Source organism: Crotalus tigris, unplaced genomic scaffold (assembly GCF_016545835.1).
Source record: "Crotalus tigris isolate CLP2741 ecotype Arizona unplaced genomic scaffold, ASM1654583v1 scf7180000021046.533783, whole genome shotgun sequence".
In the NCBI taxonomy this organism is placed as follows: domain Eukaryota; kingdom Metazoa; phylum Chordata; class Lepidosauria; order Squamata; family Viperidae; genus Crotalus; species Crotalus tigris.
In genome coordinates, this window is record NW_024098324.1 from 18,723 (window position 1) to 90,000 (window position 71,278).

Here is a 71,278-nt window from a genome sequence, read left to right on the forward strand (position 1 = left end):
GAGGGAGATAGTATGCATTACAATTTTTTTGTGCAAAGAGAAATTCACAAGGCAGATATCGAAGTGAAAATACAGGTCTACCTTGAAATCTTTTTTCCTCTCCAAGATATTATGTTTATTTTCCTCTTCCATAGATATGCATCTGTCTTAAAAAAAAAAAAACTCATAAAATCCACATTCAAGAAAATACTTTCATACTGAGGTTTCATTTCATGTCATTTTTAATTTTCTAGTTTTAATGTGTGATTTTTGAATCTACAATTTTTTAGGTGCCATTTGTTGCAATGGAAGGCACCTAGAATTGTGATCTTCATTTGTACTTTGATTTCCTTCCTGCTTTAAGTGCCAGGAAACCCATGCATTCCTTGATGCTGTGACATCTTTTAGTGGCTGACTTATAAGATACGATTGTGATAAAGGTCAGTGAAAAATCTTCCACTATGATTTATGATATGTATCTGCCCTGAGCAGAACCCTCAGATACCTAGAGTTTGTACTATTTAATAATGGTTATCAGTTCAGAAATTAAGAGACTAATACTGAAATGGTACAGAATTATGGGTAGCCATCTGCAAGAATGATGTGGCCCAGAAAGCAACATAGTTTTACACACCTAACAAATAGCATTTCAGTTGGCTATGAAGAATTATGAATCTTTTTTTTTTACCTCCATGTGTCTAACATTCTGACTTTTGGCCCTAGATTGCAAAAATCACTGTTGAGGCAGTTTGCAAAAGCTAGACTATTAAAACTCTTGTCCTGACCTTTAACTGGGCAAAAGATACATTATAGGTCAACATTTTTTAAATCAAAATCAAAATGTTTGGAGGGAAAGGGGAAAGGGGAAAGGGGAAAGGGGAAAGGAAAGGAAAGGAAAAATTCTGATGCTCCCTGCCAGCTTTCCACAAGGAAACTCAACGGGGAAGCTGGCAAGAAGTTGGAAGTCACTTCTGCTCCCACTGCTTTTTTTCCTACCCTTGGTCATTCTGTTTCTGTTTAGATAAGGATTTCTCTCTAAAATGACTCAATGGGGCACTTGTTGTTTAGCACTCTGTAATACTGAGAGCCGGTTTGATGTAGTGGTTAAGGCTCCAGGCTATAAGCAGGAGACAATGAGTTCTAATCCCTCTTTGGCAAAAAATCAGCAGGGTGGCCTTGGTCCAGTCACTGTCTTGTAACTTTAGAAAGGAGGCAATGGCAAACCAAACCTTCCGGAATCTTGCCAAGAGGAATGCAAGGACTTGTCCAGACAGTAGCCAGGAGTTAGAAACTGACTTGACAAACAAAAACAGAACCCTTATCATATTGTATGTTTTATTTGAATAGAAAAATGGGGAAATGGTAATCTGAATAAATAATAATAAATTTAATAAATAAAAAATGGCAACAAGGAAATCTTTTTAGGTTGTGTGACAATATTTTGCATGCAGTGGAGACAATAGATATTATAGTGAACTTCATCTTTCCTCATTCTGGAATGTGGAAGTCAGTCAATGAAACTAGTGATCAGAACACTGTTCAATTCAATCCCAAACTTTCAAATTCATATAATTAATTTATGGGGACTTTCTGTCATAAGATATGATGGTGCCTTTGACTTGGATGGTTTTAAAAAGAGGATTATATAAATGCCTAAAGGAGGCTTATTAGACAAGATCTGCCGGAGCATATCCACACTTAACCATTTAAGCTTTTTCTGTCCTGTGCTCATGCCAGCTTGGCTCTAAGCCATTTTAAGAAAATCCTTCTCACACTGAGATACCTTGGCAACAGCTTGCTCAGTATTCAGTCTAAACTACAAACACATCTTACCCCTGGACAATTTCGCTACTGCTGTTTCCTCCTCCTTTTCTTTTCAATAAAGCCATTGTCCACCACTTTTCTTAAGTGGATATTTTAATATGAATGTGTATATACATTTACACTCTCCAAGTTAAATTGTTTTATAGATAAACCAAACAATGACATCAAAAGGCCTATACATGGAGGCACAATTAGCAGTTTTAAAAACCTTTATATTGTCCTATTTCTTTCTAATATCTTAACATAAGTGCTATGAGGTACAATGTTTACAGTTCTGCTCTTGTAAAAAAAGATTGTTGGCACAAAACCTGACCGTTTTTTTAATTACTTTTTTTTTCTTTCATTGAACATCCTGGGTTTTTTTCACTGTTTTTGTTTTTTTTTTTTGTTTTTTTTTTGTTGTTGTTGTTAATTGCGAAGTTGTGTCCGACCCATCATGACCCCATGGACAACGTTCCTCCAGGTCTTCCTGTCCTCTACCATCTTCTGGAGTCCATTTAAGTTCACACCTACTGCTTCAGTGACTCCATCCAGCCATCTCATTCTCTGTCATCCTCTTCTTCTATTGCCCTCAATCTTTCCCAGCATTAGGCCCTTCTCCAGTGAGTCCTTCCTTCTCATTAGGTGGCCAAAGTATTTGAGTTTCAACTTCAGGATCTGGCCTTCTAAAGAGCAGTCGGGGTTGATCTCTTCTAGGACTGACCGGTTTGAACACCTTGCAGTCCAAGGGACTTGCAGGAGTCGTCTTTTAATTTCTTGGCTGCAGTCCCCATCTGAGGTGATCTTGGAGCCCAGAAAAATAAAATCTGTCACTACCTCCATTTCTTCCCCATCTATTTGCCAGGAATTGAGAGGGCCGGATGCCATGATTTTGGTTTTCTTAATGTTGAGTTTCAAGCCAACTTTTGCACTCTCCTTCTTCACCCGCATCAAGAGGCTCTTTAGTTCCTCTTCACTTTCTGCCATTAGAGTGGTATCATCTGCATATCTTAGGTTGTTGATATTTCTCCCGGCAATCTTAATTCCAACTTTTGATTCATCTAGCCCTGCCTTTCTCATGATGTGCTCTGCATATAAGTTAAATAGGCAGGGTGACAGTATACAGCCTTGCCGGACTCCTTTCCCAATTTTGAACCAATCAGTGGTTCCGTGTCCAGTTCTCACTGTTGCTTCTTGACCTGCATATAGGTTTCTCAAGAGACAAATGAGATGGTCTGGTACTCCCATCTCTTTAAGAACTTGCCATAATTTGTTGTGATCCACACAATCAAAGCTTTTGCATAGTCAATGAAGCAGAAGTAGATGTTTTTCTGGAACTCCCTAGCTTTTTCCATGATCCAGCGTATGTTGGCAATTTGATCTCTAGTTCCTCTGCCTCTTCGAAATCCTGCCTGTACTTCTGGTAGTTCTCGATCCACATACTGCTGGAGTCTAGCTTGTAGGATTTTAAGCATAACTATACTAGCATGTGAAATGAGTGCAATGGTGCGATAGTTTAAACATTCTTTGGCATTGCCTTTCTTTGGAATTCTGTTTATTAATCAAATTTATATGTCCGTCATTCTCACAGGAAGTGACTCTGCAATATTTATTTATTAATCAAATTGACATGGCCACTCGTTTTAAGACCTGGTGATACACTATTCCACCATTTTTTAAATTATCTGAGGTACAAAATTTCATCCCCAGCTCCCAAATAGCACAGAGGCTGCTAACAAGGCAACCAGTGTGACCCAGGATTAATAGTTGGCTTGGACGTAGTAGATCCAGGGTCACTTCCATCAGTCATGGACTCTTAACAATAGAAAAAAATATAAAAAGCTTAAAGTGAATAGGAAAAAGATTTACAAGTGTTATAAAATTAAATAAAACTCAGTAAAAAATCAAAATAACATTAGTTTTGTTATATGCATTCAACTATCCATTTATATGTATTTAAATCTTTAAATCATTTTTAAAATCAAGATTAATGACAGTAATCAATGTAGTATGAATAATAAATTAAATGAACAATGTAGTATGAATAATAAATTAAGAAAAATATATAATAATTTCTATCTGATCTAAAAAAAATTCTATTGTGCTGCATTCAGAAAACCAAACTTTGGATACTGCACAAGGTCATATTTAAAATTATAATCCAAAAATGAAATGAATTCTGTATCAGATTTTTTTTCAAATACAGTTATATTTAATCAATGTATACTTCCACTACTTAATTTTCCATTCTACAAAAGAGGATATATGTAATTTCCAAGAAAAAAAATTGGCAGCTGTTAACTTATACAAGGCAGTTTGGTATATTTTGTGGGAATATTAGAATCAGACTTTTTAACAGAAAAATAGCAACTTTGAAAGGAACAGACCATGTCTCAGATGTATCACTAGCCAGCAAAAGAGTGAAGAATTATCCTAGCTAGAATAGAATAGAATAGAATAGAATAGAATAGAATAGAATAGAAACTGGAAGGGACCTTGGAGGTCTTCTAGTCCAACCCCCACCCCACCCCCCACCCCGCTCAAGCAGGAGAACCTATACCATCTCAGGCAAGTGACTGTCCGGTCTCTTCTTAAAAACCTCCAGTGATGGAGCGTCCATGATTTCTGAGGGCAAGCTGCTCCACTGGTTAATTGTCCTCACTGGTAGGAACTTTCTCCTTAATTCTAGGTTGCTTCTCTCTTTGATCAGTTTCCAGCCATTGTTTTTGGAATACCTTTAAAACTATACTGCTTATTTGAAGATATTGAAGCTGATGAGATTATTCTGATCATTTTGAAGAGAGACATTCAAGAATATAATCTTTTTCTTATTAACAGAAAAATATTGCAGTCCATAGAAATTTCCACATCTGTAAACATAGTTAAGAATGAGCTAGAAATTAAGGACATGTCTATCCTTGACTAAGGTTTATGGTAAACCATATGATATGGTTATGTTATACTCTTTCTCTATAGAATATTTAAATCACCATGCATCTAAAGCAGGAATGTCAAACTCGTGACATCACATGACATTGCGTGACGTATTGCAACTTTTTCCCCATTGCCGGCAAGGGGGTGGGCGCAGTTTCGGCGTGACGCATCCGGTCTGCAGACTGGCAGTTTGACATGCCTGATCTAAAGTAACAATGACATATAATATAACACATAAATGAGGATTCACTTTAGGTAGTCCAGATTTATCCAGATTTGGAAAAGAATCTAACTCCAAAGGTCAAAACATCTCTGCCCAAAGTTTCAAGACCTGATTAGAAGATTTTTATTTTTATTTTTTAAAACTGTATCTTGTTATCATTTGGATCATAGATTGTTCTTTCACATTCAACCGGAAACCAAAGTATTATAAATCTTCCTTGTTTTCAATTTGTCTTTCCAAATTTCATGTTAAATTTCTGACACATATGACTGCTTAATTTTTTTATTTTTTTTGCCTGCCCAAGGGCACCATTTTTTGCCCCCAAAACTAGCATTTGTTTAGCAGATGCGTTTATTTATCAAATTTTTAAAACTTCCCTTCTCACAGAGGGACCTCACAAAGGGGCTGAGTATCGGAGCATTTTTCCTTTACCTCCAGAAAAAATATTTTCTTTTTTTAAATGAATAATTCAGTCCATTAGTATTAACTGAAAATATTTTAATTTGTTCCATAGTATCAGTCTAGCATATTTACAATAGGTCTGCTTTTAAAAACAAAAATGGGGAAAAAATCCCAAAATTTTCTTTAAACTTCATAAATGGCTTTTCAGGGGTAAACAGCAATAGTAGTTGAGACTGAAAAGTCCCAAGATAGTCTTTTCACAATCCTGAAAAATATACCCAAAATGTAACATAATTTTGCATCTGAAAATAATTTTTTGATCAAGTTGCCTATTTAAGGAGATAGAAGTTGCAGATTGGAGATGGGTATGAAACCTTTGGAACAAAGTAATTGTGCCATAGCTTCATTTGGGACATTTTAGGGAAATGAACTGGCCCAAATAGCTATAGGGATGTCCTAGCACATTGGCAGAAATACAGCCTGTTCTGAAATACCAATTCTTTGCTTCCATCTGCTTCCTAAGGAAGAAAAATGCAGCATTTTCTGGGGCTTCGTGGACAGAGAGCCCTAAAACAGAACCATTGGTCTTCAGGATTTAGATTAGATATTCTGCCCATTCTTTGTTTTTCTAAAGTAGGATGTGATCTGCCCCCTGGTGGTAGAGGAACTTTTTCCTCTATGCAAGAATCCTGACTTAAAGGCTGGCTACTTTTCATCAAGATCTCATAAAATGTAGGTTTACTCCCAAATCATTTTCAGGGAGGACAGAAAGAAAGTTCCCTAAATATCTGTACATCCAGGCAGTGGAGTCTAAACCATTTGATTGAGGCAAGATGATGGCTCACATGTCTTAATGTAAAAAAAAAAAGTGAAAATCTTTAGCTACGTTTACTTTAATGTAAGCTTTATTTATTTGATTTTTATCTCACCTTTATTATTGTTTATAAATAACTCAAGGAGGCAGACATTCCTTCCCCAATTTTCCCCACAATAACAATCCTGTGAGGTAAATTAGGCTGCGAAACAGTGACTGACCCAAAGTCACCCATCTGGTTTTTATGCCTAAGGTGGGACTAGAACTCAGGGTCTCATAGTTTCTAGCTCAGACATGTCAAACTGCCAGCCCATGGGCCAGATACGTCATGCCAAAACTGCACCCACCCCATTGCGCAACGTCACGTGATGTCACGAGTTTGACATGCCTGTTCTAGCCCGATGTCTCAACCACAAGACCAAACTGACTCTCTCTATGTTTTTAGTACTCATTTATTTTGCAATTTGTTTTGCACACCACTTCAAAAGTCCCCTAGATGGAAAACTTCATATAAAATAATTAACTGTATGCAACCAAAAGCAACCAATTGATTACATAAACACACATATAGACACACACAACCTATAGTAGAGTCTACATTTCTTGTAGGGATAAGTAAAGGCTTAAGACTTCCTTCCTGCCTCATTGCTTATATACAGTAAGCTAAGCTTTCATACTGCAGACTTGCTTGGTTGGATAAAAACAAGATAAAGTTTGGTTGTCTTTCCTACAAACAAGCAATTTGATCTATCTGCAATATGAAGTAATCTTCAGTGTTGCATAACGGCCCAAACTAACAGTCTTTAGGAACCTATTCCCGTCATAAAGATGAATAAAGGCATCACTAGAAAACAAAGCATTCTACATTAACCTTCAATGTACTGCTTTTGAAAAATTAAACTTCTCTCTCCCACAAAAGTTTTGGAGGCATAACATCATTACACTTGCTAATTATTTCCCTCTTTTATTTATTGGTATTATATCTTAGATATTTTGGCTGCAATCTTATGCATATGTGTAGAAATAAATAGATAAAATGTATGCTCCTAGTGAAATGCCATAAGTCTGGAAACAATCTGTCAATATAGAGTTAAAATTATATCTAATGTTGATTGTGCATTTCAGCAAATGGCCTTGGTGAGGACCTTTATTTTAAGACCTCTCCCCATCCCCCATGTGCTGTCAATCATCATCTTTCTGCTAAAAAATTGCCCACCTGTAATTACCTATCTACTTTTACCTAATTGCCTCCAAGGATCATTTAGGGAACAAAACACTCAGGAAGGAGGCATTTTGGGCAGAAAAATAACTTTTCTTTCATTGATGTTTCATATGGCTCTATAACAGTGGTTCTCAACCTGTGGGTCGGGACCCCATTTGGGATCGACCGACCATTTCACGGGGGTCACCAAACAACGCAGTCTGCCATTTTTTTTTCTCCTTTTCCTTAGCTGTGCTACTCCCTTTTATTCTACTGGCTTTTGAAAGCCAATAGAATAGACTCTCTTGAATAGAGTCTAATTATATTGGCTTTCAAAAGCCAATAGGAATTGTCCAGGCTGTCTCTGCCCTGCTGAGCCCGCCAAAAGTCCCATTCTGCAAACGGTGCTGCACCAGTTGAGTAGTCCTCGGCTTACGACCGGTTGAGTAGTCCTCGACTTACGACCGGTTGGGGGGTCGCGGCATTAAAAAGGTTGAGAACCACTGCTCTGTAACCTTTGGGCATATAGAAAAGTGTTCTCTACCCAGAGGCTTTCAGATGTATGTGGACTGAAATTTCCCAAATGCTCAATCATCATGCTGGCTGATTATTCTGGGAGTTGCAACCCTAAGCCTTTCCAAGCATGCTGAAAGTTTGGGATGAATAGTTGGGAACAGCTGATATCAAATATTCCAGAACTACAAAATTCCTCCTAACAATGTCCCACATAATCTAGAAGTCGATATGCATTGCAAACCTGCAGAAAGCAAACATTACAGAAGTGCCACTGGTTTCAATGCAGTTACCCCAACAATATAAGCAGCAGTACAGCCAGTCCCTTCCACATTACTAAATCTCCTTCAATATGCCCAACAAAGTTGCTATTTAAATAATTTAAGTAATTTAAATACAGTCCAAATGAATTGGATCAGCACCCAAGCCTAAATAAATAAATAAATCTTGCATATAATGTTGTTAACAGAAGAGATCAGAAATGGTTTTAGTAGGACATTGATTGACAAGTGTCCAAAGAGACCAGGTATGCATTTGGGGTTTTGTTGTGGTGGTGGTGATTCTGAGAGTTCCCCCTGCCACCACTTCAACTCATTGCTGGCTAGTTTGTAAGCATTTTCTGAAAAAAAAAATACATAAAGAGTTATCAATACTTAACTCAGCTGTTTTTAGCAAATCTTTTTAAAAAATGGGAATAGAGCTAAAAATGCACCCATTCCTCCAGGGACATTATTATCATGGTTTTTTTTTTAAGTTTTCAAGTTTTCATTTAGTGGCCATAACCGGGGCCAGCAATTTGGTCATTAAGGGAAGCAGTCACTAAATGAAACTGCTTGTGTGCTTACAATCTTACTTCAGCTTTCCTTTGCTTTACACAACTGCAAAGGTTGTGAATGCAAGGATTGATCACTGTGGTAACTATGAATGTCATCAAAGAGGCTTACCTGTAAGTGACATGTGACCAAATGTAACTCCAAAAGACTGCCTGGCTGTAGAGTAATTGGTCCCATAGATGGCAGTACTAAACCCCATAAGCCAGTGTTTCTCAACCTTGACAATTTTAAGGCACGAGGACTTCAACTCCCAGAATTCCACAGCCAGCAATGCTGGCTGTGGAATTCTGGGAGTTGAAGTTCACATGCCTTAAAATTGTCAAGGTTGAGAAACACTGCCATAAGCCAAACCTCATAGCCTTCTTTTTGACATCCTAGCCACAACATTGAAAGGATCTATTGGCTTGGACTGTCACTAATTCCAATAAAGCTCTCCAAATCCTTTTTCCACATGCCTGTTGTACCCATCCCACGACTCCTAGAGAGAGCTAAAGAAGAATGCTGCCCCTTTCCCCTTTCCACTAGAAATGTCCTCCCTGCCACTAATGTACCAGGGGGTAAGTGACTCCTGCAAGAAGTAAGGTATGAAAAGTTAAATTCCTTTCCCAGAGGGAGCATGGTTGATTAAGGAATTTAGTCTTCATTGTCCTTTGGAGGAAAAAAATTCAAAACAAAAACTCAGGACTCTCCTTCCCTTTTTTTATAAAAGCATACCTGAGAGAGTTAACTGCTTTCCTGATACGTTCCTTCTCACTGATTTCCAAGGATTTTGTTTTATCTATTCATGACTTGGTTTGACAGGTCAAACTTTTTCTTGAAATGGAATTTCCACATTTGCTATGTATCACTTAAAAAAGTTGAAATTACTGCATTTATCCATATGTTCATGAATAAGGAATATGCACCTTTTTTTCTCCTATATGCAGGATGTAGGTGGACAAATTGTGTATGTGCACACATTGTTGTATCTGATGACACTGCTAAGTACAAACAGCTGCTTCAGCTATTACAGCGCAAAACTATAATGCAGCTGCTAAAGCTTGCCCAAGGGCTGATGGATAGATACCATAGTGCTTTCTATTCTTGACAGTATAGCATGACTGAATTATAGGGATTCATTCCTGCAAAGTGACATCCAACTTAAAAAAAAAAAAAATCTGAAAGAGAATCACAAGCACACCGTGCCCTGTGGAATGGAGATGTGCTCCTCTGCTTGAATACCCCGATTTTTATCATGCCCAACTGAACACAGCTAACTACTAAGGCCCATTAAAAATGGCAAACAGCCATGCATCTGCCTAATGATGTTTTAGGAGCCTGCAAGAGAGGGATGGCACAAATTCTTTTAAGCGTGACTTTGTCAGATGGCATCAACATTTGGTTGGATCAAGCCTTTGCAATGAATCTGTAATGTGCTAACTGCCTTTGCATGGATCAGGTTCACAAGTCTCACCTTCAGGGATGCTGAGAACAGAATCCAGGCTGGTGAGAAGCTGTTCTCGTTTCTGTCACAGCATTTGCTCAACAAGAGATTGGCCCTATATTGTGGGAACAAGCATCCTCTTCTCTTTTAATTCCTTCTCCAATGGTATTCTCTCCACACCATGTTCTAGTGCTTTGAGGTACAGACCATTTGGAAGTACCTTTTAGCAATTCAGAAAGCAATCCTTCCATGACAAGTGGACACTTCCCTGGTTCAGCCGTGATAATGGAAGAGATGAATCATACTGCAACTCAAATCAAGAATGGGCAGTGAAATTGCCTGTGAGCAATAACTCAGCTTTTTGTGTTACAGCGGCCACTTTGATGTAACAGTTAAGGCACCAGAATAGAAACTGAGAAACTATGAATTCTAGTCCTACCTTAGGCACAAAGTCAACTGGGTGACCTTGGGCCGATCACTCTCTTTCAGCCCTCCAAAGCAGGCATGAGAAACCAAAATCTTTCCAAGAAAACTGCAGGGACTAGTTCAAGAAGTTGGCAGGAGTCAACACTGATTTGAAGACACATGCTTCCTATCTATCTATCTATCTATCTATCTATTTATCTATCTATCTATCTATCTATCTATCTATCACACCCTCTGAACATGAACAACTTAACTGATTACAAGACAAACTTCCCAGTTTTTCAAGTTAATCACAAATAGAAATATAATGTTGTTTCAAATATATACTTACAAGTTTTTTAAAAAATCAAACCCTTTCATAAGAGGATAAAGTTAAATGTTCATTTTATTACATGACTTAGGATTTGTCTCGTAACATAAGAATATTTTCAGCCTTTCAAAATGCTAATTTAGAAGCTATCAACATTTGGAAATCTACTTTAGAAGTCTAGCAAAAGCAAATGGCTGAGGAACTGAGCAGCCCTACAGAACGGCACACCTATCAGATTTTGGGAGATTATGACATACTACTGGTAGTCCTTAAGATACAATCATAATGGTCGCATGTCACAACAGTCGTTAGATGAAATATGTCACCTAACGATCCCCCCATCCCTGCTCTCCTTAATGACATGTAAAATGAACATGCAGGTCAAGTGGAGAGTGGGGTGCCTTCTGGATGGATGAGGCCCTTAGAGGCCTAGTACAGGCCCAGGCCCACCTGCTGTGGCTCTCGGAAGGCCTCCACCACCACCCCGAGATGTTTCTTTCTCCACTTCCCATCCCTTAGGTCCCTGTAGGGTTTTCCCCACTCCCACCGGATTCCCTAGACCACGGGTTGGCAATCTGAGGCTCCAGAGCTGCATGAGGCTCTTTCAGCCATCTCCTGCAGCTTCCAGCCACATGCAGTGCCAAAAAAAAAAAAAATAGGACTAAAAAAGTTGAACCAATCAATTCAAACTTCTCATGAAAGAAGTTTGAATTGATTGGTTCAACTTCTTTGGTTTGTGGGATGCTTTTCACCATGGGCTCAATATAGATGGGGGGGGGGAAACAGCTCCGGAGGGAGACAGCCCTATAGCAAAAAGACGGCGGTCAGAGCGGAGTGGCACGGAAGACCTACCAGTCGGCGTGGGAAGCTACAGCATTGCCGGTGAGTAAGGCTTGGCCTCCGCGGCCCGGTTCCACACCCCGATGACCAGCTGGATCAGCTTTCACTGCTCCAACCCAGGGACGCCAGCGGCATAGAAAGCAGTTTGGCAGCACTGCCATGGCCAGGGTGTCCTTGCAGCGGACAACTTGGGCCCGGATATTTCCTATGGCTCGCGGTTTGGGACCGGAGACACCAGTGGCGCACGGCCTGGACTGTCAGCATTGCCACGGGACCACCCCCTGCAGTGCCAACTAATGCGGCATGTTTCCAGCAATGAAAAAGGGCCTGAGCGGCGGCGGAACAAGACACTGGGCAGCACAAACTGAGCACAGTCTTGATAAGCAACAAGCCAAGGCCCCGCGTCCCTCCTGCCACTGCTTAGTTTGTGCTGCCCAGCATCTTGCAATTGGTTGGATAAAACACGAACCGATTGGGTGTTTTATCCAACGAACTAAGCGGCGAACTAAGCAGCGAGCAAAACCCCAAACCTTTTATGTTCATTTGCAAAGAAGCAGTGAAAGCCGGTCCAGTTGGTCATTGGGGTGCCAAACTGGGCTGCGGATGCCAGGCCTTGCTCACCGGCAACGCTGGAGCTTCCCACACCAACCAGTAGGTCTCCTGTGCCATTCCGCTGGGACCGCCGGCTTCTGGCTGCGTGGCTGCCTCCCTCCGAAGCTGTCTTTCCCCCACCTGGGCCATGCGCCATAGTGTCTTCTCTTTGCAAAGGAACGCAAAAGGTTTCGGGGTTTCGCTCGCCCGCCTGCCCGGGTGAAGACCAGTGTTGGGGGCTCTAATGTCCTACTATCATTAGCTACAATCCTATCCACCTGTTTTGTGCAACCGATTGCAAGCCAAGCGTTGCCTGGTTCTGAATTAATAGCTTGGCGGGGCAAAGCCCACTGAACTGCATGATCCCAATGACCGAGCTGACTTTGCAGGAGCCTCCATTGGATTGGAACTTTCCTGTCCGATTGAGCTTAGTTTAGGCAGGGCCGTTCTTAGCGTGGGATTCACATGTTAGTTAGTGGGGCTGACTAGTTCTCTGGCAAGGGTGCCGCACTCCGGCCTTCCTCCAAAGCACCACCCTCGGAGGGGTAGTCCAAGGCACCACTTTCAGCTGGCTCCTTTGGCGCGGCCCCAATTCTGCTCCAAGGAAACAAGGGTGGGACAGAGTGGGGCAGAGCGGGCAGCGCTGCCTATCTCAGTCATGTGGAAGGCCATGTAAACACCACCAGATGGCTCTGCAATTGCCGCCACCAAAGCTGGGGGAGATGAGCAGGCTGTTGCTCCCGTGGTCACCTTCCCACCACTATGGAAGGTAGCCTGGTCCATGCCTTTGGGGGCCTCAGCCTCCAGCTGCCTCCAGCAGCCCCTCCATGCCCAAGGCAAGCCCCCCGCTCGCCGCTTCAGAAAAAGGGAGATAGCAGTCTTTTCCGAGGGGAGGAGAAGCCAGGATGGCAGAGCCATCCATACCAGAGCTGGATGCGGGCAGGGTCGGTGCATGTGTCGCCTTATGCTCCACTCTTCAATGAAGCCCCGTTACATGTGTGCACATTTTGCGGCTCTCAGTTTTTTTGTTTTTTTTTTTTTTTGTGAGGGAAATGGGTCCAAGTGGCTCTTTCACCATTTTAGGTTGCTGACCCCTGCCCTAGACCTTAGGCCTGATTCCCACCACACCAGGCAAATACCCTCCTCTACACTTACCTTTTGAAATGTTCTGAGGCCTTCCAGAGGGCTGGAATAGATTGCTTCTTTGTGCGGCTGCTATGGCATGGTGCTCCCCCACAAAATGGTGGCCACATTCAGGTTGTCGCCGCATGGCCTAGGGACAAATCTGCTTCCTTTTGCTGCCTCATGCTCTGCACAATGTTGCAGAAGCTTTCTGCAGCATTCAGAAGCTTCTGAAGCACTGTGCAGAGCTTTTAAGGTAGCAAAATGAAGCAGTTTGGCAGCCACCATTTTCCCTGCCTGTTAGTGGGCAGGGACAAAATGGTGGCCGCATTTGGGTCCTGCCACATGGCCTGGGGATAATCCGCTTCATTTTGGTGCCTTAACAATGGCTGCACAGGGCTGCAAAAGCTTCAGAAAGCTTCTGCAGCACTGTGGAGAAACAGTTTCTCTGGCATCTGCCATTTTGTTCCATCCACAAACGGGTGACACAAAATGGCAGCCCCATTTTGATCACCGCCATGTGGCCCAGGAACATGTGGCCTGTCTTCTTCCACAACCTCATGATGAGCATGTGGGGAGGAGGTCTAAGCACTGCAGGGTTTAACTGGGCAGGGGGTCAGGGGGGGGGGAGAGAGAAAGGAAGGCACTACAGCAACCCTGTGGTATTTAGTGTGATGTGTGACAGATATTTCCTAATGATATAGTCATAATACAGGTATTTTGTAGGGTTTTGTTACACTTTCCTAAAAATTAGCATTTTAAATGACATTTCCCCATTGCAAAATTCCTTTCTAAATCCTAGAATTCATCTATGTTTCATTTGAATGTCCTCCCTTCCAAAGAAAAGGAGAAAAATATTAAATCTTACATTCTATATTGGAAAAGGAACAAAACTTGCAGCTTCTTGTAATATGAAGTGGCAAATTCTAACATTCAGGGAGTCTTACAAATAATACCACAAAGCTACAAAAATATCTCATCATTCCACCAACAAAGGTTGTAGCTTTCTTCCTGGATCAGATATTTCCTCTGTGATCTCCATTACAGCTGGAGCCTTTGTTTATTCTGTGGAGAACTAGCAATACATAAGAATATAAGGCCCAAGACAAAGCAGAATGGTTTTTTTAAATGTTCATTTAATATTACAGAGATGTCTATATTGCTTCCCTTCTCTGTCTCAAAGTGACTTAGACCTCTGACAAAGCATACATACAGATGCATTAAAAAACATTAACATCCATAAATAAAATTATACCCCAAAAGATTTGCCATTGACTGCATTATCATGGCATATGTTAAAATTAAGTTTACAGAGAGCTGTCTTCACTTGCAGATAAAAAAAACTAATGCAAAACCAAATGACCAACCCACTTCAAAGGGTTCTTGTGGGTGTTGCTCATAATCTCTGTAAAGGCAAAGGAGTGTGTAAATGGATTGCCACAATAGAGCTTTTGGAAATGTTCCTGGGCACACAATTGTAAAATCCATACTACCCAAATATCTACCCAAACTGTGATGTGGTTACACAGTGCTTTCCACCCCTTGGTCTAAAAAAAAAATTTTAATACAGAATTCTCACTCACCAAAAAAAGATCTGAACATGATTCAAGGATTTGTTTCTATTAAAATTAGAGAAGGAGGAAATTAATTTCCTTTATTGATTATGAATCAGATATCAAGGTCCTCATTTGTCAAGGCACAAGATTCATTTTAGGTATTATGCATTATGTTAGATATAATGAAGTGTTTTAGAATTCATGACTTAATTTGCACATCAAACTACAGATGTTATAGTGAGATGTTATATATATATATATATATATATATATATATATGTGTGTGTGTGTGTGTGTGTGTGTGTGTGTGTGTGTGTGTGTGTGTGTGTGTGAAAAGAAAGGTATAGCAAAGGAAATACCCATTGAGAGGATGTGGCAGGATTTTCTAAATAGGCTTACAATCAAGCCTGTATGAATACAGGACAGGTAAACATAAATATGCTCTAACTTAATTTTTATTTACTATATCAATTAGTAATGCCTGAAATCAATTGGACTTTGAGGGTTTGTCTGCATTGAACCACAGCTAAAATGGACCACGTTTAGGGAGTTTTTTTCCTGCAGTATGTGACTTGAAATAGGCTCTTTAAAAAAAAAAAACATTTAACAATCCAGATGTAGTATTTAAACAGTTGATGAGTATGAGCCAAGCCAAATAAAAATACCCAGAGACAGATATTTATGGGCCAGAAAGATAAGTAAAATTTTTTTATAAGAGCTAGGTGTTCTAATTAACAATTGTCTCTCTAAGCTTTCTGTCCACAGGGTGGAGAAAAAAGATTGCTGATTTATATCCTGTAGGATGTAGGCTGAAGAGGAGAATCTAATCTGTCTTTCAGATAAAGAAAGAAGAGCAAGGACAAAAGCAGGAACTAGGAAGGAATTTGCTGTCTGTATTCCTAATGCCCACAGGATAAAATGTGTAAAGGATCTGGGCATCATCTCCAGAATCCGTGCTTCCGAGATATGCTACTGTTTTCAGTACTGTTCCCATCTATCTGTACTATTGATTTCAACATCCCACTCTGCTAGTCATGCTGATTCAGACTCATGGCTCCTGCCCACCCTTTCATACCTCTGAAATTCACATGATCAAATCACAATCTATTTCCAGATACTAAGTGGGGTTTGAGTATCCCACAAGACTGAACACTTCTAAAGAGAAATCCACCCTTTCATTTCTTCAGATCAATGCAAGATTGAACCACGCACAGTTAAGTTTAAAACAAAATAGGTTTTCTTTTTTGTAATAAAATCACTCAAGAAGCACACAAATGCTGGGAATTAATTTATAGTTGAAGCACATGAACTGGAAATATATTTGTTTCTTGCTTAATTTAGGTGATTGGCTCTTACTGCTTTATGTTTTTAATTTCACAATCCAGCCCACAAAATTTCTGGAGGTGGTATTGCAAAGATTCTAGAGTTCTGTATTATTGAATGCTCAATTAAATATCTGCAGATAGTGATGGTTTTAGAAGTGTGTGATATGCCAAGAAAGTTAATTAACAGCAAAGGAAAAGTTCAGGAAAGCTCTTGGCATCATATATCATAAAAGATCCATTAGGAAGTTTGATTTAAAAAAAATTAGAAAGGCACAGTTTTCCTTATATCTGCTTAAACTGATTGCCTTAACCACACAGAGAAATGTTTATGCCTTGTGTCCAAAAATGTTTTCTTGCATCAGTTGAAAGCATTCTTCAGCTGTTCCAGGCAAAAGCACTTTTTCTTTCTCAACCCTCTCCATTTACGGAAGCCTCCCAAATCCTGCATCTTGGTGTAGTAGAGGATTGTGGTAAGTACTATAAAAGGTATGGGTGAACACTGGGAGCAATGTCTTCTCTGAGTAGAACTGCTTTCTTCTATTCACACAAGAAGCATCTTCTGTTACAGACCACAGTTCTTGACTTCTAGGCCAATCATATTATTCTTATATCTGGGTAGAAATTGGTCTGTCTGTGTCAAGTAATATTTTGGACATTATTTTAACAGCCCAAAACTTAAGCTTTAAGTATCAAAATATAATTCCAGAACCTGCCCTGAACTATGTGGGTATGTTGTAATGTAAAGTCTATAATAAACATTCACACTTCATGTTCATGAATAGTTTATGCTTCATTCTATGTCTCTTGTTGCATTATATGAAGTCCAATAGATACCTTTCTTACATGGGACTCTAATAGACTAATAATGAAAAAGCAACACACACAAAACGTACTTTAATATTGTGAACTGAACACTGATATAGGCAAGGATAGAAATGTTTTCCCTTATAGACAGACCTTGTCTATCATTCTCAGCTGATATTTCTGTTAGGCTTTTGCAGCAATAAAGATTCAAAATAGCATCTTGATCTAATCCATCTCTAACATTTGCAGAGATTAAAGACAACAAGCATGAGATAAAAGCCAATATAGGTCTAGAATAACCCAAATAAGGGAGCAATATGAGACATTATCTCAAAAATAATTTACAAAGAGTTTTTACTGGAAACTGAAACAGTCAATGAATATTAATACACTCTCATTTTCAATAAGATTATGGGAAGTCAAGGGCTGGAAAGCCAATCACAACATGGTATTTCAACTGCATTCACACATCATGATGAATCTTCCAGAGAATAAAGAAGGTTTTGGTTTTGGAGGGCTGGGGAATGTTTGAGATTTTGGGAGAGTTGTAGAGAAATTGTGTTTTGGGAGATGGCTTGAGTTTGATATTCCTGATGATCCAAACCATGTATCAATAAACTTGGCTTGAGAGAAAATTGAAAATAAGTACTGGATAGCTTCTAAATATATGTAGGTTTAAATCAATATATATATTCTACTTTATCTTATTTGTGTTTTAGTCATCTCATGCAGTGCTCAGGTGCATTAGATAATCTGCCTGCAGTCAGGATAGTGTTCTAGGAGTCTATTCTGGACAGATGAAATTTGATTTCCATCCTGAATTTGTCTCCCATAGTATTAGCTTTCACAGTACTCTCTGGATGCAGTTTAGTAATTGGATTTTTTTTTTTTTTTTTAGTTCTCGGAATATGCAGTCTTTAGAAGCAGGTAAAGCTTACTGCATATTTGCTGTGATTGTACTCTATATAATATTAAATTAATGACGTTTTACTAAATAATAATAAAATGTGCAATTATTTATAATTGTTTTATAGTAGGGTTATATTTTTACACTATTTCCTTACTTCATCTATTTTACTGTTTTTAAAAACAAAATCAAACTTTATTATTTGTTTATTTGCTCTTATCCTTTGCTCATGTCCAGGTTTATTCAGAAGTATTTTGTTCACTGGTAGGCATCTTCGTTCCTTTCCTTATTCTCAGCCTCCTTAGTTCCCCCTCCCAACTTCTCCTGAAATCTCCTAGATATTCTTCTTATCTTAAATCATCATCATCTATTGCCTAATCATATTATATGGCATGGCATGGCAAAACAGCATTCATTAGAGTAATAGTGGTTGGAATGGAGAAGAGGGACACACATTTGATTTACATATTTTTATCTAATATAAAAAAAGATAGAGAGCCACTTTTGTGTTGTGATTAAAACATTGGCTAAAAGCCAGGAGGCTGTGAGTTCTAGTTCTGCCTTTTACTCAAAGCCATCTTGGTTACTGTGGCCCAGTCCCTCTCACTCAGACCTAACAATTAAACCTGCACAACATAGCCAATTTTAAAAATGCATTAACACAGAATATTGTTCTTGGCCTAAAGCACAACTGAACAAACTACAGCTGTCAAAATGAGGAAAATCACCCAGGAACCAAAGTTAAAATGAATTAAGCCCATAGGCTTCTATTTTTCACATATCAAGCTGCAGCTAATTTTCCCATAAAACTGTTCCTGTTACTAACCAAAAAAGAGAAGTTGGATAACCAGTCAGAACTTCATTAGTCTTTCTTTTGATGTAATGGATAAAATGAATGCAAAGATGGAACATAAGATGAAAGTGCCAATAACTTTAAAGCCTTGGGTGATTGAAATGAGTAGAATGAAAGACTTTGGCTTATACAAATCTGTCAAGAAATCCCATTACATTAACTCAGAAAATTTAAAAAGAAACAGTGGGATATAAAAATTGACCAGCCAATAAATGTCTAGTCATATGAGTCTTTTGAAAATAAAATAAGCATTGTTATTTTAAACAGAAAGCTTCTAATAGAAAAAGTAGGGATAAAGTATAGAGCAGTGTTTCTCAACTTTGACAATTTTAAGGCATGTGGACTTCAACTCCCAGAATTCCACAGCCAGCAATGCTGGCTGTGGAATTCTGGGAGTTGAAGTCCACATGCCTGAAAATTGTCAAGGTTGAGAAACACTGGTATAGAGGAATGAAAATCTACCCAGTTGATGTAGTGGCTATGATGCTGGACTAGAAACTGGGAGATTGTGAGTTCTAGGTCTCCCTTAGATATCAGCTTGGTGATTTTGGACCAGTCCCTTTTTCTCAGCAAAACCAATACACAGAGTTGTTGTGGGGAAAATAGGTGGGATTATTAGGTATGCATGTTGCCTTGAGTTGACAAAAAAACTAAGGCAGGAGAAAAATGACAAATAAATATACAAATATGGTTCTCCATTCATAAGATGCATATAAAATGTAACTATTGGGAAAAAGTAGAGTCAGAAATGTGTACATTAATCCAAATAATGTACATTATACCTGACGGTGCTATAGCAAAAATGTCTATGCTAATGTACCCAAAAGTAGATATGAATTGTATATGGGATTTCTAAATTTCTAACTGGACACAAAATATAATAAACTCATGTTTATAAAAATAAAGAAAAAAAGTGAAATGGTTAAATTCATTTATTCATATTACAAACTTTACACAGAAACCACCACCTTGTTTAAAGAAGACTGTCAGATTCTTCTGCTTGAGGGAAAAAATCTGCATAATAGCTGTTTCAGTCAACACATTTCTTTAATGCAGGACTGTTACAGGAGCCATTTCGATGTCAGAAATCTGTATCTATTAAGCAGATGGCTTCCTTCTTGAAGAAAAACAATGGTTCACATGGCAACTTGAATATTGGATATTCCGTTTCAGTACCATGGACAAGGACATCACAATAAAAAGAATGCTGTGATACTTGCTCGTTCACAACAAATATATATATATATATATATATATATATATATATATATATATATATGCGATTAAAAAGGTTAAAAATGTGAACCCTAGGGATATTCATAATAAAATATAAAAATGAACACTAGGGTAATAAAAACTAAGGAAGTTTTTAATAGGTTAAAACTATAAAAGTTTTAAAAAGCGCCAAGCTTTCGCCGTCACCTGCCGGCATCCTCAGGGCTGGCGTGCCAGAGAATGAGAAGGTCTTTTTATAGGCGTGCCGAGGTTTGCACTCGGCTCCTTGATCTTGTTATGGGGCCTGATTGGTTCAGCCGTGTGTAGTTGGCCTGCGCTTTTTTTCTCTTCTTAGTTGTATTTTTATCCTCGTCCGTCTCCAGTTCTCCCAACCTCAGATTAGCTGAATGGCAATTCCAGTTATTTCGGTTGCTTTCATGTTCCGATCTCCCCTCAGGCTTGGGTGGTGGTGGACGTTCCAAGTTCCTTTCTCCACCCCGTTCTGTCCGGTTGCTACTTTTAGAGTCCCATATATTTCCGGTCTCAATGCTTTCGGTTTTAATATGTTTATCATCCTGGTAATCCCGTAAATTGTTACGAGTCTGGTATAGCGTGGGGGGGTATTCCGCATGGTGGAGGGGTCGTCTCTTGTTCGTTGTCATGCCCAGCTGTCTCGCACGTGTCTTACTCCGAGTGCTCAATCCTGGGGGTGTGTGCACAGCCATCGAGGCGCGTCCCTCCTGGTTACAGTGTTCTTCCTCAGTTCTCCCCTTTTTTACCTTGTTGGAAGCGCTCGCGTATGTTCTATGGGAGTCCTCAGGATCGTCAGGTAGGGGGTATGACAGCTCGATCTCTCGCCCCCTGCCGCTCTCCGACTTTCCTTCCTCCTCTCTAACGGTATGTAGGGGTTCATCATCAACCACCTCCCGTGGTTTGTCCTCGTAGGAGCTGATCGTTCCAGCTGCATGGGGGGGTCTTCTCCTCCTTTCCCGACCAGCTGCGATGTTTCTTTTGGTGTGTGGGCAGGCCATTGCGTTTGGTGATTCCTCCGCATTTCCACCTGCCGTATCTTCCCTCATCTCCTCTTTGTAGCCGGGGGTCCGGACCTTGGTTCCTGTCCCTCCCCTGATCTTCTGGGATTGCGGCAGTCCCGCGGGGATGGTCGAGGTGCCTTGCGTTTGTTTCCCTTCTTTCGAATTGCACCTGATTCGTTGGGCGGTGCGGGTGCTACCCAGATTGTTATCAGGCCGTCGGGGGTGTTGCCGCTGATTATTGGCACTCCATGATCTTAAGGCTAAATAGGATGGGCATAGGTCAATGTGCCTATTAATAGACTTATACTGGGGAGACTGCTAAACGCATTAAGACCAGGGTCCACGAGCACGAATTAGCAGTGAGAAGGAGAGACTGTCACTCCCAAATATGGGCCCATATGGTGGATCTAGGCCATAAGTTTAACTTTAGTGACGTCAGTGTATTGGCAAATGATAACACCAAAGGGGGCCGCCTTCTTAGAGAGGCATGGCTCTCAGACAGTAAGTCTATTAATAGGCACATTGACCTATGCCCATCCTATCTAGCCTTAAGATCATGGAGTGCCAATAATCAGCGGCAACACCCCCGACGGCCTGATAACAATCTGGGTAGCACCCGCACCGCCCAACGAATCAGGTGCAATTCGAAAGAAGGGAAACAAACGCGAGGCACCTCGACCATCCCCGCGGGACTGCCGCAATTCCAGAAGATCAGGGGAGGGACAGGAACCAAGGTCCGGACCCCCGGCTACAAAGAGGAGATGAGGGAAGATACGGCAGGTGGAAATGCGGAGGAATCACCAAACGCAATGGCCTGCCCACACACCAAAAGAAACATCGCAGCTGGTTGGGAAAGGAGGAGAAGGCCCCCCCATGCAGCTGGAACGATCAGCTCCTACGAGGACAAACCATGGGAGGTGGTTGATGATGAACCCCTACATACCGTTAGAGAGGAGGAAGGAAAGTCGGAGAGCGGCAGGGGGCGAGAGATCGAGCTGTCATACCCCCTACCTGACGATCCTGAGGACTCCCATAGAACATACGCGAGCGCTTCCAACAAGGTAAAAAAGGGGAGAACTGAGGAAGAACACTGTAACCAGGAGGGACGCGCCTCGATGGCTGTGCACACACCCCCAGGATTGAGCACTCGGAGTAAGACACGTGCGAGACAGCTGGGCATGACAACGAACAAGAGACGACCCCTCCACCATGCGGAATACCCCCCCATGCTACACCAGACTCGTAACAATTTACGGGATTACCAGGATGTTAAACATATTAAAACCGAAAGCATTGAGACCGGAAATATATGGGACCCTAAAAGTAGCAACCGGACAGAACGGGGTGGAGAAAGGAACTTGGAACGTCCACCACCACCCAAGCCTGAGGGGAGATCGGAACATGAAAGCAACCGAAATAACTGGAATTGCCATTCAGCTAATCTGAGGTTGGGAGAACTGGAGACGGACGAGGATAAAAATACAACTAAGAAGAGAAAAAAAGTGCAGGCCAACTACATACGGCTGAACCAATCAGGCCCCATAACAAGATCAAGGAGCCGAGCGCAAACCTCGGCACGCCTATAAAAAGACTTTCTCATTCTCTGGCACGCCAGCCCTGAGGATGCCGGCAGGTGACGGCGAAAGCTTGGCGCTTTTTAAAACTTTTATAGTTTTAACCTATTAAAAACTTCCTTAGTTTTTATTACCCTAGTGTTCATTTTTATATTTTATTATATATATATATATATATATATACACACACACATATCTGGATTTAATGAGTACTGCATTGTGTATAATTTTAACCTGTATGGTATTTAGATGAAATGTGGTACTCTTAATGATTAAATAATATAAAAATAAATTTACAATTCCATTCAGAATGTTTATCAAAAAGGTCCTCTTGAAAAACTCACGTTTGTGGTTTTGAGCAACCAAGTTTTAATTTCATTAGATGACCCTGCATTCTAGTATTGTATGAGAACTTGCTCACTTACTCATTGTTATGTAATGCATAATTTTATAACAGTTATTTAAACATTTAAAAAATTAAAAAGATCTACAATGGTATAACCATTTCCCTGAGGGAAAGCACCTCAAATACATGTAGAATTGCCTTGAAAGATTCAAAGTTGGGAAGGAGATTACAAGCACCCCAGAAGGTAGGCTCAAGATTCAAAAGGATCTTTTTTTAACAAAATTTTATTAAATTTATATGAATGGGGAAAAATAGGAACAATACAGGTATAGTAGAGGGAGGGGTGGAAGGAAAGGGGAAGGGGAAGGGAATAAGGAATTAGGGTAAAATAAGGATAGGTACAGTCACATATTTCAACAAACAAGTTACCGTCCGGATCATAATAATGAGTAAATATCATATTCAACCATTTTCACCAAAGCTTAGACTATAACATATTGAAAACAATTAGTAAACAAATACATTGATCTATTAAGTAAACACTAGTAATAAAATCTCAAAAAATCCTAACAATCAAAAGTAACAAATGAAAATCAGGAAATCAGGAAAATTAATCATATCATCAAAACGTTAGTTAGAACTCGATTAAAAATCAGTCGTCTATTCTAAAATATTGAATTCTTCAAGTTCTAACATGTCTCTAACCATTGATAAAATTTTCCCAAGTTCTAAAATAAATTGAATCATCTTTTTCTTTCATTTCTAATGTTGTCTATCCATTTCTGCACACTCTAAAATTTTAGTAATTATAATCTGGTCAGATGGTAAATTCTCATTTTTCCAAAATTGGGCAAATACTATCCTTGTAGCAGTTAAAACATGCAATATCAAGTAGTCATTCTTTTTACCATAATCAGGTCTTAATATTCCTAACAAAAACAATTCCGGTTTAAATTCTATCTGTAGTTTCATTATCTTTTCCAACCATCTATGGATCTTAGACCAATATTTCTTAGCGATAGGGCATATCCACCAGGCATGTTAATAAGTGCCTGGCTGTTGTTTACATTTGCAGCAGATATCTGAGAGATTTTTAAAATTTTCGCTAAGCAAACTGGTGTCATATGCCATCTATAAAACATCTTATATAAGTTTTCTTTATATGTTACCGCTTTTGTAAGCTTAATATTTTTATCCCAAAGTTTTTGCCAGTCTTCCAAATCTATAGAATGTCCAAAGTTCTTTGCCCATACTATCATTGTTTCTTTCACTTGTTCTTCTTCCATCTTCCAGTTTAAAAGAAATTTATAGAGTTTTCTAATCAAATTCTCATCTGTTTTTAACAAAATTTTATCTAGTGGGGTCTGTTCTTTGTAAAAACCTGTCAATTTTATATCTTTTTCGTATCTTGTTTGAATTTGCAAATAGGACCACCATGTCAAATCAATACCTTGTAGTTGTAAAGTTTGCCTGTCCTTAAGTTTTCCCTCTTTGTCTAAAATGTCTTTATAACTAACCAGTTTGTCATAATTAATCAGATTTGGATAAGCAAATGCTTCCATTGTTGAAAGCCACTCAGGTATTTTCATATATATTTTATGTTTAATTTTCTCCCATTCTGAAAGTAGTACGTTTCTTATCGCATGATTTTGAAAGTACTTATGTGTTTTAGATTTCCCTTACCGTATAAAAGCATGCCAACCTAACTGAAGGTCATATCCCTCTAAATAAAGCAATCTTTTATTTCTCAATACAATTCATTCTTTAAGCCAAAGCAAAATAGCCGCTTGATAGTAAAGTCTCCAATCTGGAAGTTCAAAGCCCTCTCTGTCCTTAGATTCTTGTAACAATTTACATTTGATTCTCGCTTTCTTTTTTGCCATATAAATCTTAAAATCATTGCATTTAAATCATCAAAAAAAATTCTTAGTAAGTTTAATAGGCACTGTTTGAAATAGGAAAATTAGCTTTGGTAAAATGTTCATCTTAACCGTTGCTATTCTTCCTAGAAGTAATAATTGAAGATTTTCCCATCTTTCCAAATCTATTTTTATTTGTTTCATTAATCTCTCATAATTATCTTCTTTTAGTGTAATATATTTCACCGTTAAATAAATACCCCAATATTTGACTTTTTAACTATTTGAAGATTTATCATTTTAGCGAGTTGAATGTTCTGTTTGTCTATTAAATTTTTTGTTATTACTTTAGTCTTTTCCCTGTTTATTTTCAGACCAGCCACTTCTCCAAATTTCTCAATTTTCTGCAAAAGTTTATCAGCTATTTGCAATGGCTCCTCTAGAATAAACACCAAGTCATCTGCAAAGGCCTGTAGTTTATATTTCTGGTCTTTAATCTCCAGACCTTTAATTTCTGTATCTTGTCTGATATTTCTTGCCAGAACCTCTAATGTAAGAATAAACAACAGAGGAGACAACGGGCATCCCTGTCTAGTGCCTTTTTAAATCTCAAATCCATCTGTGTAATCTCCATTTAAAAGTGTTCTTGCTGTTTGTTTCTTATAAATTGCTTGAATTGCTTTGTTAAAATTTTCACTAAAGTCCATTTCTTGGAGTTGTTGAAACATAAATTGCCAATTTAAGTTATCAAAGGCTTTTTGTGCATCAAGGAATATAAGTGCCATCTGGTTCCCTGGATGGATTTCATAGTACTCCAAGATGTTTGAGATAATCCTCAAGTTGTTCTTTACCTGTCTTTTTGGTAGAAAACCATTTTGGTCTGGGTGTATAAATTCATTCAAAAACTTTTTCATTCTTTCTGCCATTATTGCAGCAAAGATTTTGTAATCCACATTTAGTAGCGATATTGGTCTGTAATTTTTAATTAGTGTATGATCAGTATTTTCTTTAGGTATCAAAGTAATATTAGCTTCAGTCCATGAATCCAGTATTTTTGTCTGTGTAAAAACTTCATTACATAAGTCTTTCAAAGTTGGAGCTATAGTATCTTGTAACGCTACATAGAATTCAGCAGGAAGACCATCAGGTCCTGGTGTTTTATCTTTCTTTTGCTTTTTTATTGCCTCTGTAATCTCCATCATTGAAACATTCTCGTTTAACCTCTGACGCATATTCTCAGGAACCTTTGGGAGATTTGCTTCTTTTAAATAAGTCTGAATTACATCTTTAGAAAGCGTCTCCACCTTATAAAGTGTCTCATAGTACTCCTTCGTAATTTTTTTCATTAAGTCATTGTGACATTGTAGGTCACCGTCCATATCCCGTAGCTTACTTATTAATCTTTTTTCTCTTTCTTTTTTTAATCTATATGCCAGCCATCTCCCAGGTTTATTGACATTTTCAAAAAAATTCTGTTTGGACCTTTTAATCTGTTGTGCCATTGTATTTGTCTCAAGTAAGTTTAACTTATGTTTTAATAGTTCCATTTGTATCTTCAGCTTTTTCTTTTGAGGGTCTGATTGTAATTCAGCTTCCAACATACTAAGTTGTTCTTTCAATCTATGTTGAGCAAGTTACTTTTCCTTATTCTTTTTAGCCATAAGATAACTTATGGCCAAACCTCTAAAATATGCTTTTGCGGTGTCCCATACAATTTGAATAGAGGTTTCTTCTTTTTTATTGGCTTTAAAAAAGAATTCCATTTCTTTTATTGCAAACTGTAAAAACTCCTTTTCTTTCAATATTGATTTATTCGAGGACCATCTCGGTCTTTTCTTAAGTACTTTCCAGGTCATTTTCATTGAATTATGGTCTGCCCAAATGTTAGATTCTATTTCAGTTTCTTGTATCATGGCCTTTAAGTCCAAAGAAATCCATATCATGTCAATTCTTGACCACGATTTATGTCTATTAGAATAAAAGGTGTATTGTGCTTTTTCCGGGTACATCTCTCTCCAACTGTCCTGTATACAAAGTTCATCTTTCATTCTTAGAAAGGATTTAGGCAGAATATTACTTCCTTTTTTCCCCTGTTTATAACTTTTATAGTCCCGTACTGGATCAACAATTGCGTTAAAGTCTCCAAGTAAACACAAGCTATGGTAATTTAAGTCCACCAGTTTATCATATAATTGCTGAAAGAATTGATCTTGCTTCTCATTGGGAGCATATATCGCAACCATCAATATTTGTTTTTGATTCCATGTAATCTCGACCATCAGTATTCTTCCCTCTTCATCAGCATAAATTTGTTTTGGATTCATCTTTTCTTTTATATACAGTATAGAGCTATCCCTCTTTTCTTTTGTGATGTCAAGGAAAAATAAAGTTTACCAAGTTTTGATTGTTCAAGTATTCTAGAATGTTGTGACTTAATGTGTGTCTCCTGGAGACAAATTATATCCATTTTTAGCTTTTGTAGTCTATGAAATATTTTACTCCTTTTTGATGGGGAGTTAAGACCATTTATATTTATTGAAAGAATTCCAATTTCCTCCATAGTTTCAGTTGTGCTGAGATCTCAGTTTTCTAGGAGAGCTTATCTGTCTCTGATCTTTAGGCCTCACATCTCCCTCTGGTTGAGTCTAAGATTCAAAAGGATCTTGATGGACTTGAACCGTAGGCCCTATGCAACTAAAAGTTGTTCAATGGTAAGAAATGTAAGGTCCTGCATTTAGGCAGGGAAAACCAGATGTATAGTACAAGACAGATCGTACTTAGTGGTAAAACTTACAAGAAGGATCTCAGTGTGTTGGTACACTACAAATAAGACATGTGCTGGCAATATGCCACAGATCACAAAAGAAGTAGATTTGGGCTGCAACAGAAGAAGTAAAATGTCAAGATTACACATTCTATCCTATCCTGGTCAGACCACATCTGGAAGACTGTATCCAGTTCTGGTTGCCAAAATGCAAAACTGGAAGAAGTGAAGAATAGAAAACATGGTAAAAACCTTAGAGGTTAAATCTTCCATAAAATAAAACAATAAAGAGTGGTTGAAGAATTTGGTATGCTGAGCCTAAAGAAGGGAAAGCTAAGGAAATATGATAGCATTTTTGCAATACATGAACAGATGTCACAGGGAAAAGAGTGTAGATTTATTCTCTCTATGATTCTATGAGATGAAGAATCCTATTCTTTTACTCTCATTCTTGAAAGGTAATTCCACTAATACTTTTCCAATAGTTTGTTAATTAAGATACATGCATATAAAGATTCGCCTTTATTGTCATATGCAGTTCATTCTAAAGTGCATTTCTATCTACAACTTTGAGGCGGGGTTCTAAAATATGCTTTGTATGTATGTAAGTAACCAAGAATTTCATTGCAAAATTAAAAAAAAAAACTATTGCAAAATAGCAAAATATCAGGAAAAAAATGATATTCAGAAAGAGAACCACACTCCACTCTGTGTATAACTCCTCAAAAACCCAAATAGGTTAGTTCACTAAAAACAAACTGATCATATGCTTATCTACTTAGTATCAAATCCTCTTGAGTTCAATGTGATTTCTAGGTAGCTCTTTATAGCAGGGTAACCAGCCCACTCCTTGCAGGATGCACAAGGCTTCTTATATTTCTTTTCTGTGATTCCTGGAGCTCGGCCCAGATTGTGCTGCTAAAATTTGGCAGAAAAATGGTATGTGGAGCATTTTCAACATGAACTAGGCATTAAAATAGATGTGTGAAGCATCTCCTAGGTTTCCTACACTTATTCTGTCTTAAACAATCAAACGAAAAAACATAATCTTGAAAAATGTAAGAAAAAGATAGGGGAAAAAAATGTCACTGCTGTATCCTGGTACCTGAGAAATTAAGCAAGGAAGGGAAGGTATGGCTCCAGAGTAAAAAATGCTTAACTGGTTTAATGCAGCTTTAGGCTTAAATAGTAAATCAGGCACAATGTAACCAAAGCTGAACTTAATTTTATATATTTATGGGTTTTAGGAGATAGTTACAAAAAAAATCAATAAAATTTAAAAAGGCTTAATATGATTATGTGCCTATGTTTCTCTTTAAAGCTGTACCGGTATAAAATTGGCCTGAGCCTTTAGGATGAGTCTTTTTACATATCTAAGGCATCACAATGCATCACAATGCAAAGTGTAACACTTAGATTATTGCCATGCAAAGTATAATCTGATATTCTCTAACCTTTTCAGTGATCTTACTGTGTGACTTATTATAGTTCCACTTGGCCTGACAAATCAGTATACATATTTGTGCTAGTGTATAAAGAAAAAAATAGTAAAAACACTTTTTTAAAAATCAAAATGTTACTTAAACTATAATCAAAATTATAATAGAGATAATAGGATGGCTCTCTTTAGTTCAATTGGAGCTTCCCAGCATCTATGTTTTACATGAAACCTGATTACTCCTTTTTGGACAGTATAGAGACAATTTTGCTACTCATTGAAACAGTTTGTAGGCTTGGTTATTCTTTATGCTATGAAATGACTTTTCTAGTGTCAATAGAAGAGAATATTTATAGCTCAGGGTTGCACAATGGAGTCTTATTGCACCAAGAACATTCCCATCAACACTGACAGGGCAAGTGACTAAGACATAAAAGGAAAGCAAACTCCACTCCCTTCTAGCACTGATAATGTTACCTAGTTTGGTAATGAAACGTCTGTAAGAAAACAATCAAGCTCATAAAACATCAAGGATATCCATGGCTTTTCTAGTGGCTTGATATATTTGATCTTCTAGTGATTTTTCTTTTGGGACATCTGTAATGTCTGTTGAATCTGTGTTCTCTATATGAATTTGTTACATGATTTCCCAGTAGTCACTTTCCTGCTTATTCTAAATCAGGGGTCTTCAAACTTGGCCCTTTTATGATCTGTGGACTTCAACTCCCAGAATTCCTCAGCCAGGCATGCTGGCTGAGGAATTCTGGGAGTTGAAGTCCACGTCATAAAAGGGCCAAGTTTGAAGACCCCTGTTCTAAATCCATTATAAATCTGTGGTATTCCACAGGCTAGACAATATTCAAACTCCTACAAAGGGCCCTGCATCCCAGCCATTGGGATAGGAGTCTCATAAAATACAGATGGATTTTTAAAGATCTGGTGGGTTTGAATGATCCTCAGCTAAAGGGAAGTATCTATTTCAGATGGCACAGTTGAGAGAGTGGTTCATGTTTATACAGTTCCATTTAATTTGTTAGCCCTTTACTTTTATGTGGAATACAGCTACTACAATTTTAATGTAGGTCAGGCAGTTTACCAAAGAATTTTTTTTCTCACAGTAGTATTAGAATGGGTTATGGGAAAATGTTATGCCCTCTCCATTTTATGCAAACTTCATTTTTTTAGCAAACAGCAGAGAAACCAGTTACTCTCCCATCATGCAATAACCATGGTTTTGCTTTAAAATCCATGAAGTTACCATTGTCGTTGTATACTAATGAAACATCTGGCTGAAAAAGCCCAGTGTCTTTCTACTGTATGTTGTTATAATTATTGCTGCATTTATATTCTTCACATTTATTATATCACTCATGCCTTCATATTTTCTTGGATATCCTTCATCAAATAGACATCAAATTATTTGAGAGATGAGAAACCATTAAATATATGGCACAATGGAGCTGAAAATAAAAGGCATTGCTGATTGTTGGGAACAGAAAATCAAGAGATAGTTCAAAGATACGTTGCAATGCATTCAGCCCAGGCAGTAGCCATGAATAGACTTGGTTTTTAAGAAGCTTCTTCCTCTCCGTTATTAATTAAGTAATGTGTAAGCAATCATGTCATAGCAAATAGCAATTAGATTCATGTTTAGCAAAAAAAAAAAAAAAGCAAAAAAACTCTTAAAGGAAACTTATAACTCAATCTTCCCTCTGGTTACATTGGGTATACCATATTCCCTTTGGCTAGACATCCTGGGAACTCTGGAACAACACATTTGCAAAGCATTGAGGGGTGAAATAGAAGGAGAGGAAATGGCTGCCATTGAGGATTTATGAAGCAAGAAAGTATCATTGCTGCAGCCATGTGGTTATTCATCTATACACTCCCCTAACACATCTTCTTGCTTTCAGTTGCAAAGCCAAACATACTTGTACAGATATTACAAATAAATATCGGCCTTGTGAGGGGACAGTCATTTCAGCAGCCTGGCTGATTCATTCTGCTTACTATTAAGACTGAATTAAGTGAAAGCTATTCACTTAATTTCACACCAATTGTGATGGATCAAATTCATTACAGAACATTCAAAGTGTAGGTTTCTTGTTTACATTTCTAAATTGGCTATTCTTTCCTCATAAATTGTCATAATGAGTATTTATAGTTATAATTAGTTCACGAATTAGTTCATCACCACTGCTGCTAGGGTCATAATTTGTATCATGAATGAAATCCCTTCTACAGCTCCATCATTTCCATTCCCCAAACCTTCAAAAACAGTTTGAAGATCTTGCACAACTTTAACTTCTGCTGATCTTCACAAACTGAGAACAAGGAGTAAAAGTAATTGCCTTGCCTGAAGCTGCTGCAAGTCCCACAACAACAGCAGCAGCAGCAGCAACAATTATAGTTGCTCATTCTACTGCACTGTAAGAGAAGCCAAATAGACTATTTGCATATTCTTGCTTCATGCAGTGCTTCTTTATCTGGGTTTTTGAAAATAAATCCTGCTAGTTGTTTTTATGAAGAGCACCTGAAAAGCCACTTAGCCATCTTTCTCTTTGAAGAAGATTCAACTGAAGTAGAAATACTTCTAGAAGAGCATCACAAATAATTCATGTTAATTTTGCAGCAATCTTAAGCAAGATGTGATCGAGTTTGTAATGTCTCAGCTGCCCAACATGGATGTAAACATGAGATCACAAGATGTGGAACTGATTCTGGATCCTGCAAACATATGTGGAGATACCCTAAAGATGTGCTATGTCTAATTGACAGAGGAATAGCTTTGCATTTAGAAAATCTCAGCTGAATCCCTGGCATCTCCATAGAGGGCTGAGGAATACGGCCCAGAGGCTAGAAATCAATTGTGAGCCATTTTCAGTAGTATTATGTTAGAGAGTCAAATACAAGGTTCATTTTTATCAGATCATCTGTTATTTTCTGATTGTCTGGCAGTTGTCCTTATCATCTATAAAGGTTGCCGATTCCTCACAATGAGAAGAATATTCACTTTGAAAAAGAATTGCCAATCTATTATTACAAGCACTTCCAAGATTTCAGTGGGATGGTGATATGTTTCTGTATCAACTTTCATTTCCATAAGTGTCCCAAGAAATACCATGGCTTGTAGGATTCTGATATTTGGAGATATTGACAAATCATAGCATTTAAGTCTCTTACCAAAGGCTTTGGTGGCAACTTTATCAAATGCTAGCTTGCGGTATATTTATTGACGGCTTGTTCCTTTACTGCTGATAGTTGATGCTAAAAGGCAGAACATATCCACCACTTTGATATCTTCAATATCAATTTGAAGGCTGGCTGTTCTACTGTGGTATTCTTTATATTTAATTTTAGTCCCATTTTTTCCAGTGTAGTCTGACTTTTAGTAGTAGGGCTTGCAGATCCTTTGCATTTTTGGCTGTCAGGGTAGTGTTATCAGCACTGTAAATTATTGTTTTTCCCCCCTCCAATTTAAAACTCTATTTGCCTTCTTCCAATCAAGCCTTCCTTAATATATTATCCATGTGGTGTTCTTGGTTAAAAAAAATAGAGGCATGGTTTACCATTGCTTTCTCCCACACAGTATGAATTGATAGCTTTGCCATTGCCACTGTCTTCAGTGTCTTCCTATATTGGCTGATGCCCAAAATACATGCCCACTTGCTTTAGTTGGGCATCTGGAATGATCTTCACGCCTTAGATTAGTTTGCTGGGAATACATATGCTTGGCATACACTCCCAACATTCTTCATTTGTCCCTCCCAGGAACAGCACACACACACAAACATACATACATACATACATGTGTATGTATGTGTATATATATATATATATATATATATAGAGAGAGAGAGAGAGAGAGAGAGAGAGAGGGAGAGAGAGAGAGAGAGAGAGAGAGAGAGAGGACTTGGGGGACATTAGACACCCATTAATTTCACCTGGCAGGCAATAGCAAAGGATTATAGGCATTGGAGTCAAAAACATCCTCAGAACATCAGGTTGCCTATCCCTGTTCTAGAGTTAGGCTATATTATCTTTACATTTCCCTGCCCAACTTTTATCTCACCCTCTTATAGCTAGCCTTCCCAATATTGTTCTGGGTAGTTAAATCCATTAGTCAGTGGCAGTCTTTGGAGCACATGCAGCTGATGTGTATTAGTTCCCTCTCTTATGATAATGTAGAAAAAGAACACAAAAGGAAGAACAAATTGCACAATCCAGGCAACTGAAAGATGGTGGGAAATGGTTGCTTAGTGAATCCATGATGAGGCATACATCTGATTATGTGGGATCTTCCAGAAATAAATTGTGAAGCTATGAGCACATAAGCACATAGAAAAAAAAAACAGCTCATGATTTCTATTTTGGTAATGCTTTGCTTCTTGATTGCCCAAGAAATAAATGCAACAACATTGCTTTCAATGGAGCTGAGGTTTTCCTTGATCTCTTACTATATATTGGGGTTAGCTTTGTGCTGATAGTTACCAGCAAAAAGCGCATATTTTTGTATCAACTAAATAAAAGTAAAGCAGGGACAGGTTACACAATTTTTTCTTCACAAAAGAAATTCAACTTACACTGAAAAATTCGCCTTTATGCATTTGTTTCTAATCTATTCTGATAAGGAATCTTGAAAGAGTGTGAAAAGCATAACAAGTAAAAAAAGTATAACAATGAAAAAACTTGCTTAATAGCTGCAAGTCTGGAAAAGTCATGAAACAAAACAGAATTAAAAATACAAAATGCTGAATTAATTTTCTTAGAACAGAGGTTGGCAGTCCATGGCAATATCTGTGGACACCAGGACATCACCTGCATCCTAAACATAAGCTCTAACAATAAATGGAAATAAGAACACACCCATGTGAATGAATGTATTGATTGCAAAACTATGATGTTTTTGCCAATCTCAAGAGTTTTTAGCATTCCCATAAGGTATCTTCCAAAATATGAGAATCGTGTGAGAGCTGTGCTATTTAAAAGCAACTTCAGTAGGAAGCTTGGTAATGAGAAAGGACTGACAAAATACGAGGGCATTAGGAAATAAATCTCCATTTGGTTATCAATGACAGACATTCGCAGATACAGAACTTTTATTATACACATTAGAAAACTACAACATTACATAACTTTTCAACCTAATCGCCATTCAAATTGAGGCACTTGTCATAATGTCTTACAAGGTTTTGAAATTCCTTAGTAGTAGTCGCTCGGCACCAAATCTGGGCTATGAGGGGTGATCAAAAACATCCCAACACCACCCCAGAAGTGGTGCCATAGAAAATCCCACCAAATGTGAAGATGCCAAAGGAGTACTGCTAGTGAAGTTCATGGAGCACGGTTCGACCATCAATTCAGAAATTACTGTGAAACATTATGAAAACTCAGACAAGCCATCCATAACAAGCGTCAGGGCATGCTGACTTCCGGTGTGGTGTTGGTTCACAATAATGCTCACCCGCACACCACTAGATGCACCCAAGAACTTTTGAAGCAGTTCTTGTTATGTCCCGAGCCTTTGCAAACGGCTCGGGCGTTTGCAGGCAGTCCCGGGCAGGTGCAAAGCTGCCTGGGACCAGACAGGCTGTCGCCAGCGCCGTGCGCATGCGCGGGTGCTGGCGCGGGAAAAGTAACCCATTTACCCGGGAGTTGCCTATATAAGAGGCTGCGAGGCGTTTGGGCGAGGCTGAAGCCATCTTCCTGTAAGCTGAACGCTGAATAAAAGAAACTGAGAACTCCAGCTGCTTCTCGTGTCTGTTTTCCCGCCACGGACTCAACACTGGCGACGAAGGTGGGATGCCTTGCACTACCTGGAAAGGAAAAAGTGTAAGCTTACCCAAGGAGTCCTGAGCGGCGGAAGAGGAATGGCGTCGACTCGGCAGCTGCCCGCCAATCCGGTGCGCATTCGGGGGTAGGCTGGCTGATAGACCCGTCTCCTGAAGATCCGAACATGGTGAAAATCGGAAGGCTTTCGGAATTCGACGTCTCACATCCAGAGCGGTGGGAGTCCTACATATCCAGAATGGAGAACTACTTCAAGGCAAACCAAGTGAGGGAAGATAGCTTGAAGGCGGCCACCCTGCTTTGCGTTTGCGGCCAAGACGCCTTCGAAATCGCAGAAAACCTTGCAGCACCTGTCCCAGTAGAGTCTGTAAGCTACGCAGACCTGAAGAAGCTGCTGAAGGAGCACTTCCACCCAAGGTGTCCGTTATCTCATGGCGCCACACCTTCGAACAAGGGATCAACGGTCCGGTGAGTCAGCCAAGGAATACATCGCCGCGTTACGGAAGGCCGCCAAGCCCTGCGAGTTCAAGGACCTCGAGGAACGACTGAGGGACCGATTCGTGTGCGGGTTAAGGCATCGCGAGCTACAACAGAGACTTTTCGCAAAGGAAGAATTATCCTTCCAAGACGCCTTAAGGGAAGTCACCGCAGAAGAAGCAGCAGGCGGCGCCGTCAAAAACATGCGGCCGATCAGAAACAGTGCAGAGGGTGCGTCCGTGCACCAGGAAGACGTCCGACGAAACTCCGAGGAGGATCCGGACGAGGAAGTCGACCGTCTACACCCCGCGAAGGAAGAGAACCAGAAGGGAAGCTCTTCGGCTCCGCTCAAGTGCATCGGCTGTGGAGGTCGCCACAGGAGAACCGACTGCAAGTTCCGCTCCGCTACCTGCCGGGCATGCGGTAAACAAGGGCACATTGCAGCTGTGTGCCTGGGCCGACGAAAGGCACAACCCCAAGAAGAACGCCTGAAGGGTACCAGATTCCCCAGCCAGAATAGGGTAGGTTTTTGCGCTTCGCGAAGAAGCATCTGTAGAACAGGCACACACAAGCCCATGAAGAAAAAGCTGTCACTCAACGTGAAGCTACAAGGGGTTCCATTATCTATGGAACTAGACACAGGGTCTGCCCTGTCCATCATTTCATTGCATACATTTAGGAAGATTTGTTCCAGAAGTGGGTCTAAGGCCAAGTTAAGGCCTTCTGATATTGTATTAACAGATTTTCAGAACTCAAGAGTGTGTGTTAAGGGGGAGGCCACCCTTAACGTGCAATACAAGAGTTTTGAAGGTCCACTAGACTTATTAGTAGTAGGGGGTGAACGAACGAGTCTCATAGGACTCGATTGGTTTGAGGCCCTGGGGATACACGTCACAGGACTCAACAGCTTACAAACACTCGACCTACAGGAAGTCTGCAAAGAATTTGCAGATGTTTTCAGCCCCCAGCTGGGCACATTCAAAGGACCACCTGTGTCCTTAAAGCTAGACCCCACTGTCACTCCCATTAGGATTAAAGCAAGAAGGGTCCCTTTTGCTTTAAAAAGTAAGATTGACACTGAACTAGACAAACTAATCCAACAGGGAATCCTAGAACCTGTTGATTCCAGCCCGTGGGAGACCCCCATTGTCACGCCTCTAAAGGCAAATGGGGACATTCGCATTTGTGCTGATTACAAATGCACACTCAATAAGGCATTGCAGCAACATGCCTATCCTGTTCCTGTGGTCAGTCACATCCTGGCCTCTCTCAAGGGGGGGCGTGTTTTTGCAAAGCTTGACCTAGCTCAAGCATATCAACAGCTGCCTGTTGATGATGATGCTGCCATAGCTCAGACCATTGTGACCCACAGGGGAGCCTTTAAAGTAAAAAGGCTACAGTTTGGAGTAAATGTCGCTCCTGGGATTTTCCAAAGCGTAATGGAAAACACACTACGAGGTATACCAGGGGTCTGCCCCTACTTTGACGATGTCTTGATTGCAGGAGACTCCACACACATTCTAGCTGAAAGGCTTAGGGCTGTCCTGTTAAGATTCAGGAAATCAGGCCTCAAGCTCAGAAAAGACAAATGCCAGATTGGGGTGCCTTCTACTGAATTTCTGGGATTCAAAATTGATGCTGCTGGGATTCATCCTGCTGAATCCAAACTAACTGCTATTTTAGAAGCACCCAGGCCAAAGTCTAAGGCCGAACTTCAGGCCTTCCTAGGCCTCCTGAATTTCTACAATTCTTTTCTTCCACATAAAGCTAGTGTAGCTGAGCCTCTTCACAGGCTACTAGACAAACAAGCTGTGTGGCTGTGGTCACAAGCACATGAGGCTTGCTTTAAAGAAGTCAAGGCCTTGCTCACTTCTAACAGTGTTCTTGCACATTTCAACGAGTCTCTCCCTGTGTGCATCGCTTGTGATGCGTCCCCCTACGGGGTTGGAGCTGTCCTGAGTCACCTCAGGTCTGATGGAACTCAGGTTCCTATTGCATACTACTCCAGAACACTGTCTTCTGCCGAGCGCAACTACGCTCAGATAGACAGGGAGGCTCTGGCTGTTGTTGCTGGAATTAAAAAATTCCACGATTTTCTATATGGCAGGCATTTCACGGTCTTCACTGACCATAAGCCTCTGCTGGGACTGTTTACCACACGTAAGCAGACTCCCCACATCATTTCCCCTAGAATGCTTAGGTGGTCTATTTTCTTGTCTGCATATGATTTTTCATTACTCCACAAGCCTGGGAAAGAAATGGGCCATGCTGATGGCCTCAGTAGGTTGCCTCTGCCAGTAGTAGAAGCTGACCCCGCGCCAGCTGTCAACATTCTATCAATCCAAGCCTTGCCCGAGCTCCCTCTTAGTGCCAGGGATGTTACCGCTGAAACAGGTACAGATCACACACTTTCACGTGTCCGCTCCTGGGTCCTGTCCGGGTGGCCTGAGCACTGCCCTAGTCCTGAGTTTCAGAGTTTCTGGTCCAAAAGGAACGAACTGTCCCTTTCTCAGGGTTGTCTGCTTTGGGGAAACAGAGTTGTCATTCCCACCTCAATGAGGACTAGGGTCTTAGAATCCCTCCACGAGGGTCATCCTGGCATTGTTCGTATGAAGGCTCTTGCACGAAGCCACTTGTGGTGGCCTGGTTTAGATAAAGATATTGAGGCTAAGGTACACGCATGCCACCTGTGCCAACGATCTCGCCCAGAGATGCCCCAAGCTCCTGTGCATAGATGGGAGGAAACACAGTCCCCATGGTCTAGGGTGCACATTGACTACGCTGGGCCCTTTCAGGGCCAGTTCTTCTTGGTCCTTGTTGACAGCCATTCAAAATGGCTTGAGGTTGTGCCTGTCTCATCCACCACCACTGCAAAGACTATTCAGGTACTGAGGGGGATTTTTGCTGCACACGGGCTGCCAGATGTCATTGTGTCCGACAACGGCCCTCAATTCACCTCCTCCGAATTCCAAGCTTTCTTACAGGCAAACCTGATTCGTCATGCCACGTCTGCGCCTTTTCACCCGTCCACCAACGGTATGGCTGAACGCATGGTGCGCATCGCAAAGGACGCCTTGAAGAGACTCACCTACGGGGACTGGCATCACAGGTTGGCTGACTTTCTCCTTTCTTATCGCACCACACCGTCCACTTCTACAGGGAGAAGTCCAGCTGAACTTCGTTGGGGGCGCCAACTTACTACTAGACTTGACCGGTTGCATCCGGACAGACTGCCTTCATCTACCTCACATCCTAGGGCACCTAGACAACTACTTGTGGGTGCCCCGGTTTGGGCTCGCAATTACGGGCCTGGTCATACATGGGTCCCCGCTTCTGTGTCCAGGATCACAGGTCCTCTCTCCTACGAGGTTGCCCTGGACAACGGTCGTGTCCTGCGTCGGCACATCGACCAACTTCGCTCTAGGCGAGACTTTTCTGCTGAGACTCCTGGGTCTTTTCCAGGGGGGGAGGGGGACCCTTTGGAGCAAAGGGAAGGGCAAGAGCTACTGCCCATCTCCACTGAGGGAGCCACAAACGGCCCATCCCAGGGTTCCGCAATTGCTCCGAAAAGAAAGTCATGGAGCTTACCCACACAACAGGCACTCACGCCTACTCCAGCCAGGGAGTCACCCCGGGGGCATACTCACTTTCCACACACATCACACAGCACTCCAGCAACGGAGGATACCCGGGGGCATCCCAACAAATCATTCCCCGCAAGAGAGCTGGCACACAATTCCCAAGGTTGGCCTGACCTTACCCCAAATCCTACAGGGGGTCAAACATACACAGAGTTAGTCGAGGAACCAAGTCCCGACTACAACAACCCTAGCACAAATCAGGGAACACCTGAGTTTTGGGAAAGTACAGAAACCCACACGAGCCCGAACACAGAATGGGGTTCAGGGAATGGACAGCCTCCTGACAGGTCTTGGACTGACCTAGGAGGTTCTACAGAGACGCCCAGCAGCGGCTATCACTTCAAGGGGCCTGAGGGTCTACAGCTAGGTAGGTCAACCAGGTCACAAAGTAACAGAAGCCCTGGCCTGACGAGCCCGGTGGGCAAGCAAGCAGGCCAGGCATCGGGGCACAGTCCTTGGAAGACACCAGGGCACAATAGAGAGAACAGGCTCACGCCTCCCTCCAGTCAGGGGACTTATGCCAGTAATCCAGAGCTAAGAAGGTCACAGAGAGCAAAGAAATCTCCCAAGTACCTAGAAGACTACATAACATTGCTGGCAAAGCAAAAGCCAGTAAACAGTGGGAACATTGGGGAGCAAAATGTCGTATAAAATAAATGTTGTATGTTGGTAGTAGTTTTAGCCCGGGGGAAAGGGGTGTTATGTCCCGAGCCTTTGCAAACGGCTCGGGCGTTTGCAGGCAGTCCCGGGCAGGTGCAAAGCTGCCCGGGACCAGACAGGCTGTCGCCAGCGCCGTGCGCATGCGCGGGTGCTGGCGCGGGAAAAGTAACCCATTTACCCGGGAGTTGCCTATATAAGAGGCTGCGAGGCGTTTGGGCGAGGTTGAAGCCATCTTCCTGTAAGCTGAACGCTGAATAAATGAAACTGAGAACTCCAGCTGCTTCTCGTGTCTGTTTTCCCGCCACGGACTCAACAGTTCTGTTGGGATGTTTTTGATCACCCCCCCCCCCCATAGCCCAGATTTGGCACCGAGCAACTACTATTAAGGAATTTCAAACCTTATAAGATGTTATGACAAGTGCTTCAATTTTAATGGCAATTATGTCAAAAAGTAATGTAATGTAGTTTTCTAATGTGTATAATAAATGTTCCATATCGGCAAGAGTCTGTCATTGATAACCAAACGGAGGTTTATTTCCGAATTGTTCTCGTACTTTCTTTTCTTGGAACAGTGTGTTCTCTACTAAGCACAAGTAAGGAGTAAAGTAGATTTTGGCCTTGATTGATAACAGTCTATTCACAAATTTTATGAAGATATGTTCTTTCAAGGACAAATTTGAAGTTAATTCAGATCCACCACAGGAGGCAATTTCTTAAGAAAGGAACATAAAACTTTTAGCTGGCAACACATCAGTGCTGGAACATCTGATTTAACTTAAACTATTCTGTAGATGCTTCCTACTCATCCAGCTTCTACCTACCATGTTCATTAGCACCTGCACTGAATTAAGTCTTTTTAGATGAATGTGATTGAAGCTGTTAGGAAACATCATGTTGCAATAAACACTAAAAAGGAGCAGGACAGGTCCAGCTTTTATTGGAATGTGGATATATCAAAAGATCAAAAAATGTTCCTAACTAATTTAACAGATGAGCAAGGTGATTGTCAACTGATCTGAACTAAAACTAGTAAAAGTACATTTGCATTATCAGAAATGAAGTTTTAGGATTCAACTTGCTTTATTTGTTTATTATTCATTTATATGTCCTATTTCTTAACTGCCCATCTCCTCAGAGAGGGGTTCTGTGTGGTGTTTATCTTGGTTCCTATTTCTCATTTCATTCCAGGACTTCCTGCCTGGTAATCTCTGATTGTTCATTGTGAGCTCCTTCTAATAGCAAAACTGGTGACTGAATTCCTAACTAAGACGGAAAGGTGCTATCACAGAACAAATGATCCCATTCTTGCAGTTATGGGATATATTTTCCTGAAAATTATCACAATATACACATAGTATAACTGCTATGTTATTTCATATTTAGCAACAGAAAGAACAAAATCTATTACATCATGCAGAGAAAATTGCTTTGTTCATGAACAAGATTGCTTTGTTTGCTGAAACTAATAGTTTACATTTAAAGACTATAGAAAGCCACTTTCAGACTATTATCAGTGGAAGAATTCTGCTTAATGGAAGAAGGAGGGAAAGAAAACTTCTAAGTAGTTTTCAGAAGGAAAGTAGTTGCCATTTATATTAATTTACCTTTTCCTTAAAAAAAAGAGTTTGATGAGTCAAACTCTGTCAGTGCTAGGAAAATAAGGGAAATTTGAATGGATGAGCTGTTTTTAATGGAAAATCTATTCTATTTAGTTCTGTATTTGTTTTACTATTTGATCTGAATAAGCCTTGCAATTCGCCATGTTGTGTTTGTCGGTCAGACGCACAGAGAAAGGATAATGGATATAAAGAATGGTAACCACAATCCACTCTACAATTAGGCACCCTAAATCTCAATAGAAACAATCTGATTTTAGAAATTCGGTGTTGTTGATAGTTTCTGGTGAGGACAACTGATTCTTCATTGGGGTTATGGGATTCAAACAAAAATGAATATTTTTTTTCAGTTCATCCCCACTCCATACATTTCTAAACATATTTTTTCTCTCAAGCTTAAAACCCAAGCATACACATTAATGGAATAATAATCATTTCTACTGGGTAGAATGAATCCTTGAGCATTTACTTAGATTGTGTATGGACAGTATGATATGTGAGAAAATGAAATTAATATGTGTGAATTAATATCTCATACACACTTAGAACCCTTTCCAGATGAGGATTATTCACCCTTTTCTAATGGAACATAAAGCTCAATCAGATTAATCTTTAAATGTCTATATATTGGGTGCTAATATGAATCCTCTTTCTACCGACTGACAAGAGTTTCTTTTTTATTGGCAGTTTGTTCATCTATCTCACATCTCACGTTTCCTTCTGTCTGCCACTTCTCTGCATGATGGGGTTTATACCACCCAATGCTTTATAGTAAATCATGAACAACTTGTATTTAAAAATTGAGATATTATCCCAAAGGTGCTTTTTCAAAAGGGAACTGGGTTTTCTTTTTGTTTTTTTCCTTGAAGACGTTTCAATTCTCATTGAAGAAGCTTCTGAGGTCATGGGACAACCATGACCTAGATGAGCATCTCCATAGACAAATTGAGAAATTACCTCCTGTGTTTTGCTAAAATTGCCAAATATGTCTTTACTGATCTCATGGGAACATATCCCCTTTCAAATAAGACATATTCTTTAAAATAGTGATGTCCGATAACCTAATCACCATTTTAAGATTTATCATTTATATCAGTGATCTGCTCCCAATCACCAATTTGTTGTTGTTGTTATTGTTGTTGTTATTTTAACAAAATTCCCAAATACAGTTTCTCAGAACCAAAATATCGCTATGCTGACTTTTTGTTTTTGTTTTTCGATTGTTATATACCAGGGATAGGCAACCTTGGCTCTTTTATGACTCGTGGACTTCAATTCCCAGAATTCCTGAGCCAACAGGAATTGTTAAAATTGTAGTGCAAGATTTTTGCCAAAATTCAATTGACCTTTTTGTGCAAAATCACATTTCATTTACAAAAGTGCTGAGGATAATCTTCCCTGCTGTTTCTTGAGGAAAAAGCAATGGAAAGAAGCACTCTGCTTCAAATTGCTGATTATCTTTCCATGGTATTGGCAGGCAGTTCTCACAATTTTAAAGACACTGAATATTTCACTCCCTATTCTCCACTTGCCTGGACTGTCAGTTCTAACCAAAATAAAAGCTGATAATAATAATAAAAAAATTCACGTAGGAATGACTGCAGCATATTGCACAATCTGTCTCTGAAGAAGCTTTAAAAGTGAAATTATATATTAAAAGTTCCAGTGCCGACATTAAAGTGCTTGCCCAATTTCCGTACTACTACTACTACTACTACTACTACTACTACTAATAATAATAATAATAATAATAATAATAATAATAATAATAATAATAATAAAGTTGGAAGGGATCTTGGAGGTTATCGAGTCCAATCCCCTGTTCAGGCAGGAAATCCTACATCATTTCGGACAAATGGCTGTCCAGTCTCTTCTTAAAAACTTCCAGTGTTGGAGCATTCATGCTTCTGGAGGCAGGTTGTTCCATTGGTTAATTGTTCTAACTGTCAGGAAGTTTCTCCTTAGTTCTAGGTTGCTTCTCTCCTTGATTAGTTTCCATCCATTGCTTCTTGTCCTGCCCTCAGGCACTTTGGAGAATAGCTTGACTCCCTCTTCTTTGTGGCAGCCCCTGAGATATTGGAACACTGCTATCATGTCACCCCTCGTCCTTCTCTTCGTTAAACTAGACATACCCAATTTACTGCTATTTCTTTAGGAGAATATTTAGCTATTTTCTAGATATCACTGAAATACCTTCCAGCAGCTCTCAACTTTTTTACCATTATCAAACTTTCTCTTGATCTTCTAATGATAGAAGTCTAACAGTTCCAGTGGTGGGATTCAAATATGTGAACAACTGGTTCTCTGTGTGGATGCTGCTTCCGGAAGTCCATTCTGGGCCTGGGCAATAAAAAATTAGCTACTGGTTCTGTCGAAGTGGTGCGAACTGGCTGAATCCAACCACTGAATAGTTCTATACATTTCAATCAGTATACTTTGCCAACACGGATTTTCTTCTTAACGCTGTTCAGTTTGGGTGTTAGTTTTTCAGTATGAACAGCAGGTTTCTTCATAATCTACTTCTGGCTTTATCTGAAAAGGTTTTTTTTTTTTAATTTCATCATGTAAATATATAAGACATTGTAAAATTTTTAATCACGATGTTCAGTCATGCTTGCATTTTACTAGAAGAGAGACCTTCTAGTGAATTAATAGTAACAAGCATCCATCTAGTAGAAAATAAATGTAATATCTATATTAATTGGAGAGGGGTAGAAGAAAAATTGCTTTTGTTTTTAGAATAGTGATAAAAATACAAAAACCCTATAATAATGATGTACTGCTATAATTGGCAATATTTAACTTACTATGTTGCATTTGTACTTTTGGGAAATGTTTTAATAATCATTATCAGCATATCTAAGCAAACACTGTAGTTTCTGGTGTGAAAGCATGAATGGGTCTAGTAAAGATATGTATTAATCAAACAATTGGTGCAGTTTCCAAGCCGGAAAGTTGCCCAATGCACCTTTGATCAATTCAATTTGGCATCTGAAAATAAGTTTTCATTCATAAATCTAACCTCTGTGCTTCCCACTGTCTCTCAGAGGATATTGACACTTGGTTAAAAAAAAAAGCATGAAATTTACAAGCATTATAATCCTGTATGAGAATATTTCAGATATGTTGAATGTGCCCTAAAACCTCTAACCAAAACTAAAAATAAATTGAAATGAAATCATGTTCTAGTTAGTAAATCCTGTAACTCTTGTTATGGAAAGACATTTGTATAAACATTTATGTAGAGAATATTTTAATAAATAATGCCAGCAAAATATGACCAGAGCAACATTGTTTGTGGAAGTCATTTTGTTCCATTACAGTGTTTGTTAAAGTGATACAACAGGAGGTTATGCATCTCCAAACCAAATATCAGTTCTGCCAAACCTTATTCTGATTACTACTAATCCAAACATTACAATATAACACATGGCAGAAGAAAGCAATAGTGGATATGAAGCCTATGACAAGATACTTCCTGCTTAATGGAAACTATAATTTTCTGTTTTTTAAAATTCCTAAAGAAACCCAATAAACATGGCCTTGTTAGTCAATATTATAAAACACTTCTATACATTGTTTTGTAAATTTCCAAGAAATCTCTGAAAAGAAAAATGGAAAACCAGGGATAACTTGCTGTGCAAAAATTTCTTGTCATTGTACTCCTTATTTTGCCAGATTATTTTTAGGATTTCCTTCCTAGAATGTAACTTTACATTCTAGTGGCCAATATATTTTATTTTATTTATTTATTTATGAGACTTATATACCGCTTTAAGTGCAAGCACTCTCTAAGCGGTGTACACCAGTAAGCAATGTATATATATTTTACATTGCCCCCAACAATCTGGGTCCTCATTTTACCTACCCCGGAAGTATGGAAGGCTGAGTCAACCTTGAGCCGGTGAGATTTGAACCGCTGACCTGCTGAACACAGTCAGCTAAAGTGGCCTGCAGTACTGCACTCTAACTGCTGCGCCAATGTTTTTTTGTTTGAGATGACAAATAGGAAAGTTACTATATCTCTGTGGTTTATAAAAATATTTACTTTACATAATTGAATTATTCATAACATTTTGACAATTTTATTTAATCATTTGCATGTGAGATGGGACATAAGCATCTTGTTTTATTGTCAATATTTTATCTTAGGCATATTCATACAAATTTGTATACATAAATATAAAATACAATTACTCTTAAAACAGTATTTAAAACCAGATGTTTAAAATATAAGCATTATTACATTTAATTTATGTTGATATGACTGTTTTGATCAGCAATTATAGGTCCAGTATATCATTCCATATGAAACTAAGATCTTCAGGTATGCAATTTATGTACTTAGGAAGGCAACCCAAAATTTAATCTAAAAACCTCACAACAAGTTTTTCTATCCCTTATCATAATATTGTTTATTTAGCTTTATAATTTTTATATCACCCCAGTCTTATGACTGTAAGTAGTGCACAAGAATTAACCTCTAAAGAATCATATAAATAAAAAGAACTGGAACAAACCAAATCAAATCTCTGTTACCCTAACAATTTAACAATACAGTATAATGTTGCACATTTGTTGGCTCCATCAAAACTAAAATCAATCAAACAAGTATAAAGCATAATAGTGGCAGCTGGGAGATTTATTTTGGATTTGACCAAAGTTCTGTTTCTAGCTTACCGGAGCTAGGAAGCAAAAAACAAGGAATGGGCTTGTGATTTCCTTGTTTTAAAGAAAAAGCAATTTTTAACAGAATGAAAAGAATAAGACCCTGTGAACTGTAGAATAACATCACCATGTTCCAGTCCTCAAATAGTCTCTGTAGGGGGGTGTTAAAAATCTATCACTGATATTGATTAACCTGGCTTGGAAAAACATCCTTTAAAATTAGCCTTTGAATGGCTTCATTTTATTTTATTAAACAGTAGATGTGTGATAGTTGAACCTGCAAGACCCAAAACGTCACCTGACTCCACCAGTCCCAGGAAACATAAAAGAAGCTCAGTTCTGGCTATAGGAGTACAGTATCACCAGGATATCAACTATAGAAAATGGTCCATTTCAAAATGTTGGTTTATGGCCGGGGTATCAAACTCACAACGTCACATGATATGTCATGACATATTGAAACTTTTTTCCATTGCCGGCAATGGGGTGGGCGCAGTTTTGGCATGATGCATCCGCCCCGCGGACTGGCAGTTTGACACCCCTGGTTTATGGCATCTTTATTATCTGAGTTATAATCACTATGGGGTGAAGACATTGTTGTGTCGCAACTTTTTCCCCCTTGCCAGAGCTGGGGTGGTTGTGGCTTCCGTGTGATGCATCCAGCCTGCGGGCCAGCAGCTTGATACCCCTGTTCTAGTAGATTAAAGAAGAATGGCAAGCACCATGAAGCATATGATATGTGTATGAGTAAAAGTGTAGTTCTATAATGCATATAGTAAAAGTGCTGTAGCAATTTGGGGTAGGAGAATGAAACAGCTGGGTGGTTTAGACTAGTCTGAAATTATATTTTTGTTGATTTCAGAAAAGCTTCATATTACATTTCTCGCTTCAGTAGGAAACAAATCAATCCCATTATATGGCCATCTCAGATTTGATACCACAAAAATGAATCAATGTAAGAAAGTAAATACTTCAAAATGTTTACTGCTGATACTAGAGATCTATACTCTTTTCTATGTCAGTTTGTGAAGGACTGTTTATCAATGTAGTGCATCTGGGCCAGATTAGTTATTGAACATTTATTATCCCAGACTGGAAACAGCCAGAACAATTTTCACTGCACTTGAACACAAATGGAGTCTTCCCCTTAAGCAATTTTTTGACTACAGGTAGTCTTTGCTTAACTACCACAACTGGAATTGGCATGTCCTTTGCTAAGCAATACAGTAATTAAGCAAGACATCGCATGATAGCAATGGGCTTACCTAATTTCTACCGTGTTCATTAAATGAATTAGCTGGGTTCATTAAGTGAGCCAACACATGATTACAACCTGCAATTTTACTGCCAGCTTCTCCAGTGACTCTTGTTATTGGAAACTAGCTGTCAAGTGTGCCAATGGTGATAATGTGATTGCAGGATGCTATGATGGTTGTAAACACCTGTCAGTTTTACAAAGCACCTGAATCTCAGTCATGCACTGGGGGGACACCGCAACAGTGGCAAGTGCAAGGACCAGTTGAAAAGTTACTTTTCCAGCAGTATCATCACTTCAGTCTCTAAAATTGGGCATTTTTAAAGCAAGAACTACCTGTACCTATAATTCCCATGATGTTCTAACTTTAGTCAAAAAAATGACATACATTCAGTATAAACATTTAATGTTTCTACTCACAAAGAGGAAATCATATAATGATATCACAGTGGCAATATTATTTAGCCTTCCAAAATAGCCGTTGTCTGATATTGTTTTGCCTTTATTTAATAATAATTCTTGAGTCTTCAATTTTTCCCTATGGAAGTTAACTCATTTACCCTCCTCTGGATCCGTAAAAGTATGGTGCCCAGAGTTGGGCAAAATATTTTTTAAAAAAGTCTGACCAAAGCAGAATAAAATGGAACTTTTACTTTCTATCAACTGGAAACTATGGGTCAGACCATCGCTTAAGTCTACTCTGTACTGTAAAAGGCAATTCAGCTGGCTCTGGAGATTGAAACCTTTTCAGAGCGAAAGAGTGTGTCTCTTCCTCCTTTGCCATTTCCTAGAACCCATACCTCTTTGTTGAAAACTGCATCAAGCCTAGTCTTTTCTTTCAAGCCTACTCTTTTTGTAGTTTGCTTCTTCATTGAGAAGATACCATACCAATTCTTATCTTTTCCTTCAACGTAGCAAAAAGAAGCCCCCTTTTTTAAGAATATTGTACTTCACCAATCTGTACTCATTTGAACAGTGCTGGGCAAACTGTCCATATTCTTCTTTGATGACATGAACTATTTTCAATCTTCTTTATGCATTTTCTATGACTTTCAGATTTCTAATTCTTCATTAAGCTTTTTGTGTCGCTTAATCAGCAGGCCTCCATATGGAATTGTTTGTAATTGCCCCTTTGGTATCTTCTTATTTAAGAATTCCCAAAATCCTGTGTTCCTTTCCCTACAAGTGGCTCATGACTTGGAATGAGTACTGCTGATCTAGGAAAAACCTGGTTCAACTTTATGTTCAGCCCTGACAAAGTTCTTGTTGGGAAAAGTGGAGGAAGAAATACTGCACATGCAGTACTTACCTTGAGTTCTTGGAGAAAAGCTAGGATATACAGTATATCTAACAGATACTGTAAGTCTGGTTATCATTGTTCATTAAAACCCATGTTTAAAAGATTATGTGTTGACTGTGCTCAGATTCAGTTTTATTTAAAATAAATAACCAACACATCTTTTTTTCACTTTTTTTCTCATGTGCATAGTCACTTCCCCTACTATTCCTACTCTACTCTTCAACTAAGTCTTCCCCATTGGCTTATATCAAATCAAGAATAGCAGCTACTTCTTCATTATCTCAGAAAGAAAGTTATCAGCAAGACAGTTCAGGAATTCTTGAAAGGAACATATTTGCTAAAGTTTATTTCTCATTAGAAATGGGAGAAAGAAGGCATTCTCCATAAGTCTATATGTTCTGTGTTCTTCTCTTATTGATGCCCTAAGTCTACACTCAGAGCTTTTTGGCAAAAGATTTAATGGGGAAACATGAGCTATAATAGAATACTATGCGCACAAGGATTTTAGGGAACAGTTTTATTCTTCTGCTTCAAAGAGAATGTTGTTATGGTAATTCTATTCAGACTGAAAGGAACCGTACTGCCAAGGTCCAGTAATTCAAAAATAGCCTATTATCACATTTGTCTAATGCAGCTGGTATGATATTGACTAATCCAATTTTCTAACTAATATTGGTCATATGCAATTAAAGGGAAGCATATAATTTTAAGCATCTATTAATAAAATACTTTTTTAAGAGGCAAGATGAAGAGAACTGTTTTTCTTTTTCAAATTATTTATTTAATTTTCACTTTCGTAATAAACTACTCTATTTAGTGAACTCATTATCAGAGGTGAGGTAGTTATCTGAAGAACAATGAATAATATATTTCAAAATTGTTAAACACTGCACAACAAATATCTATAATAAAAACTTGTAACTGTATTTCAGTATATAGTTTCATCCAAGATCAAATTAATGTGATAACTAATTCAAATCTTACAAAAGTTATTTTAGAACACTAAAAGTTTTATGTTGAATGATCATAATTCAGAAATCACACAAACATCTTACAGAGTTTAATGCAGGTATTTATTTAACTCACAAGTTTTCTATTAACTACACGTTTTGATTATTATTTTTCTATAGTTAAAAGAAAAACCTGAAGCAAGTTGAATACAGTTTATTTCTTTCAAATAAATATGCATCATTTAGCTCTCAGTAAGTTTTAGTAAGCGTTACTTCAGAACATACAGGTATTAATTTGTGATATCACATAAATAACTTTAGTTAAACAACTAAGTCTCTCATTCATATCTACTAAATATATTTTTATTTATTTAGGTCTAGCTGTTTTTAGGTCATAGAACTAATTTTACAGATCTGACTTGTGGAATTATTAATCAAAAAAGTGAACATTTTGGAGACAATTTTTAGGTAGAAAGAAGTTATCTACTAAGTTTATAGAATTTGCCGCAGCTGGAAAGGTGAAAAGAATTAAATATTATGGAAATGTTGACTGGAGTTTAATTTCTTTGTTGCCTCTGACAATTTTAATTTAATAATTTAAATAAAATGAACCACATAAATAAACATGTGATCCTTAATATAGACACTGAGGCATTAAAACAATGCTGTTAATGTTTTGTCCCATTGTCTCCTTTGTCATACATCATTAACACTAAAATAAATAATCAAAAATTACAATAAAGCACAAAACTGACAAAGTTGAACATAAAAATGTTTTAATTCTTATAAAATAAGGGAATGGTTGAAAAATATAACTAAAATGAATTCTTGCTTTCAATTAATAAATGCCAGAATAGGATTTCAGACAACCTGAAGAGCTTTATCAATTAGCTCTAATAATGTAGAAATAGATATATATATATAAATAGAACTTTAGTATTAGCGATACATTAACATTAACTCAAGTTTGGCAAAGAAACATTTCCAAACTTACATAAGCAACATGTCAGAGGAAATGGATAAAAGACATCCATGTCTAAGACTTTGGACTTAGAGCATGAAAAAGTAAGATAAATGGTCTAGAACACTATTTCATAAACAGACATCCCAATAACTTTGACAGAAGTTCAAAAGAAAGAGATGGAGAATAAATGTATAAATTCTTCCTCTCTTCTCAGCAATGTTAACTCTGTGTATAGATTGTTCTGTGAGGTCTTGTACATGAGACTAAACATTTAACAGCAATATCCAGGGAGGAAAAAACATTTTAATCTTAAGAATATTATCATAAAAATACCATTAAATAAATATGGCTCAGAAGATTCTATAATACTTTCAAATGGATCTACAACTTGACTATTGGTAGATATTTTTTAAACAGCTATACGATCTTTGATAAGATACTTTAATAAATGAAAATAACTTAAGAGTATTAATGTATCTCAGATTTCTATGCATTTCAGTTTTATTACATATGACAGTATTGTACATACATTTCACAGAATATTTTTATCAGCAGTTGCTAATTTTAAAATCACAGTAAGTTTATAGGTTAGCGCTTTATATATTACAAAATTAATGAAATATTTTAATTATGAATGTGATAACTATTTTAAACATTTAATACAAACTAATCTTTGCTTAATATGCTGTTGATAGTGAACTATTTTAAATATGGATGAAGCTGCTTGAGTTTAGCTTTCCTTGACAATCCAACTCTTAAAGGACCGCAACATGTTTTAAGAGGCTGTATTCTTATAATTCCACTGAGTAAGCAGTTTCCTATATTTAAAAAAACAACATCTTGAAACCATATCATAAGTGTGCGTTTCCATTATCTCTTATCAAATAAGTTCGATGGTAATCTTGTAGAACCCAAAATAAATTTCTAGAACGACAATCACAACAAAGAAAATATTGATGCTTTCACTCCTGAACAGAAAACAAGAGAGAAGTAACTATTCTCATTCCTAGTGAAGCGCAGTAGTAACCGTTTTTCAGATAAATTATTTAGAACATGGAGGCACATATAGGAATGCTTTCCTTTACACAAAAAAATGAAATTTCATCTTTTAGAAAGAGTAAAAGTGGAGTACTAGAGAATCGGCTTTCTCTCTTTTGGTGTGATCTAATTCTCTCTTGATATGCTCAATTCCAGGTGACTGTGGACAACTCCTTGTAGTTTTATTGATAAAATGGAAATGAGTAGAAGTAGTTCTTGACTTATAACAGTCGGTTTAGTGACAATTCGAAGTTACAATGGCACTAAAGAAAGTGACTTATGATTGTTTTTTACACTTACAACCACCGCAGCATCCCCAGGGTCATGTGATCAAAATTTAGCCGCTTGGCAACTGACTCATATTTATGATGGTTGCAGCAACCCAGGTATTGTGATCATCTTTTGTGACCTTCTGACAAGCAAAGTCAATGGAGATGCAGGGATTCACTTAACAATCATGTTATTAACTTAACAACTGCGGTGATTTTCTTAACAACTGTGGCAAGAAAGATCATAAAGTGGGGCAAAAATCACTTAACGTCTCATTGAGCAACAGAAATTTTGGGCTGAATTGTGGTCGTAAGTCAGGGACTGCCTGTAGTCACTTTCCTCTTCTAGGCTGATGTTTGGATTTCCTAGTTAATCCCATTAATCCCATTATTACCCAGGTCCAACCCTGCTTAAGTTTTCAAAGGAATTCGAGATAATCAAGGTAATAAAAAGACACAGTATACTTTTCCAACGCCTAGGAGAAAATGTTCTACTTTTCTATTTTTCTGGTCATTAAGCCACCAAAGGTTCAGCTATTTTTCATCCAGTGAAAAAGCTACAGCTGAGAATGGTCGTCATCATGATTAAGTGCTGTGTGTATTAAAAATATTTTATATCAGCTATATGCCTTCGCTCAGATTTAAATTATGCAGAATGCTATTTCCTTAGTGACAGGGATTTTTTAATCTAAATTTTAGCTAATGGTATGATTAGCTATGCCTCAACAGTTACCTTTGATGTTAAAGCCAGCATTAAAGAAGGGTAACTTTGCCTTTAGGAAAAAAATTAGATGGTTGTGTCAGGCCACATACAATATGCTAGGGAGCAATGAACAGAGGTCAAGCTAGAGCTATATATGTCAGACACTATTCCCTGCATTTTATTATCACGTTTGGCTCAACTATCAATCCATCTGGTTCCAAAATATAAAAAGGAGAAAGGGGATGATTTTGTACACAAATTAGGAAAAACATCCTGGTTCCATTGTACTGAAATTGTAACTATCAATGCCAACTGGGATGAAGGAGAAGTAGAATTTTAAATTTTAAAATGTTTTTCCTTGTTTTCCATTAAATTTATACCTCAAGTTGTTTTTACACTTGCACAAAATTTATCCCACCCCACCCAAAACCAGTTTAAGGGAGCAATTAGAAATCCAAGTATGGCAGGTAAAAATTATCTAGAAAAAGGCTTAATGTTTTCCTGGCTTGCCAATGCCACTTGCCACTTTATAAGTAGTAACACTGAACAAAAATTATATATTTTATGTTATCAGTGTTTGCTTTGGCACAAAGGTAATAAAATGAATAAATGAACAAGATGAATGAAATGAATGAACAAAATGAATGAAAGTCTTTTTCCTCCTTCATTATTTTCCAATCCTCTGCATGTGTTCTGGAGGGTCTTTCCATTCTCAAGAGGAAATCTGTGGATGTGTTGTCAATGGTTTTCTTTTTCAGAATTTTTAGAAAGATTTAAAGTAGACAGAAGATTTTATGGTTTTAAACACCATAAGGCTGAGTATGAAACTGAATTATGTACAACTAATGAACATGTAATTGCTAAAAAATATAAACTTTTATTGACATTTTATTGACAAGTGAAAGAATATGATAAAGTAGACTAAAATTTGTATTTATAATATATAGATGGAACAATGGGAAAATATGTGGTTGAAAGTATTGAAATGTAGAGTACTTCATTATCTGAAAGAGAACTTTTTATAATATGATGCACCATTGGTATATAACATCAGAAAAAAAATATCTAGAATATATAAAGGCACTTCAAACATATTTTGGGAATGTGAACAAAAAGGATGGAATATCATGTTTAATGGATGTGTAAAAAGGCTAGAAAATTTTGTGTTCAAATACACACTGATTCAGAGGATTTTAAAGATTAATATACAATTGAGACCAGAGGTTTTCTTTTGGGATTGATGGATGGTTGGAAAAAGAGTCATGCACTTTGTTTCTGTATATTATAACAGAAGATAAAGATGCACAAAGATGGAAAGATTTGGAACTATCCACAATAGAGGAATGGTTGGTGAAGAAGATGGAACTTGCTGAGATGGCTAAGTTTATTGCTGACTGGAAACCCCTTATGGATTTTTGTGTAAAATGGAAAATATGAATTTATGATTTATGGTTTTATGATTAGGTAGGATAGATTATAGAAAGAAGAGTTGTAACTGTAGAGGAAGAGATAAATATATAATTTATTATACTTATAATTACTGTAAACCTACTTCTTTCTACCTTTTTTTCTTTCTTTTAGTTTTTTTTTACTTTTTTCTCTTTTCTTGCAGTTTTCTATTAGATTTCTTCTTCTCACTTTATATTGTATTAGTTTTTAATCTTCCTTTTAAATGTATCTTATATATACCGGTAGCTGTACAGATGCACAGAGAAGGAGTTCTAGTGAGAGATGGAAGCTATTGATTACAACTCAGTCTATTTATTACATCAGCATGAACTTGAGGAGCAAAGACACAATGGAAAAAAATATTCTAGAACACGTAAGGGACTGGTTTGGACAAAACTCAGCAGCACTTTTTTGTGCGGCTGCTGATAAAAACAGAATCGCCAACATGATCGCCAACGTCCAATAAGGGATATGGCACAAGAAGGAGAAGAAGAACACATAAGAAAAGAACTTGTAGTAAAATTTAGCTATCAAAATTATGCTTCGGGTGGGCAATTACATTAATTTCAGTATTCCTCCAATCTCATTTTTGTAAACTTATTTTTCATTTCATTCACAGAACGTGACACCACCTAGCTACTTTGACTAATCTGAAGAAAAAAAAATCTAAATTATTTTAGTTCTGTTAGTGGGCTGCATGAGAAATCACCAAAAACCTCAGGATTATAGACAATATAATCTGTCCTCCCAGCTCCATAAGAGATCATAAACTTCCTAAGAAAATTGAACTTTCAACTCAGCAAAACACGTTGATCAAGAAAGATACTGGGCAAAGAAAAAAGATTAAAGTGAAAATCAAGAAAATAGATGATGGGACTTACCAGAGAGAATATTTAAAAAGGAACCATTTTTTGAATTTGGTTAAAGAAATAGAAAAGATTTGGAATATATATGTCATTCCAAGAGGGATGAATTCCCTAAATAATATAGTATGCTTTCCCCCCCTTTTTTTATTCTATTTCTTGATATGATATATAATATAAAAAAGTTGAAATGGCTTAGATAAAGGAAATGTTTTAGATAGTTAAATGTGATTGAATTTAAGAACATTATAATGGATAAAAATGTTTTGAATAAGGTTTAAAGGACTAGAGGACTAGATGTATTAAATGGAATATTTAAAGATTAAACATATTTTTAAATGGTTAAAAAGAATAAGAAATATTGGAAACAAATATATATTAGCTTAGAGGGATATATATTTCAAGTAGTATGTTATTTTTTATGTTTCTTTACTCTTGCTCTCCTTTCTTTTTTACTATTTTATCTATTCCTTAAGAAATGTAAAAGTGCTGAGATGGTTCATATGGAAAAAATAGGCTTAAATTTTTAAATGTAATTCATTTTTGAGAAATGAATTTTGTGGGAGAAACAAATTTAAATAAGGACTGTAACAGGATCTATGGTAAGGCAACCAGAATGATTGGATAGAAAAGAAATGTTATGTTGATGTGATTATTAATTTTAGGAATATTGGGAAAAATTATATATTTAACTGTTATCTATCAAAACAATAAGAATTGTATTAACTCAATGTTTGCAAAAGAGGACATTTTGGGGAAAAGAGGAAATCAACTAAAACCATTATGTGGATTATGGATTATAGAAATCAATTGTTAATGATTGTTTAACAAATGTAAACCCAGACAACACATTGTTCACCAATTAAGTGATTTATGTTTTAAAAAAAATCAATAAAATATATTACAAAAAAAAAGAAAATTGAACTCCTTGGGCAATCTCCCTAATAAGATCATTTTAACTTCCACCACAAACAAGAACATAAATAATAATTCCAAATGGCATACTTTGTCACCAGACTGTAACTTTATACTCACACTGTCTTTGCAATAATATGTACCTGCAAATCAGTGGCAAAGCCATGGATATACAAATGGCTCCTCAATATATCAACATCTTTATGACTGACCTAGAACAAAGCTTACTTAACTCTTATCTCCTAAAACCTCTCCTTTACTTGTGATTCACTGATTGCATTTTCATAATCTGAATGCATCAAAGTTAATAACTCTTCAAATTCTATCATGAATTCAATATCTTCTACCCCACAAAAACCACAGCCTAGATCTATCTACACAACATGTCCATTCATTTGATATCATTGTAAAACTACAAAACAGACACATAAACGCAGATTACAGACACAAACTACAGATTCCTTAATGCACTTCCTTTAATGCAGTATATGGCAACAACTGCTATATCCCCCTTTGGATAACCAGTTTAAATTATATATCAGTCCAGCCATTCTATGTATCTGATAAAGTGAACTTGACTCACAAAAGCTTATGCTTTTTAATAGAATTAATTAATCTACCAAAACACCTACCGGTAAATTTTTGTTGTCATAGACTAGCATGGCTTTTCTCCTACAATCTCAGAAGAAGATAAGAGCAAACCATTCATGTGTTTTAAATAAGAAAACTAGATAGGACAGTATATGAAATCACAAGTTTTGAACTTGATTCAAGAGTGTTTTTACCATCCTTTAGTTAGACACTGTTTTTTTTTTTAGTTTTAGTAAAATGTTGTTTGAGTTAAAATGGTATTCATATTAAAGTGTGTGAATTCAAGTTCACTTTGGAACTCCAACAAATCAACCCTAAATTCACATAAATTGAAAAATGTTTACTGCATAAATTAAAGTAAAATATAAATATATAAAAGTGAAAACCTTTAAATGCTAAATTATTATAAGGCATAACTTACCTCTTTCTGTTGTTAAATTATAGCTTCCTTCTTTCATGAATGTTTGAGATACGAATGCAGGTTTCCAAGAGAAAGATTGTTTACAATGAGCACGTTCTTAAATTTGAAAAACAAATTCACAATAAGCATTATAGCTATTAATAGATCAATTTGAACTTCACTATATTCTATACACTAGATCTACAATGTAGCCACTATGTAGTAAAATATTTCCTAGCTTGATATAATAAATATAAAATGTAGATTTTATATATTATATACTTAATGTATTTGATCTAAAATATTGCAACTACACTAAAAAAAATACCTGATGCTTTATTACAATTTTCCACTACAGTGTTGATGTATTAACTTTTACCAAACCTGATTGGCTACTACAAATTAATGTGCCAAGCATGGCTTATAATAATGGTTTGCACTGGATCCCCTTTTCTTTCTTTTTTCTGCCAATGTGATCTGAACAGCATCATGCAGCTGACTGAAGATGCAATTTTAATATTTACAATGCTTCCAGTATAGTGTTGCTTTGTGGAAAATGTTACTATCATCATTCAATGTCCCAATGGTTTTGTTACTAATCAACAGTAGTACCTATTGCCATCCAAAATTAAAGCTACTACTACCAACGTCTTCACAAGTATATTTATAACAAATATTTAGATTTGAAAGAAATCTGTGATCTTTTTTATAGTGCAAACATATGCAGTAGAAACCCAGTACTATTACATAAAATCATCTGACTTGTATATTTTGGAAATAATTTACTTACCTTCAGAAGATGAACAGAACAATTCTTCATCTGATAGATTTGAACTGGAGTTGTGGGATATCTCTTGCTCTCCAAATTGTATGTTCTGCTTAAATGAACTTTTTTTATAGCTATTTTGCTTTACCCCAGAAGTACAACTCATAGCAATACCAGTTGTGGAAATGGTGGGATTTTGATTAATATTTCTGCTAACTTGATCTGGTATGTTGTGAGAACAATTTAGTACATGAGGTTCCTTTTCAAGAATATTTATTCCTGTTTGTGACTGGCTATTTTGGTTTTCCTTACTAATTTCATTGAACATACGAAGCTCTTCCAGTACTAAATCAAATTGATCTCTTCTGTTAGTTTCTGAAGAAAAATGCCTTTCTGCTGAACCTTCAAAACCTTTTTGTTTTATGGAACATGAAGCTGTTAATCTGTCTACAGAATTAACAGACTTTGCACATTCCTCTTTGAAATAGAGTTCACATAAATTCTGAGGCTGATTTCTTTTGTTTACATAGCTCTCAGCAATGGCACGTTTTGTCTTATTTTCTTCCTCAGCAGTTTGGTTTATACATAGTATTTCTGACAAAATTGTGCCACTGAACAAAATATTGTTACTACCCCAAAAGTTCATATTTTCTATTGCTTTAGCTTTGGGTGCCTTAAAGATATTTGAAATCCATGTAGTTTGATATTGGCATTGTAAAATACTCTTAAATTTGTCAAATTCAAAGCACCTTGGTTTTGCTGTTTTTCCATACAGGGAAGTTTTACCCTGCTTTGCTTCTACACTAATCGCTATATTTTGGGTTAGACAAAGGTTATGAAACATGTTGGGAGAAAAATATTGGTTAAAATGTGGAAAATGTTTAAAAAGTCTTTTGGAAATTGGAAAAAAATTACCGCTAATTCTGTGTTTTAGCCACTGCCTGTCTTTGAAATATTGAGACATCTTACTTTTGCTATCTTGTTTTAAAAAACAACTATCATTTGTATATGCCTTGAGTGGCGCACAAATGTAAGTTAATGTTTCAGAATGACTGCTAGTAAATTCTTTATCAGCAGTTATGTATGGTTTGCTGTATTTTTCATCAGTAATTATTACATCTCCCAGGACTGAAATGTGTTCTATTTCCTCTGAATAAGAACTGAGGCAAATTTTCTTATATGTATCAAGATGAGATTTTCTATCAACAAAATCATATGGATTATTTTTGTCATGCTTATGATTATTATATTGTGTTTTGTTCATTATTTCTTTACTACATGTTTCTATATATTTTGGGCCATGTTTGTTATTATTTGCACAATTAATGTTAAATATTCTAAATATTCTCTTTTCACATTTGTTATGTGCTCTTAAAACAAAATAATGTTTACATTTTTTAGAAGAAAAATCACTGGTTCGATTGCAAGTTTTTCTATTTTTCTTTAGTACAAATGGTTCCACTGTAACTATTTCAAGTTTAAAATCTTTAGCTGTTGACTTTTTAAACATGATTGGAATTAAAATCTGATAATTTAATAATCTAAAACTATCTGCCAAATTGTAGATTTTTTCAAGAATATTCAAGCTTTCTTCCCCTAAAATATTGAAATTTTTACTTTCACTATTTTGATTATTAGAAAGTATTATTTGGTTTGTTGTTTGTTTTTTTCCATAGCAAAGCACTGAAACTATATTATCTTCCCTAATATCTGTAGGACATAAGAGCCATTCTTTTGTGTCTTCTTCATTAGATTTTTCTGTGTGTTGGTAATTAATTTGACTTAAGCAGTTGTGGACTGGAATACCATTTTCTATTATAGTGCTGAAACGATCTGTTCCTTTACTTTGTAAAAACAGCTCAAAAGCAATACCATTTGCTAATTTAAGATTTATTCCACATTTTTTTGAATAAAATGTATACATGTGCTGAAATATTTTGTTTCTTCTGAAATTTTTCTTTCCAGAATTTTTTTTTTGCTTTTTGTAGGATAAAATATCACTGTTCTTATGTAAAATATTCTTATAGTTCAAATTCTTAAATTGCAAATAGAACTTTAAGACTTCTTCATCACTATTTTCATCACTTCTAACTGGTTTTGAAATAAGATGTTCTTCTGACTGTAACATTTTACATGCATGACAACAACCTGGGCCCTTTTCTTTATTTTGAAATTCTGGCACATCTCCAAATAAAGATTCTATTCTTGCAATAAATTTTTCTGCCAAGATAATATAAAAAATTATATCTCTTGTTGGCCATTCACATACCTTTGCAATACTAGCAGTCTTTGCTGTTTCACTTTCTTTTGCATATGAGACCAAAGATTCAAGTTTTATAAAATCTGAATTATTTTTCTTTAACTTGCAAGCAGCATTCCTAAGAGTAGTACAACTATTAGCAGGCCATTTTCCAATGTATGGAATATTTTCTAACAATCTGGACTGTAAACTGGAATTCATATACATCTTGAAATTTGCACGTTGTCTTACACTGGTTTTTAGATTTGTACTGCTTTTCTCTTGTAACTCCAAATTATGCTGACTAAAATTCCATAATATTTTAGGAAAACAGAGAAATTTATTTTCTGATTTTTTATCTTTACTGCATACTTCAAATAACTGCTGCTGTCCCTTCTGAAAGATCACTTGATTGCTATCAATTTTAAATTTCTTTGGATATGGTTCTTCTGTTTCTTCTGGTGCGGCTAAAATTGTTTTTAAACTAGAGTCTTCCATGATGATTTGTCAAAAACAAAATGTGGAAGTTCTCTGTTCTGTAATGTTAAAAACTGGCACAAGAAATTAATGCATTAGTATTCTAAAGGAATCTACCAGAATTTAATGTCATCTTTCAAAGGCCTGTTTTGGGTGCCCTTCTGTGCTGAACTACAGTGAATGGCTATCTGAGATTGGGCCTCTTTAATGATATCTCCCCTACTTCTGAATGTCCTCACCAGTGAGATACAACTATCGCCTGAAAGGTTTCCCAATCAGAACGCATCAATAAATCCGAGATCTCTTGCTACTTCACAATTTTACTTGATTATTAGGCTTAACTAGGCAGTAGACTCTCTGCTAGGTTTGGTCAAATTAGAGTCAGTATTGTAGACTAGAATGTAAATCATATACAACAGCAATCATCCACAGCCAGATAAAATGACAATTACACCTTCAGGGGTTTCAGATCTAGCTTTTTTCTCACTTCTTTCCAAATTAATGGATGCTTGGTACAATACAATACTTGGCAGCCTTGAAGTCAAGTGGTTGTTGAATGGCTGTTCTGACCTGGAATCTCCTTCACTCCTAGGTTTATAGTACTTTCCTTTTTGGTACTAAATAAAAACATAAATAATATAGTAAAATGTAATGTATCTTAACGATGTGCATATTATATAATAATGGCTTTTATTCTCTCTTTTAAAGAATTATGTTTAAGATTAGCTATAAATCCAAACATTAATAAGTAATAATTATATTAATATAAAATGACATTTTAAAAATTGTTTTTGTCAAACATTTATACTATTGGACTAGTTTCTGAATCATCAGTTTTACATTCAAGTAAATTATACACTTTAGAAAATAACAATAGTATTACTGTATCAAGAAATTATCTGTATAAAGTTAGGCTTTTTATCCTAATCAGTAAAATGTACCTGCTAATGCATATGATTAGGATTGGATTGATATCAAATTCAAATAAAAATGCTCTCATTCATGTCTCTAATTACATCCATTTTTTAATCCAAAACGACCGTACATTCATTTTATTATTATTACAGTTCTATCCTACTTTAAAAAAAAAAACAGGTCATCTCAAGGCATCAAAAATACCTAATATTCCTGCCTCCTATTTTCCACAAAACAACCACCCTGTGAGATGGCTTGGGCGGAAAGAAACTTGCCCAAAATCATTCAATGGTTTCATACCTAAGGGAGGCCTTCTGGTTTGTAGGCCAGCACCTTAACTGTTACACCTAACTTTAATTTAATTAAATCTTAATTTAATTTAATATTTAATTTAATTTAATTGATCTAATTACATTTTTATGTCAGATACGAAGAGCAGCTAATTATAATTACTTTCTATTTATCACATTACAGTGAAAGAACTTACAAAATTAAAGTGCTACAGATAAAAGCTGAAAATAATTTGAAAACTTAGAAATTTCTACTTTGGACAAAACGTTTATCATTTTTTTCTTGCTGTTTTAGAAACTAGAAACCAATGAAAGAAAATATGAGGACTTTCTAAATACATAAATAAAATATTTCATTTAAGGTTATTATATACAAATTCTCTGTATATAAACATTGGTGCAAGGCTGCAGAGAGAGCATCACTAGATGATGGATATACTGTAGATCCAAATTTCTCTGATAAATTACAGAGTTATTTACAACATAACACACTCTTTTCTTTTCAAACCAGATATGCTATATCATGATCACGTAGAGAAAGCTTTTCAAATTATTCAGTCTTCTACCTGAAGGTATTCCAATATTTAAAAATTGTTCAAGTTAGGAATTCAAGCTTAAGATCTTTATTTTATTTAGTAACATGCTGTGTTTCTCAAAACAGTGTCATTATATATCCAAGGCTTAATGCAGTAGCCATGCCCTTTGAATAGTTGTGACTAGCTGCCATTTTAAATCTAACAGCCCTCCAGTATCACACAACCTATCAGGCTGTTTAATCTTAAATTGTTTAGTGCCAGATACACAAGGAAAATTTATCCAATTTATTTTCAGAGCCCCCGAATCTGGAACCAGGTCAGAGAATCTGATACTCTAATACAGTGTTTCTCAGCTTCAGCAACTTTTAAGTTGTATGGACATCAACTTCAGTTAAAATCCACACATATTAAAATGGATAAAGTTAAATAACACTTGCCTTAATATTCTCTATCAACACATATCAGATGATAAAAAGGCTGTTTCCAGGTGTTTTGTTTTGGGTGTTTTAGGGTGAAAACTAATTTTGACCTGTAAAAAAGATGGAGGTTGTTAAAATTGCTGGGAAGCTAAACTACACAAGAGGAACATGAAATTCCAATGAGAAAAAAAAAAAAGTAATAAAAACTGGACTAGAAGGATAACCCTTGAGCCAAAAAGAAAAAGAGCATGTTTAAAATGTCAAGGACATCTTTCCAATACAAGCTATTGTTCTGATGGTTTGGCACTAAAAAGGAGCTATTATCCTACTCAGTAAATTGTTCAGGGTTTTGTTCTGTGTTGCTGTATTTTAATGCTGTGCCATATTCACTAGAATCATTCCCAAGGCAGTTCTGTAAAAATGCTTACAGGTAACCTGAGCCAACCTTTTAGGTTATTTTAGTTATTTTATTATCTGTCCTAATGTGGAAATACTGAAGAGGCTGTTTCTTCCCAGACAAGGAGGAAGACTTCCTTCTCCCATTTGTTTGTTCCTGAATTACTGGGTGACTGTGCTGCCTTTTATTTGGTTCACCATTAAGGCCAGAGCCTCAAAAGGAATAGGGAGAAACACTTGCCCAGGAGAGAAGGAGGGGTGGTGGTGGTTGGGCTTCCATGTTAATATATATCTGTTGCTATTTTCCACTCTATGTCTAATAAAAGTGGTCCTTATTAAGCGACTGCCTAATAGAGTGACCATTAGCAGATAAAAAATTAACTTTGCAATTAATCCACATGTTTATAACCTTCACAAGTCTGTAGAGCAAAGGAAAGCTAAAGATGATAAACACAAAGTTGCAGTTTCACTTCACAACCACTTCACTTAAAAACTAAGTTGCTGGTCTCAACTGTGGTCACTAAAGGAGTGCTACCTATATACAAAAGAGTCAGCTGGCTGTTCAAGCATAAAAATAAAGCTCACTAGCTACTGTTCTCCTTCTTCAATATTACTATTCTCTCTCTGTGGGACTCAGAGAGCAAACTCACCACATTGCTGAGGTAATTGTGCTGAGGTAATAAAAAAAAAAAGAGTCTCTTGGGAGCTACCGGTATTAAGGAAATTATTTAAACCAGCTTCACAGTTCCTGGATACTCTTGGCTGCTAGATGAGTGACCCAATTCAGAACCTGGTCAGCTAGCTGCCTTTCCTGGTTATGCCATTTTTCCCCTTCCTACTTAGAATACGGAATAACAGAGTTGGAAGGGATTTTGGAGATCTTCCAAGCAGAAGACCCTATATTATTCCGACAAATGGCTGTCCAATATCTTTTTTTAAAAAAAAATCTCCAGTGATGGAGCACCTACAATTTCTGGGGGCAAATCCTTCCACCGTTTAAAAAAGAGGGATCTCTCAATATTATTTTTTTTTATTACATTTATATACCACCCAGCTCCCTATCGAGCCAATCTGAGCAGTTTCCAATATCATAAAATAGTCATTTAAAACCACCAAAACCTTTAAAAACATTCAAAATACAGAGCATTAAAAGTTACAATATTAAAATTAGGGTTGGCAAAGCTGGCTTGTCATTCATCGGTGGACAGCATAGTAAACACAAGCCATCCTAGAACATTCAAAACAGCACCCATGGGCTTCTCAAATGTAATAACAATAATTCATTAGACTTATATGAGGATACCTATGATTATCGGACAATAAAAAGCATAAATCCAATCCTCTGAGGTCCACAACCTGAGAGGATTTGACACCCTGCAATGCCCAAGGAGTATGGCGAAACACCTACAATGGAAAGTTGTATCACAGGCTACCTATGCGTAAATTTATGTACGGAAGTAGAAATGGACATGTTTCCATACTTCTTCAGCGCTACATATAGACCAACAGGAAATATTGGGCAGCAGAGTTGCCTGCCCATAAAGAATTTAAAAAAGGGAATTTTCTTTTTTAACTGAGACCTTCTCCGGTACAGAAACAGTGCTAAATAGCCTCAACCTTCCCCAAGGTGGCGCCCTGCAGGTTGTCGGTTTTCAAATTATAATTTAATGCAAGAAAGCGACGCCTTTCTGCCACCACAGAAAGGAATCATGCTGGAGCAAAATGTCCCGGGCACTACTGGGAGGGGGGGGCTTTGTTTAAAAAAATAAAATGAGAAAAAGCAGTCACGTGAGTAAGCTTCTTGTTTGTACATAGATATTTACCCCTATCTGTTATTGGGGCTAAAGCAAAAGATCCTAACCAGGCCACTGGTTTGCATGGGTGGGTCAGATTTCAACTTTGGAGAGGGGAAAACGGGACTAGACGAACGCAAAGCTTCGTCCAGGCAAGGGAGCGGGACACTTGCAAGGTCCCCTCCCAGCTTTTCAAGCCTGCGGAACGAGATTCGTCAGCAGGGGCCGTCCGGGCAGGAATCGTTCCGACTGGGCAGCAATCGGCCTGCATCCCCGTCGGACAAATCCGTCTCTGCAAAAACGCCGCGCAAAAGGAGCTGTTAAAGCTTGCAATCCCACCGACCTCTAAGGACTCCAGTGGGCTTTATTTCTGAGTAGACAAGTTTAGCAACAGGCAAAAGACGCTGATTCCCTTCTTTTCTCGCCGAGTGGAACAGACATAAAGAGAATCCTTTGCCTTGAAAAGTCTGTATGAGTTTGATGGGTTTCCTTTCAAGGTGTACAGAACATTGCAGTGGGTTTATTTATATTTATAAGCGCCGCACTCTTCGATTACATTTGCCTGCCCGCGAATATATTTTCTATATTTACACTAGTCGGCATGTTTGCTTGTTTCCTTAAAAAAAAAAGGAAGTTTGCTTTTTTCTGCCTTCAGAGAAAATTGTTGGGGTGAAAAAATGGCAAAGGCTTCAATAAATCTATTTGTGTACACTTTCTTTCCCACACGCTTCACTGTGCCTCAGTGGGACTTATATTCGAGAAATGCACAGGATTAGGTTGACTGAAGAATCGGATTCATTATTTAATATGTTAGCTCGACTGAACCTGAAAGAAGAGATAATCAGAGAGTCCACTCCATGAACAACCTCTATTTTGCAGGTGTTTTGAGACAAAGAGAGAGGCGGGTCTCTAAGGTGGTTAATATTACTCTTTTTTGATTCTGCAAGGAAAAAAACCACTAAAGTAATGGCACTGTTTGAAGGTACATTTGTAATTGAAAAAGCATTAATGAAGAATAATGAAAGATTGGAGAGTATCATTTAATCCAAATCTCTATTTATTATACACTTAACCAAGCTTTTCTACAAACGAAGGGGCTAAAATAAAAGGCCTGGAAAACTGGTATGCAGTATTTTGAATTATCGTGAAAGCCCCTTTCCCCTTCACAAACTACAGCAGGTATTTAATACAAATAACTCACTCACTTTATAGGTAGATGTGTAGAGGATTGCAGCCTTAAGATTGTTTCAAAAACTAGTGGATTGTTTATTTAAAATATTTTAAAGTAGATTATTCCTCAGTTGTTTCCCGAGTGAGATAAAACTGTAAATTCCAGTATCTCTCAGTAGGCAAGAATCAGAGGAGCTTACAATCCGATACTGCTTGATAACAAATCAGGCTATTAAATATGCTGAGAACATGTAGTTTCCAATTAAATATGTTTTTCATGAAAACTTTAATGACACTAGTTATACCTCCCTGCTGCTAATAATCTTCTGCTCCTTCACAGTCATCTATTTAGAGTCTTCTCCATTCTCTTTTCCAAGGTGTTTCAGATGAACTGTGTTTTCATACATAATATCAGTGTATTTGCAAACATAATTCTATTGAAGAGAAAGCATTAAACTTAATCAGCAGTGGTGAGACTGCTTGAATACTGTACTGGTTCACGGCCCATTTAGGAACCAATCAGCACAAGCGAGTGAAGCTTCATCTGCGCATGCGCAGGATCTAGATAGCACATGAAACCATGCTCCCTTCCCAGTCTGTGGAAAAAAATGTTTTTCATAGAACCAATCACTGGTGCCCAAAAAATTGGGGACCACTGCTATAAAGAAAGATTGAAGGAACTAAGATGTTCTCTCAAGATCAATGGGTGGGAGTGGGAATGAAATACTGTATAGTGGCATTTTTCAAATACCTGAAAAAATACGAAGTTTGAATGTTGGGTGCTATTTAACAAAATGAAATTCAATGGTGAAAAAAATAAGGTTCTACACTTAGGCAAGAAAAAACAAATGCACAGGTATAGTATAGTGGTACTTGGCTCAATAGTAGTAACTGTGAGAGGGATCCTGAAATCTAGTGGACAATCACTTAAATATGAGCCAACAGTGTGCTGCAGCTGCTAAAAAAAAACAGTTTTAAACTGCACCAACAGGGGATAGAATCAAGATCATGTTATAAGACCACACTTGGAATACTGCACCCAGTTTTGGTTGCCACAATGTAAAAAAGATGTTGAGACTCTAGAAAGAGTGGAGAGAAAAGCAACAAAAATGGTTAGGGGACTGGAGGCTAAAACATATAAAGAACGGTTGCTGGAATTGGGTATGTCTAGTTTAATGAAAAAAAGGACTAGGGGTGACATGATAGCAATGTTCCAATATCTCAGGGATTGCCACAGAGAAGAGAGGATCAACCTATTCTTCAAAATACTTAAAGGCAAAACAAGAAGCAACGGATGGAAACTAATCAAGGAGAGAAGCAAACGTAGAACTAAGGAGAAATTTCTTGAAAGTTAGAACTTGCCTCCAAAAGTTGTGAATGCTCCAACAATGGAAATTTTTAAGAAGAGATTGGACAATCATTTGTCTGAAATGGTATAAGGTTTCCTACTTGAGCAGGGGGCTGGACTAGGAGACCTCCAAGATCCCTTCCAACTCAGTTATTCTGTTATGTCGTACAGAAGGTCAAGATTTGCTCTTTGCTTTATCTCCAGGTGTGAACAAATATGGTCAAGTTAGAAGAAGGCATGTTCTCTTGGAATGTTCGAAGAAAATTCTTGACAGTAAGAGCAACAATTATTTAGAGAGAGAGAAAAAATCATTTGGAGAAGGATGAGTTCTATTTTGTTGGCTGTCTTAAAGTGAAAAGTAAGCCTTCTGGGATATTTTAATTTAGATTTTTGTATTGAGCATGAATTTATGGCCTTAGTAGTCCCTTCTAAGTTATGATTAACCATTGTTGCATTGCTTTGTTGCTATAATTGTTTAAATTAACCAGTTATTTTTATATGTATGTGTGTGTAGATACATACAGACAGATAGATAAATCTAATTATTTGACATTGGAAAACATTCCAATACAAACAAAGCTTGATGGCACAAAGTCACTCGATTATTCCAGAACTGATGATTTCATGGACATAGCCATGCAGTTTTCATGGCAACATACAGAAGTGGTTTCTCACTCTCTTTGGGGCTATTTTTCTACTTCTCAGTGTACTGAAATTTACCAGTGGTCTTCCATTCAAATACCAACTGGGCTGCACCCTACTTAATTTCTGAGATCAAACAATAATATCACTTGGAGTTGCCACCATTGAGATAGAAGTAGAATTATAATGCCTCCTCTCCTTTTCCTATTGAAAAATCTTCTGCAGTGCTGTACAGACCTTCTTAAGGCAGCAAAAGAAAACAATTTGTCCCTGGGCCATGTGGTGATGAGCTTAACATGGCTGCCATTTTGTCCACCTTGCTTATAGCCATCAGACCAACTGCTTCATTTTGCTGCCTTAACAAAATCTGCACAGTGCTACATAAATCTTGTTGAGTACTGTGCAGACCTTGTTAAGGCAGCAAAACAAAGCAAATTTGTCTCCAAGCCTCATGGCGGCAACATGAACATAGTTGCCATTTTGTGGTCAGGACAAATTGGCAGCCACTTCTGGAATTGTACCATACAGCTCAGAAAAGAAATGGTGGCGAAGCTGGACTGGTGGACCTATGGTAAAATAATATCATTTAATCTTGGTGATCCTGTCCTCAAGCCTAAAGGAGAGCTAGAATCAGAAGGACATGTCTGCCATTGGTTTATGTATTTACAATTGAGAGAAGGATATAAATTAGACAAAAAGAGTTATGGGTTTGACTTTGTTAAAAATGAATTGGAAATCCTACTGTGTGGTAGTGGTGAACATACTATTGCTAAGGTTTATAAAACACTGAATTTGAATTTGGAAAGTGAATATGTAAAACATACTATTCAGTGGGCAAGGAACTTTGGAAATAATGTAAAACTTGAACAATGGAAGAATATATGGATGAAAAGTTTAAAATTTACACTAAATTACAATTTAAAAGAAAAATTTTATAAGATGATGTTAATAGTTGATAAAATAAGTTACCAAGAATGTATAAAGGTACTTCAAATGAATGTTGGAAATGCAAATGTAAAGAAGGACCTTTTTATCATTTGTGGTGGACATGTGATAAAGCACAGAAATTTTGGAGTAGGATTCATACAGAATACAGAAGATTCTTAAAGTGAATATTAAGATAAAACCAGAAACTTTTCTTTTGGGTTTAATGGAAAAAGAATTGGCAAAAAAATTGGAATTTTGATGTTATATATGTTGATGGCAGCAAGATTACTTTATGCACAAAAATGGAAGGACATTTCGATACCCACAATGGACGAATGACTGCAAAATTTGATAGAATTAGCAGAGATAGCTAAATTGACTGTTCTGATAAAAGAAAAAAATATAAGTACTTTTGTTTCTTCTTGGAAACCGCTTCAAGACTTTGTACTTGAGGTGGAAAAAAACGAATCTTTGATTTTGGGTTTTACCAATGAGATACATTTGTTGATATAGAAATGGTTATTTTATACTACTATGTAAAAGTAAAAAGTTGAGGAAGTCAATGTCTTTTCTTTCTTTTTCCCTTCTTTTCTGCACTTTTTCCTCACCTATTTTTCCTACTATTTGTTTCTGTAATTTGTATTTTATACTCTAAACCAGTGTTTCCCAAACTTGACAATTTTAAGGCATGTAGACTTCAACTCCCAGAATTCCACAGCCAGCATTGCTGGCTGTAGAATTCTGGGAGTTGAAGTCCTCATGCCTTAAAATTGTCAAGTTTGGGAAACACTGCTCTAAACTAATAAAAAAAGAAAAACAGAAACAGTGGAATTGTGTCATATGGCTACTCCAAGAAAAAAATCAATTCCAGCGCTCTGGAAGGCCCCAAAGCTCTTCCAAAGGTAAATGAGGAGGGTATTTGGCCTGGGAGGTGGATCCCTTACGGCCTGGGGGACCCAGAGGGAAAGGGAAAGACCTGTGGGGACCCAAGGGGTGGGAAGTGGAGCACAGGATTGCCTCAGATGAATGTGGGAGGCTTTGGAAGGGTCAGGCCAGGCAGGTCTGGGCCTCTGCTAGGCATCCAAGGGCCTCATCCATCCCTGAGGCACCCTGGGCTCTGCTTAACGACCCACACATTCATTTAACAATTCATTTGGAAGAGCAGGGATGGGGAAGGTTGTTAGGTGAGACACTTCACCTAATGACTGTCATGACATTCGTCAGTAATGGACAGACTTCGTTACAGTTGCATCTCGAGGACTACATATACTATATTTGACTCACTATCATGCCATTGCTATTTTATTTATAATAGATACATCAGTATATAATTTGTTACTGCCTTACTTTCCTTTACTCTCCCATTTCCAAACTATTGCTGATCCTGCATAATTTGTACGAGGGATTTACTAGGAAAAAGAAAGTCCCCAATTGTGTGAACTGGATTAGGCATTCCAAGACTATATAATAAAGGAGCACTAGCTCTTTTCTCCTATCACTTAGAAAAGTTAGAATTGTATGAATTAGAAACTCCACGTGTTTAAAATTGAGGTTTCTTGATTCATTATTCTTATTCTTTCCACCATATCTATCAATAGGGAGGTAAAAAAGATGACAGTTGTTTCAATACCATCAAGGTATTGTATGTCTTTTCAATAGCAATAACTATTGAAACAAAGAAGACTTAGCTTAGAACCCATTTCACTTAGTATGCTTTATTAATTTAGAACCCGTTTCACTTAGTATGCTTTATTAATTTATCACTATCAGTTCTATTTCTGTCCTCATTACTTTACTTCATGGAGCAAAACTTTTGAACTGATATTTATCATTAGGATAAATAGAAATTCTTTGCAATTCTAAATTGCATATGCTAGATTAGCATGAAGGTGTTTTTCAGATAAACAGAGAATTGGATTTGTATTGTAACAATGTACAAAAAAGTGGTGCATGTATTTTGGACGATGTAAAAATTATGTGTGGTTTGAAAGATCCAAATAGCTAACCAGTACAACCTAGAATTCAGAAAAGTGTTCATGTTTTGAAATACAAAAGATCCTGAAAGATCTGCATTTGACACTCTTATTTTCTTCTGGATTTTTTTCTAATCTTACTATCTCAATTTAGACATCCCAAATCTATGATATTTACAGAAATACACAGTAGGCAGGAATAAATTACCTAGTAACATAGTGTTGCTAAATTAAATTATTTACAAAGTCTCTTTGATAGGGTTTTTTTTTAAATTAATTGCACAATCCCTTGAGGAATATATAGTTTGTGTGGGTAGATTTTCTTGATTTTTTTTTCTCATGATTAATCCATAGTGAAACAGCTGCTTACCCTATTTTTGCATAAAGCAGTTAATACAGTTCTAAGTCCAAATGCCAACAGTTTTACTTGTAAAATAAGACACAAAAACTGAGATTACATCACTTCAAAACTAGATTATTTCTCTAAATTTTGCCCACACTTTTTTCTCTTATTGAAAAAATATAAATTAAAAAAATATTCTTATACATATATTTTTTTTAAATTGAAGTGAGTGTCTTCACCGCTAGGCCACCCTTCAATTGTCCTGACTTCACCATGAAGCAAGGGATTACAGAGTCATAAAAAGAAAAAAAATGAAAAAAATGAATAATTTATTAAATTTATATCCCACCATTTTTCCAGGCTTTTTAAATAATTTCCGTCATTTTAACCCCACAACTTCTAGTTC

The 71,278-nt window shown here is 37.4% G+C and overlaps 1 protein-coding gene across 1 annotated transcript; it reads right to left on the minus strand.

The window, feature by feature from the left end:
• Nucleotides 1-49,621: 49,621 nt before the first annotated feature.
• Nucleotides 49,622-60,729, minus strand: RAD51AP2 (RAD51 associated protein 2). Its single transcript, XM_039369329.1, has 3 exons — nt 57,429-60,729; nt 56,660-56,755; nt 49,622-51,228 (listed from the first exon to the last, which is right to left on the minus strand). The coding sequence occupies exons 1-3, from the start codon at nt 60,139-60,141 to the stop codon at nt 51,110-51,112; spliced, it is 2,928 nt and encodes a 975-aa protein (XP_039225263.1). The 5' UTR covers nt 60,142-60,729; the 3' UTR covers nt 49,622-51,109.
• Nucleotides 60,730-71,278: the final 10,549 nt, after the last annotated feature.

Bases quoted from the DNA above. Each gene is read 5' to 3' on its own strand.
- RAD51AP2 (XM_039369329.1), bottom strand. From the start codon at position 60,141: ATGGAAGACTCTAGTTTAAAAACAATTTTAGCCGCACCAGAAGAAACA. The intron at 56,756-57,428 runs GTAAGTAAATTA...TTCAAATTTAAG, and splicing joins GTTCTGTTCATCTTCTGAAG to AACGTGCTCATTGTAAACAA. The intron at 51,229-56,659 runs GTAAGTTATGCC...TTTTAAATATAG, and splicing joins TAATTTAACAACAGAAAGAG to GAAACTGCTTACTCAGTGGA.